Raw genomic sequence first — 72,089 nt, 5'->3', positions numbered from 1 at the left:
TTGCCAGTGTCAGTCCGATGGATCTCTGTCTCTCGTTCGTCTCCCGTGCCAATATCCACTGTCAGTTCTCATTTGGATTACCCTCTTTATGGGCCATTCTACCGAATTGGTGCAAAGTGTGGTCCCACAACAATAAAAACTATTTACAAAACAATTAAGTATTCAGACATAGATATTTACTAAGAATATGTTACGGTCTATTTAAACCCAAGACATTAATTGAGATAGGGATAAGCTAAATATATACAAAATCATCATTTATAGGGTACTTTCTATTGAGAAGTAGCTGTCCCTAACCCTGGCATCTAAATTTCATTGTCTGTAAATAACACTTTTTAGATTTTTTTCAATGATGTAATTTCAAAGATCTTTACGATTAAGTTTAAACAGAACTTGGAAGATTTAGATTTATTGTGGGTTTAAAAAAAAAAAAAAAAAAAACTATACTCAAAAAATCATGTCCATAGTTTTCATGTCACTACCGAAACACAGGAGTTTTAGTCCATTGGCTGAGCCTGTTTTTTAGCCACACCCCTGCATTTATAACCAGGCAGTGATACTGCATCCCTGTCCCTCATGGCTGAATGGTAAGTAGCTAGATCCCATACTTTTGATATAAATGTGTTCCAAAGTCTGAAAATCAGTGTGTAACCTTAAGAATTGTCACTACCGAACACCTTTTTTTCTTCAATTAAGTACATTTTTTGGGGTTTTATGCAAATTATTATGTTTGTTTGTGTGTACACCTCTTCAAAGATTTGTTTGCTAGCCATGTGCTTGCTAGAATTATTTATTTATGCTCAAATTTAGCTAGAATTGTCACTACCGAAACAGTCACTACCGAAACAATCACTACCAAAACATATGGTAGTGACATGATCGTTTCGGTAGTGACAAAATGGAATGGTAAGTAGTTCAATCCCATCATTTTGAAATAAATGTGTTATGTGGACTAAATGGTAAAGATGTAGATAATGCTGATTTCTATCTGAAATTGTTCAGGAGAGAAAGAATCATAAGACACCAAAATGCCAAAAGGAAAAAGTGGAGCAGAGAGGCTGAGAGAATACCGACAAAGAGTGAGGGATGACCCAGTGAAACACCAAGAATATTTAAGGAAGGAAAGAGAAAGAAATAAGAAACGAAAGGAAGAAGGAAAGTTGAAATGTATCAGTGATTTATCCAACAGGGAGCAAAAGAAGGTCAGAAAAATATGGAGGAAAAGACAGCAAAAGCACAAAACATTTGTGTTTTTAATATTCCCAACCTAAAGCATGGTATGAGTTAAGATTAAGCAATAAGGTTGAGGAAATATGATACAACCTTGCAAACAAAATACTGTGGTCACTATCGAAACAGTGCTGTCACTACCGAAACACTGGATGTTTTGTAAAAAATAAAGTATATTGAGTTATCAACTAAAATGTTATGATACTGATTGGTTTAATGTATGTTCAATTTCATCAACTCTGGAATCAATATGATCAGTATTTTGCATTTTACAAAGAAATATTGCACTTAGATTTTGATGAATTGTATAAATTGAACTTTGAAATTTGGTAAAAAATTCATTTTTATTGATTTCATTGTGAAAACCTTCAAGAAATATTTGTAAAAATACTCTTCAGAGAAGGGAAGGAAACACAATCTGAACAGGTTAATAATAATACGTTTTTCCTATAGTTTATTACTATGTTTCGGTAGTGACAATTTTTGGGAGAGGAAAAACATTCCAACACATTCTGAAAATACAATATAAAAATTGATGGTTCATTTACTAGATATGTATACTTTAGATATGGTACAATATATATACGGACAAAGTTTTGGGAATAAAACATACAAATTTTCTAAATATTTCCAACCTGACTTTGCACCAATTCGGTAGAATGGCCCTTATACAGGGAAGGGACCTATCCCCATGAACTACTCCACTTCCAGTCCATCACGCTAATTACCATGCAATTGGCAATTAGGTGAGCAGTAAGCATTTGCAGCCCAGTGTTCACGTCATAACAAACGCAACCATGACAGTCACACACAATACATAAACATCCTCAACCATCAATCCATGGCAAGTATTATAAACCCCATACCCCAAGGTCCCAAACAAGCAGTCCATTGCATTTGACATTACAATCAGTCCATTGCACAGTACACTTGACACACACTACACCACATTCCGCTGCCATGGTCCACTCTCATTGAAGTAGGAGCAGTAGATCTCCCTGATTGGATGGCTCTATGGCTGGCGTTATGGAGCCCAATGAGGTGGACTCCGCTCCATGCATGCCTGGCATCCTCCTTCCCAGATTTTTTTTTTATCCTGTAGAAGTTGTGCAAAACACATGTCGCCTTCACACACACCTCTGCTACTTTAGGGCTGGTCCCGATGACGCGCCGGTACATTCTCCACTGAGAAGCGAGGATGCCAAAAGCGCACTCAATCACCAACCTGGCCCGGCTGAGTCGGTAGTTGAACACCCTCCTCTCCAGTGGGACATGGTGTCCAGGGAATGGACGCAGCAGGTTTGTCATCAGTGGAAAACCTGCATCCCCCACAAATGTATAGGGGAGTGGCCACCACAGCTCTGATCCTGGGATGGCAGTGGCAGGTGGTATTCCCAGAGTGCCATCTCTGAGGCCTTCTGCAAATGCAGCGTATTGGAGGGTCCCACTGTCACTGGTCCTTCCGTAGCCCCCAACATCCACTACCCTGAAGAGGTAGTGGGCATCGACTACAGCCAGAAGAACCGATGTGTAGGATGACTTGTAGTTAAAGAAGAGGGACCCAGAATTCCGTGGACTCTGAATGACCACATGCTTGCTATGAACTGCGCCGAGATAGTTGGGAAAGTTCCACCGCTCCTGGAATTGCGCAGCAATGGCCCTCCAGTCCTCCACTTTGGAAACTGTTATGGTCTCGTCAGTGTGGCGGTCCAGATGGCACTTGTAACCTCCCTGACAATGCCAAACATGGTTGAATGCCCAATCTGGTAGCTGAACGCTATGGTCCTGAAAGAGTCCCCAGAGGCCAGGTACCTGAGAAAAATGGAGTGCACCCAACAACGACGGACACCACGTCATTGCCTTCTATACCTCCTATGTAATGCATACACAATCATTACCCTCGAAACCAAATCATAATCCATTGCGATATAAAAGATTTCAAAAACAGGCTATCTTTTTGTACTGTATGCCCCGAGCGGAAAAATATGATTGGTTGTTTTTCCTATGACTGTTGCGTTGCAAAAGGCAACCCCCCATGCGCTAGACACGGCCTTTGTCATCTGTCAAGCAACGCATGCCGTCTGAATTCAGAGTTAGCTAGGAACGAACCACTAACGTAGAATAAGTAAGTTTAGTGTGAGCAGCTAATCAAAAGACTGCTAGCCAATTCTGCAACGGGAAGAAGCCAGCAAAGCACGAAATCGGCCACGGGTTATATTCCTCTTGTTACCAAAGGTCAATACTTCATCATATGAGGGCTGTCTTGTTCAGTTTTTTGATTGGGAAGCTATGGATGTAACTACACAGTGCTAACAGTGATGGCTTACGACAGATTTGTCTTCATTTTCACTTCATTGTCTTCAACACATCTGTAAGGCCTTATGGGACAACAATGTAGCCGACTACGCCAGCCCAGAGGGGCAGTGTTCACAAATTACTCTAATACAGGCACGCTAGGTTAGTTTAAGCCTGTGGCTGGGCAACACACACACATCATAGACAAATCATCCAATATTACAGTTTAATGTTACAGTAAAAAGAGAACAGGGAAAGAAGCAGTGGGCAGTCCACTAACCTCTAATAAATAGCCAAAATACAGGATGGAGCAATAAATAACAGCCAGCGATAAATAATCAATAAATAGGCATTTAGTATCAAAAATAGAGAATAAATCCTAAAAGCTCACGCAACAAGGATGGCTCTAGCAGCCTCAGGCTTCGCTAGGCCAACACATATACAATCACAGTACAATACCTCCAGATGTCACAAGTCCTTATACAGGGAAGGAAGCACAGGAATCTTTGCTTGCCTGATGGAGAGACTCCCCAGGTAAGAATAGGAACCTGTAGCGAAGCCGGCTTGGGAAGAGCAGCAGACACGGAAGAGCGGATGTACCCAACAGGAGACAGAAGCCACTTGTATGCTACCAGGTTGCTGGTTGATTCCGGTGCTCCCTGTACAACGCGTCTCGGATTATACTCGTTCTGGATTTAAGCAGTGTCCCAGGCTCACGGATTTGTGGGGCTAAAGTGAGGGAGAGAACAGCAATCAGTGGACAACGAACCACAAAGACAGACGAGAACAAGGTAATTGGGCTAATCTATTTGCACATCACACCACTCATGTGTAAGCAATGACGTACCCAGGGTGCGGTTTGTCAAAAAAAACAGGGGGGGCCCGGGGGTTACCAGCATCGCGATCAACGTCGGAGTTCTCTTCGTCACCGGACTTCTCCTGGGGTGGTGCATTCACTTCAACTTCTTCCACTGTGCAGACTGAGCATTTGGCCCTCGTTTTACAGTATTTAGCTGGCTATGCTAATTTCTGTGTATGTAATATTGTTATGTTTACAATGTATTATAGTGCATGGGGACGTTCGCAAATTCCGAGACTGCCGACAGTTCGGGTCAGGTGAACGTTGTGTAGAGGTTGGATTAGAATTTTTTTTGCTGGTCCTGTTAAGAACGACTCTATGCTGCTCTGGACTTGTTTCATTTTGCCCTCGTTTTACAGTATTTAGCTGGCTATGCTAATTTCCGTGTATTTAATATTGTTATGTTTACAATGTATTTATGTGCATGGGGACGTTCGCAAATTCCGAGACTGCCGACAGTTCGGGTCAGGTGAACGTTAGTGCCAGCGATGTAGGCTATACGTTTAAGAAAACTCTGTCACAACATGCCTGTTTTTTTTTAATAATTGAGGGATGTCCCCCCTGTGGATGAAATTCATCCAGCTGAGGTAGGGATGTAAAAACCAGAGGTCCCCCCCAACAAATGGCACCCTGGACGTACCACTACAATCCCGTGTTTACGTTCAGGCAGAGGTGTAAAGGAACTAATTACATTTACTCACGTTAATGTAATTGAGTAGTTTTTTTTGTGTACTTTGTAATTTTTAAGTAGTTTTTTGAAATCAGTAATTTTACTTTTACTTAAGTAGATTTTAACTGAAGTATTGTACTTCGCTACATTGGAAATTACATCCGTTACTGAGTAAAAAAAAAACATAGTTCAAGGCAGGAAACCAAAAGGCATGAATCGCGCACGACAATTCTCATTGCAGTGGTGGATGCTGCATAGAGTGGATGATGGAGTCAATGCAAGCCGCCGGTGCCGAGTCACGAAAGATAGAGGGAGGAAGATGATAATGAGGACTACCAACAAGCTACGGACGACCAACTAGCTGAAGCACCGAACTTTCCACCAGTTGAAATTAAAGAAAATGAAGAAAACTCGTGGCCACATCTCAGCAAGCAGTTTGCCTTCCAACGTAAAAGAGGCAACAGCTATATAATGCTGTGTAGGCTGTGCCTGCCCCGCAAGACAGAACTTTCTGCTTATAAAAATTGATCTTCAAATCTGCGCAAGCATGTGTTGGTAAGTACAGTATTTGTTCTTTTCCATTAGTAGTTCATACAGCGTTTTTGTTGTTTAGTTAGCTTTGCTCCATTAAGCAAAATATGCGTTTCATGGCACTATAGCCTAATTTTGGCTAGCACTTGCAACTGCCCTGAGTATGCTAACGTCGACGATAGGCTAGCTATACACTCATGTACAGCCCTTGTGTTAACAGCCGTCATCCAATAGACTAATAATAATTCCATCCCCGTCTTCCATTCGTTTCAGGTCATAGCATTATTTTGTTCAGTCTCTCATATTGTGTTAAAAACTGCAGATCAGTCATCAGCAATGAAATACACCACATAAACTGATATTAGGCTAATCATTTGGCTGCCTCCCATGCCCTGAAACAGGAACGATGTGAATGCGCACACCATCTTTGTCAGACAGTTGGACAAGTCAGTGTCAATGTGTATGTCGTTATCTAGAATTTATCACGATTAGTCAAATATTAATAACGATAAGTGGTGGCTTTGCAACGTGCGCGTGTTTCATGTTCATGCGCAGGGCTCTCGGTTAGCAAGAGTTGAGGATTATGAATTGTGATGGATGTAGGAATCGAAAATAATGCTAAAATTCTGTATATATACTGTAGGTCTGTCATCTAGAGTAGCTATTTATAGCTATTTCTGTGTTATGATGCACTCTTGATGGCAGCTCGAATACTTAATTGTCAGAAATGTTGTTTGTGATTCTACAGGTCTATGTCAGACAACACCTTGACCGGATGTTGGAGGCTGGAGCAAGTTGGACAACATTCATCAGATGAAGATGATTTATTTTCCTCAATGAAGTCCAGAAGGTCAGCAGGTACAGGGGAGTTAGAAGGGTACCTAGCCTGCGTCTCAGTCAATATGGATCTGCTAAACTCCTTTCAGAATATCAAAAAACTGTCCCTGAAACTCAATACTGGCCTACCTGCCTCGGCCGCCTGCGAGCGACTCATTGCTGTTCATTGCAAAGCGAGCCCGGATGAACTCTACTCACCTTGAAAATCAGCTGCTGCTCAAACTCAACAAGAAGTTTGTAGACTAATGCTTAATTTATGCTACTCCGAGCCCTCTCCGAGCAAACCTCGTACGGGAATCTCGTACGGGAAGTTTGAAAAATGAATAGGTGCACGACAGCCTCTCCGAGGTGCTCGGAGAGGGTTCGGAGGGAGCGGTTAAAGTCGGAGAGGCGTTCCCTGTGTTCGGAGGGGCGTTCCCTATATCCGACTCCGTGAAATCGGAGTAGCATAAATTTCGCTTAATGCTCAAAAGGTGGACACAAGTAAAGTAACCAAAGTTTAAATATACAGTGGGGCAGCGGCATTTTTACTTTTTATTTGAGCTGTCATGTGGTTCATGTCTTGACATGTCCTCCCAAAAGTTCTTAAGTGTTGTGTTGACATGTTTAATGTTTGACATGTTTAATGTTTTAAGATTCTCCTTTAATTAAAAATAACTAATTTTTGTATTGGATCTATGACCCCTTGTCCTTTTTTTGCACTATATAGGAGCGACCCCCATGAAGTTGTTGAAAGTAACTAAGTAACTTTTACTTAAAGTACATTTTAAATTAACTACTTTTTACTTTTACTTGAGTAGATTTTTAGATGGGTAATTGTACTTGTACTTAAGTAAAATGTCATCAAAGTAATTGTACTTTTACTTGAGTACAACATTTCCGTACTTTTTACACCTCTGCGTTCAGGTTACAATGCCACTACAATCTTGTGTATCTGTGATGACTTCACACAATACTTTAAGGCCCCCATTACACCACATCATGTGTGGCCAGAGGGAGCAGACTCTGCACTACAGCTTCGGTTCGAACACACGGACTGGAGTGTGTTTGCCACTCAGGCCACACTGGACTCCCACACGGACATTGATTCCTATGCCTCTTCCGTTCTGGACTTCATCAACACTAACATAGACAGTGTCACCACTCTTAAACGAATCACTACCTTTCCCAACCAGAAGCCATGGATGAACAAAGAGGTCCGCCTACTGCTGAAGGCACGAGACACCGCTTTCAGATCAGGTGATGCTCAAGCCTACAGTTCATCCAGGGCTGACCTGAAGAGGGGCATCAAGCAGGCCAAGCACTGCCACAAGCTAAGGATTGAGGAGCACTTCAAGAACAACTCCGACCCCCGATGCATGTGGCAAGGCATCCAGGCCATAACAGACTACAAACCCACCAACACCACCCCCCAAAACAGTGATGCCTCCTTCCCTGACGAGCTTAACAGCTTTCATGCACGCTTCGACAGGGACAACCAGGAGGCTGCCATCAAGGCTGTGCTTACTTCAGACAACCAGCCCCTAACACTCTCCTCCACCGACGTGTGTGCCGCACTGAGCAGGACTAATGCAAGAAAGGCTGCTGGCCCTGATGGCATCCCCGGACGCTGAGGTCTTGACTGACATATTCAACCTGTCACTGGCCCAAGCTGCTGTCCCCACGTGCTTTAAAACCACCCCCATTGTGCCGGTGCCAAAACACTCCACTGCAGTGAGCCTAAACGACTTCCGCCCTGTTGCACTGACCCCCACCATTATGAAGAGCTTCGAGAGGTTGGTCCTGGCTCACCTCAAAACCTGCTTACCACCCACACTGGACCTCTTCCAATTCGCCTAATGCAAGAATAGGAGTACGGAGGATGCCATCTCCACGGCATTACACTCCGCCCTTTCTCACCTGGACAATAACAACAGCTATGTGAGGATGCTGTTCATAGACTTCAGTTCAGCCTTCAACACAGTCATCCCCTCCAAACTGATCACGAAACTCAGTGATCTGGGTATCAACACTTCCCTTTGTAATTGGATACTGGACTTCCTATCCAACAGACCCCCGTCTGTTAGGGTAGAGAACCACACCTCCTCAACCCTCATCCTGAACACCGGCCTGCCACAGGGCTGTGTGCTAAGTCCTCTCCTCTACTCCCTCTTCACCTACGACTGCACACCTGTACATGGTTCTAATACCATTGTCAAGTTTGCAGAAGACACAACGGTGATTGGCCTCATCAGTGACAACGATGAGTCGGCCTACAGAGAAGAGGTCCAGCACCTGGCGGTGTGGTGCGCCGACAACAACCTGGCTCTCAACACCAAGAAGATCAAAGAGCTAATTGTGGACTTCAAGAAGAAAGCTGGCACACACATCCCCATCTATATCAACGGGATGGAGGTTGAGCGTGTCGCCAGCTTCAAGTTCCTGGGTGTCCACATCTCCGAGGACCTCTCTTGGACCCTCAACACCTCATCCCTGGTATAGAAAGCACACCAGCGTCTCTTCTTCCTGAGGAGACTGAAGAAGGCCCATCTGTCTCCTCAGATTCTAGAGAATTTCTACCGCTGTACCATACCTTACAAACTGCATCTCAGTATGGTATGGCAGCTGCTCTGTCGCGGACCGTAAATCACTGCAGAGGGTGGTGAAAACTGCCCAACGCATCACCGGTTCCTCACTCCCCACCATTGAGGCTGTCCAGAGCAAGAGATGTCTGCGGAGGGCACGCAGCATCGAAAAGGACAGCTCTCACCCCAGCCACAGACTGTTTTCCCTCTTCCCCTCTGGGAGGCGCTACAGGGTGCTCCGTTCCCGGACCAGCAGGTTCAGGAACAGCTTCATCCCTGCGGCTGTCACTCTACTGAACTCTGCACCACGGGGATAGCCCCCCACCCCCACCTCCCCCAGTGACTGTACTTCCCCCCTCCACCCTTGACTGCCACACACCCTCCTCCAGCCACTGAACATTTGCACTGTACTTCCCTCCTCCACCCTGGCTTGACTGCCACACCCTCCTCCAGCCACTGAACATTTGCACCAGAATGTTTTTTTTCTTTCACTTATTACTGTATTAATCGTAATTATACCATACAATACCTCTTAAATATAATATTACTAATACTTACTCCTGCACTTTACATATACTTATCATACCTACACTTCTAACTTCAATTGCTGCTATTATTGTCCCAATTACTGTTCATATTGCATATCTATTTCTTACTGTACATATCTATTTATTCACTTATTACACTTTACATATGCACATACTCTTTTTGCTATTTTGCACTTCTGGTTGGATGCTAAACTGCATTTCGTTGCCTACAGTACTCTGTGCAATGACAATAAAGTTGAATCTAATCATCATGACACCACAGAAAGTAAGACAGCTGTTGTTAGCAGCAAACGTCATCCCAGCAGCTTTGGTATTTGGTCAAATATTCCTGATTTTTTAGATCCCCTTCTGCAAATACAAACGGCATAGGTTATTTTGTGATAATTTGGCTATATCTAGCCTGACATGTGGTGATACTATTCAGAGAAAAGTAAGTTACCTGTATGGTTTAAGTGATGTGGTGATTCTATTCAGAGTAAAATCAGTAACCTGTGTGGTTTATGTGATGTGGTGATTCTATTCAGAGTAAAATCAGTAACCTGTGTGGTTTATGTGATGTGGTGATTCTATTCTAACCTGTATGGTTTAGGTGGCAGTATGGTTTTGTATCATTCCATGTACTTTTAGTTTGTTGTCAAAATCCTAAAATGAACCTTATTAATTAAATATGTATCATTGGTCAAAGTCCTGATGAGAGAGTTACTCAGGGGGACCTGCTTTGGTTGCTAGGTACACTGTTAACGTGGCTGGCAGAAAAACGTATAAAAGTAGAGGTAGAGCCGAGATACGCAGACATGAGCCCAGAGCATTTCATTGCAAAAGGGTGGTTGTCATACACAATATACTGGTGTAGTTACACTGTGTTACCTGAAAATCATATGACATGACTGTATATAAAATACACAGAAGAAAGGTAAGCAAAGTACAGAGCATTTTCATGATTATAACTATTATAATGACATCATATGTTATTAATTTCTAAGCATTGTAATCATATTATATGATGCATGTAAATGCATGCATGTGCTTTACAACTGTTGGACATTTTGCATGATTTTCTGTCCTAGACAAGAGCTTCAGAGATGAATCGGTCTTCCATCACTGGCACTTTGATCCTCACAGTGTACAAGGACATGAATTCAGACAAAAATGGGTTTTTTATTGTAATTTTTCTTATTTACATTGCATCTATATTAACCAATATAACCCTCATGCTTTTAATTTACTTGGACACATCCTTGCATAAGCCAATGTATATATTTCTCTTTAGCTTAATCGTAAATGGTTTAATTGGAAGTACAGCTGTTTGGCCAAAGGTAATGGTCATCCTTTTAACAGGTATGAATACAACCTCATATGCTGGGTGTCTCATTCAGATTTTTCTCACCTCAACCTACGGGATTTGTAATTTCACAGTGCTGACAGTGATGGCTTATGACAGATTTGTGTCCATATTTAATCCTTTGAAGTATCACACCATCATGACCCCACAGAAAGTAAGACAGCTGTCGTTGGCTGCTGACCTTGTGCCTGTAGTTTGTGTACTTGGTCAGGTTTTCTTTACTTCTCAGTTGCCCCTGTGCAAAAACACTCTTCATAGGATATTTTGTGATAATTTATCTCTTTCTAGCCTGTCCTGTGGTGAAAGTATTCAGAGTCGAGTGACCAACCTGTATGGAATATGTCTCATTATTGCTCTTGTAATCCTCCCCCTGTTTCTTGTTTTGTTGTCATATGTTAAAATTATAGTGTTCATTTTAAAGGCCTCTGGAAATACTGGGAAAAAAGCTTTTGAAACCTGCTCTCCACACATGATTGTTTTTATCAATTTCTCAATTGCCACACTGTTCTCTGTCATTTATAATCGCCTCAACCCTTATTTACCTGGCGAGGCTAATGTTCTGCTATCGATTAACTACATCCTTGTTCCCCCACTGTTGCATCCAGTTATTTATGGAATAAAAAATAAGGAAATTAGAGACAGCATCTCAAAAATTTGGGAAAGAAAAATCCGGACCATTTGAGTGTCTGATATTGTTTCTTCATCAGTATTTTGCGTTATGTGTTTAAGCAGAATATGAAGATCAGGTGTCTCAGCAAATTAGGAATGTTTTGAGAAAAAAATCCTTATGTACTTACATTTAGTATAGGATTGTCTTTTAATGTGAAACTATTAGGACTGCACTGTATTTAACAATGTCATGATGCTGGGATTCTGATGCGAGGCCCTGTTTGGTGTAATTTCTCATATGTATAGAGGATTGCATTGAGTCATGGTAAGAAGTAAATGCATTTGTGTAATTGTGTTTCGATGTTGTCAGTAAAATGTAATACATTTTCATCAGTATGTGTTTACTTGCAGAGAATACCACATTTCTGTACATCCTTTGGCCTAATACTCTGCTATGGTGTAAACAAATGCCAAAATTAGTCTAACTAGACTTTACAATGACATTTTTGATAGCTGTTTATTCACAAGTTTTTGTCAAAGGAATATATGAAGCTTTAACTACTCTTTGCGTACAAAGCAGACTTGTGTCCATATTTGATCTTTCCCAGTACCACACCATACTGATAACAAAAAAGTTGATGTAATATACATAACATATATAGCAAGCTAATTTAAAAGGCTTTAGGTCATACTGCTTACAATGTTAGCCAGTGCTACCATATAAGCCCCAAGGACACTACAGATCTGAGTTGGTATGAGGCATGTTGTCATAAATTACTTTCTGAAGGGACAGACTGAGTCTTGGAACAACTTCCCTGGATATGTCCATGATTCATCCTTGACTGACTCAAAATGTAACTTCCTCTAAGACCCACCAAGAATTTCAGCATGGCCAAGTCCTTTCATCCCCCTTCTTTTATCCCCATCTTCTGGAGGTGTATGGATTAGTTAAAAATACGCTATATGGACAAAAGTATTTGGCCATACCTGTTAATTAAATGTGACCATATGGTAAGTCCCCCAATACTTTGTATGTTACCCAATTAAATGGATTCAAACCGAGGCTGTTATAAGCAATAAATAATTTATTTCGATACAGATCTTCTGTTGTTCTTTACTTGGCAGCAGTGTTAATTTTAGTTTTAGTTACATTTAGTCATTTTTATCCTCCTTAGTTTTAGTCTAGTTTTCTTTGACGAAAACTCAGAACATTTTTATTCTTGTTTTAGTCGACGAAGTCTCATTACAGTTTAGTCTAGTTTTAGTCACATATAAAAGTCCATCTTATAGCCACATTAAACTCCTTTCCTTCCCTTCTCAGGCCCAGGGACCCCTTGTGTTGTGTCTACAACTGCATAATAGTCAAGCTTGCAGTACTTACATTGTGGATGCAATTAGTCTTTAAGATACAGATCTCCTACAGCTGAATTCCAATTAATTAAATGTAAATAATAATTTTAAGGCAACACTTAATTAACAGTATTATCATTAAAATATAAGAGAATATCAAGTCTAGATTTTGAAGATTCAAATGATGTCATAGCACAATACAACTACCAGAGGTGTAAAAAGTACGGAAATGTTGTACTCAAGTAAAAGTACAATTACTTTGATGAAATTTTACTTAAGTACAAGTACAATTACCCATCTAAAAATCTACTCAAGTAAAAGTAAAAAGTAGTTAATTTAAAATGTACTTTAAGTAAAAGTTACTTAGTTACTTTCAACAACTTCATGGGGGTCGCTCCTATATAGTGCAAAAAAGGACAAGGGGTCATAGATCCAATACAAAAATTAGTTATTTTTAATTAAAGGAGAATCTTAAAACATTAAACATGTCAACACAACACTTAAGAACTTTTGGGAGGACATGTCAAGACATGAACCACATGACAGCTCAAATAAAAAGTAAAAATGCCGCTGCCCCACTGTATATTTAAACTTTGGTTACTTTACTTGTGTCCACCTTTTGAGCATTAAGCGAAATTTATGCTACTCCGATTTCACGGAGTCGGATATAGGGAACGCCCCTCCGAACACAGGGAACGCCTCTCCGACTTTAACCGCTCTCTCCGAACCCTCTCCGAGCACCTCGGAGAGGCTGTCGTGCACCTACTCATTTTTCAAACTTCCCGTACGAGATTCCCATACGAGGTTTGCTCGGAGAGGGCTCGGAGTAGCATAAATTAAGCATTAGTCTACAAACTTCTTGTTGAGTTTGAGCAGCAGCTGATTTTCAAGGTGAGTAGAGTTCATCCGGGCTCGCTTTGCAGTGAACAGCAATGAGTCGCTCGCAGGCGGCCGAGGCAGGTAGGCCAGTATTGAGTTTCAGGGACAGTTTTTTGATATTCTGAAAGGTGTTTAGCAGATCCATATTGACTGAGACGCAGGCTAGGTACCCTTCTAACTCCCCTGTACCTGCTGACCTTCTGGACTTCATTGAGGAAAATAAATCATCTTCATCTGATGAATGTTGTCCAACTTGCTCCAGCCTCCAACATCCGGTCAAGGTGTTGTCTGACATAGACCTGTAGAATCACAAACAACATTTCTGACAATTAAGTATTCGAGCTGCCATCAAGAGTGCATCATAACACAGAAATAGCTATAAATAGCTACTCTAGATGACAGACCTACAGTATATATACAGAATTTTAGCATTATTTTCGATTTCTACATGCATCACAATTCATAATCCTCAACTCTTGCTAACCGAGAGCCCTGCGCATGAACATGAAAGACGCGCATGTTGCAAAGCCACCACTTATCGTTATTAATATTTGACTAATCGTGATAAATTCTAGATAACGACATACACATTGACACTGACTTGTCCAACTGTCTGACAAAGATGGTGTGCGCATTCACATCGTTCCTGTTTCAGGGCATGGGAGGCAGCCAAATGATTAGCCTAATATCAGTTTATGTGGTGTATTTCATTGCTGATGACTGATCTGCAGTTTTTAACACAATATGAGAGACTGAACAAAATAATGCTATGACCTGAAACGAATGGAAGACGGGGATGGAATTATTATTAGTCTATTGGATGACGGCTGTTAACACAAGGGCTGTACACGAGTGTATAGCTAGCCTATCGTCGACGTTAGCATACTCAGGGCAGTTGCAAGTGCTAGCTAAAATTAGGCTATAGTGCCATGAAACGCATATTTTGCTTAATGGAGCAAAGCTAACTAAACAACAAAAATGCTGTATGAACTACTAATGGAAAAGAACAAATACTGTACTTACCAACACATGCTTGCGCAGATTTGAAGATCAATTTTTATAAGCAGAAAGTTCTGTCTTGCGGGGCAGGCACAGCCTACACAGCATTATATAGCTGTCGCCTCTTTTACGTTGGAAGGCAAACTGCTTGCTGAGATGTGGCCACGAGTTTTCTTCATTTTCTTTAATTTCAACTGGTGGAAAGTTCGGTGCTTCAGCTAGTTGGTCGTCCGTAGCTTGTTGGTAGTCCTCATTATCATCTTACTACTCAATTACAGTAACGTGAGTAAATGTAATTCGTTACTTTACACCTCTGACAACTACTATGCCTACCTGGCCTTAGAGTTAAATCAACCACATATCCTCCATATGAATTGCTGTGCAATGTGATAACCAACAGATTTAGCTAGACGGATAGTTTTGAGAGTTGAAAGTGGTGCCAATGATAATAACACTTGCATAAATACACAAGGATATGTAAAGCAATCACATATTCATTTCTTTTTGCTTGATTAATGTCATGCGTGGCCTGCCCTATAGTCCATTCTGTAATGCGCTAGCTATCGCTAGTATAACTTAGCTAGCTATCGATAGCTAGTATAACTTAGCTATGCTACCTCATAGTTAGCTAACGTTAGCTAGCTAAACGTTTTGGAACTCATTTGCCAAGCCAAACGGGAGGTTTCAATCGAAAATGACTAGCTAGTTATCCAAGCTGACACAACCTATACACTCGACTGCCCCTTTGAAGTTAACTTAACGTTGGCTAATATATTCTAATAACTAGTTAACATTAGCTAATTATCATTGACAGTTAATAGCTAATTTACCTTGGCATAAATGGCAGGGTTGTCTTGTTGCACTTTCAGGTGCCTCCTGTTGTATTCTTTTCTTCCCACATATTTTGAAGCCACAAGGTTTCTCTCCCGTTATTGCGGTGCATTGTGTTTTATTTTCTGTCAAGTTATAATTAAAGACTGTCCAGATATCTATTCTTTTTCTTCCAGTACCGAGTGCTTGAACTTGAGCCATCATAACGTTTGTTAGGGCGTCACTTGTATCAAGTTGCATGTCTGGGCATCTCAGGGAGTGGAGGAAGGATAGATACAGGACCGGGCAACATTCAACCAATGATGTGCATACAAGTTAAGAAAAAAAAAAGAAAAAAAATTGTGACTTAGTCAACCACCAACATGTTCGTCTCGTCTCGTCAACGAAAGTTAAAATAGATTTAGTCATAGTTTTTATTTTTAAAGATCCGTTTTCGAAGTTTGTCTTAGTCATGGGGAAAAGGCCATTAACGCATATTTTCCGTCATAGTTTTCGTCAACGAAATTAGCACTGCTTGGCAGGAGTAACAAAAACACGATGACAATACATATATCAGACTTAAAAGAAAAGAAAGCAAAAACACATAACATAGGCCCAGGGGGGCCAACCCAGAGTAACTATAGTAACACTGCTAGAGTACCTCTGACCACTATTCAGCCATAAGTGATGAATAGCACACTCATGCACACACTAGTGTAATACTGCAAAGTGCAAAACGGTGAGGTCAAGATAAATCACACCGCCCTCAACTACACCACCATATATAGATAGATAGATAGCATATTGTTATTGTTAGGCCCATACAGACAATTATTATAACCATTTATTATTATTATTATTGTTATTATTATTATTATCAGTAATAGTAGGCCTATTAGTAGGCTATTCATTATTATCACCATCATTATGTTATTATTATTATAATTAATGATTATCAACCAATTATTATTATTATTGTATTATTATTATCATAATAATAATAAGTGTTATTATTGATATAATTAGGATACTGTTATTATTATGGGCCTCTTGTGATCTTTACAAAAAAAAATCCTACAGGTCTGTCAATGTGAGACATGAGCCTGCTTTGCACTGCAAAGGTCCTCAAATCTTTGACAAACATATCCTCAGGTCATCCTCGATCTGTGCGCGGTTGCGGTATTTAGTTTTGAGCGCAGTCAGTCTTGAAAAGCCTGCCTTGCACAAATATGTCGACGCGAAAAGGAGGAGCATTTTTATGTCGCAAAGCTGATAATTGCTACCCAGAATGACAAAAGAGGGGAGATGCTTAAGTCTACTGTCACTCTTCAGCTGTTCTTTCATGTCTATTGACAACTCATCTGCTGAGCAGAGAAATGGATCCCGAAATCAGGCGAATGAACGGTAGTCCTCTTTGAAATAGGACCCAAACTGATTTCTGATATTCGGCGTGATACAGTGTAATTTGACATAGGTATTGCGCTGTTTAGTTTCTATCATTATTCTACACGTCTTGCGTGGCCGGCAAAATCAGTGTTTCGGCAATTGTATGGGGCTTGCTAAGCTTAGCAATTCTATGAGCAACTACATAAGATGCCTCTAGACACTGCTTGGAGACAGTGCTATGCTTGGACATGGTGGTTCGTTGTTGCTGGAGGCCATCACGTTTATGTTTAAAGAAGTCCACAGGCTTCTCTTTCTGACTTTTACGAATCAGAAACTTGTCCATGTTGTGTTTGTTTGCTGATACAGTGTGTGTGAAGTTAATAAAGTTCCAATTTCAACGTCGTGTTCTTGTATGTGTGGTTGTGAACGACTTGCACACGAATAATGGATAAGGCTGTGCTAGGCAATAAATCCTAACAAAACGAACTGTACACAATGTAGACAGGGACAGCACAAAATAGTATTCAAGTGCTGGTGTTTTATTTGTTACAACACGGTGAATGATCAAAAAATGTAAAGGTAGGTGTTAAGGAGAAAAGGACTAGCTGTAGTTGGAAGAAGGTAGCTATGCTAGCTCTCGGGGCTACAAGCTTTTTTTAAAGATTGTGGAGCAAATTACTCCTTAGAATAGGCTACGAATAGACCTTCTGCAAGTGCGGTAAGGTATTACTAAGGAAGGAGTGAGTCTTTAAAAATACTGTTTATAAAGCAATGAATATCTGGATGATAGAGGAAACAAGAGAAATTGAACAAACTCTGCAGAGTGTCGTCTCAGGGTGAGCGCTTACCATGCCTGCGGGGTTTTTTTTATACTCGGAAGCATAGGTGCATTCGCGTTCAAATGATAAGTCTCCGTTTTGATTGGTGGATCAGGAGCAAAACAGTATTTGATTTGTTTGGGTCAGTCCAGCCCCTTGCATTTCGCCACTGAGGGAGCTTTCACTAACCAGTGACAGGTCGGTGGTCGTTTTTTTTTCTCCGTCTGTGGCATCGCGCCCCCCCTGGAGAGTGTGAGAACCACTGTTCTACCTTATACAGGTCGTGTCAAACTCCACACTCAACCACTAGGGGGGTGTTCACACAGCAACTTAAGGGGCAGAATAGTACCATAAATGTACCAACACAGTGTTACCTTGCCACTCACCCTGGGTTAGGCACCCAGGCCACAGAAATGGGTGACAATAATACACGTAACAACGAGACACGTGGCTTCAGCTAGGTCAGTCAATACACAAAGAACTAAATCAAAGAAATAAACAGGAGGAAAACAGTGGCCAGACTATCAACTGTGGTCAATTGCTGCTGTGATCTACAAAAGAGAGATTGTTTTAAACATTGACAGATATTGCACATTTTCCCTGAAACAGTATAAATATCTCATCCCTTTAATAATTACAAAATAGACATTTGAATATAAAAACATTTCAGACACATTAAAAGAGTTACAATACGAAGCACTACAGCAGTGCTCTGCCTACCTTGGCCTTGACGGTGATACAAAAGGAAGGACCCAGGTGGACATGGGAGGAGGGACCCACGTCAGCTTGGCGTCCCTTGTTTACCCCAGTAGCCAGGGGAGACCTCTTGCAATGCTATAGTAAAACGAGCCAGGGGCTACGAGGAGTTAAACAAACACTGCAGTAAGCCTTATGCAAGTTCACAACAGAACCGTTTCGGTTTGTTTCCCCCCCAAAGCATTCTAAATCACGCTACGTAGTAAACAAGGCTAACCGGTAGAAAGTGATGAATGTAACAGCTTACATACCAATGCCTAATGCAAAGTTCCGGCATGAAACTCCTGACAAGGTGCAGCTAGCGTCCCACCAGTGACGGCAATGTGCGTTTCAAACAATCGGCGAGAGCATATCCTAGTTTATCTAGGCGGAGGTTACAAGCTTATTATCGCTCAATTAACTCACAGGTGGGTGTAAGCCAGTGAACATCTACGTGGGCTGACCCTATCACATATTGAATTCAGGTGTTTCAATCAGACCCACTGCCTAAGGTGTATAAAATCAAGCACCTAACCATGCAGTCTCCATTTGCAAACATTTGTGATACAAAATGGGTCGTTCTGAAGAGCTCAGTGACTTCACGCTGGGAAGAGTCAAGTCGTTTCAAGATTGTGGAACTGTGATAGGATTCCACTTTTGCAATAAGACAGTTCGTGAAATTTCATCCCTCCTGGATATTTCACGGTCAACTGTAAGTGATATTATTTTTAGGAACAACAGCAACTCAGCCACGAAGCAAAAGACCACGTAAAATCACAGAGCGGGGTCAACGACTGCTAAGGCACATGGTGTGTAAAAGTCGCCAACGCTCTGCTGAATCCATAGCCAAAGGGTTCCGAGCTTCCACTGGCATTAATGTAAGCACAAAAACTGTATGGCGGGAGCTTCATGGAATGGGTTTCCATGGCCGAGCAGCTGCATGCAGGCCTCACATCACCAAGTTCAATGCCAAGCGTCCGATGGAGTGGTGTAAAGCGCACCGACACTGGACTGTGTTTATAATCAGGAACTTGCATATGGTTTATTCTGGAACCTACGTAAACAGTCTGCCTCTCCTCCAATCAAACTGTAACTAACCTGATGTCACCTTAACAACGCCCCCTAAACTGGACCACAAAGACCACCAGTTACATGCAGATACTCTCTCTCTTGTCCGTCCTCACTCCAAGGGTGAAGATATCTCTCTCCCACCGGCGTCCACCGGTAAACATTGTGTCTTTGTTCTCCCGCACCAAAGACAACAGACCACTCGTATCTTAGCCGCTCAGAAGAGCCGACCCTCACTCTCACATTTGGAAGCAACAAATTATTTTGTCTAACGTCAACGGTTGCCTCGATTTCTCGTTACAGGCTGCTCACACATTCCGTTGGATCCTTTAACGTTGTCGAATCCCAATTCACTTTGAATTGAGTGACGTAATCCATTGCCGAATCCGTCATCTGTTGCCGAATCCCTCACCCGTTGCCGAATCCATTATCTGTTCCGTTGTGTTGCGTTTCTTGCGCTGAAAGTTGAGGAAAGTTGAACTTTGCAATCAAACGCATGCAATCAAATTGCATTTATGCAAATAAACTCCATAGAGGATCATATTTCTAGATAAAAGTACTTTGTACTTTGCTTAGATTTTTTTAAAAGTTACAGAGAAAAAGACAATGTACAATGTAAAAACCCCATTATTGTAACTGAAGAATACTTCTGAGGGGATTATCGCGGTTGGTAACAATCCTGTATTTTACGACCACAGTTTGTACTCATACTGGGACACAAACCGAAGGAATCATGTCTTGAGAGAGGTGGCAGAGGCAGTTGGGGAATCTGATATGAATTCCTCAGGCGGTGGAGTTAGCTGGCATGCTATTGCATAAAAATAGTGTGGCCATAAATCGTGTTTTGTCATGTAAAGTCTTGTCATATTAATTCGGTAACTTGCTACAGTAGTTGGTAGAAAAATGTAAGGTGACATTATTGAGGAATAATTTATGAAATGCTCGTCATTTAAGAATTGTTTTTATTTCATTTACAATCTTTAAATTTTAATAGAGGAACTATGCAAAACAAAATGGAGGTCTTTGAGGGACAGAGGAAAAGAACAGAAGGAGACGAACAGAAGAGAGGCAAAAAGTGGGGCACAATTGTCAGGGTATTAACCATGGCGTTTCACGGCAGTGACAGGGTTTTCAACCCCATTCATTACTGACCGCGTAACAGCCAGCTACATTCCCCGGCACACTCCACCCACATCCCCCTACACCCCTCCTCTCCCTCGAACCCCCAGCCCTGTGCCAGAGAAGGAAGAGGTCAGTCTGGACAGCAGCCACCAAGCCTCTCCAAGTGTAGGCAGACGTGGGGAGGGCGAGACAGAGCAGGAGGAAAGGGGAGACCCTGACAGGGGGAGAAAGAGAAGAGGAAGAGGAAGGGAAATGACAGAATTTGAGAGAGGGCTGCTGTCAGTCGTTAGGCCGTGTTCAGCACATCCACCTCCACCTCAATCAGCAACGGAGGATGAGGATGAAATGTTTTTCTGCAGCCTCTTGCCCAACATGCAGACGCTTTGAGTGGCAAAGAGGGCAAGCGTGAGGTTCACAGTGCACCAGCTGATGTTTGAGGCTGAACAGGAGGCTCAACAGGAACATCTGTAATTTAACTTTTCTACACATACCGACCTACACTAATTATCTTTTTAAACTCACCACTGCACACACTTCACTCGCTACACTACATAATTGTAAGTAAAAGTTGTGTTTATATTTTAAGTTATGAAAAGTCTTTCCCAGATATTTCATCCTGAGGAAGTTCTGCAAAACACATGTGGCCTTCACACACACCTCTGCTACCTCAGGGCTGGTCCCGATGACACGCCGGTACATTCTCCACTGAGAAGCGAGGATGCCAAAAAGCGCACTCAATCACCAACCTGGCCCGGCTGAGTCGGTAGTTGAACACCCTCCTCTCAAGTGGGACATGGTGTCCAGGGAATGGATGCAGCAGGTTTGTCATCAGTGGAAAACCTGCATCCCCCACAAATGTATAGGGGAGTGGCCACCACAGCTCTGATCCTGGGATGGCAGTGCCAGGTGGTATTCCCAGAGTGCCATCTCTGAGGCCTTCTCAAAAAGTTTTGGAGGGTCCCACTGTCACTGGTCCTTCTGTAGCCCCCAACATCCACTACCCTGAAGAGGTAGTGGGCATCGACTACAGCCAGAAGAACCGATGTGTAGGATGACTTGTAGTTAAAGAAGAGGGACCCGGAATTCCGTGGACTTTGAATGACCACATGCTTGCCATCAACTGCGGTGAGACAGTTGCTCCCGGAACTGCGCAGCAATGGCCCTCCAGTCCTCCACTTTGGAAACTGGCATGGTCTCCTCCACGGGGCGGTCCAGATGGCACTTGCAACCTCCCTAACAATGCCACACACGGTTGAATGCCCAATCTGGTAGCTGAACGCTATGGTCCTGAAAGAGTCCCCAGAGGCCAGGTACCTGAGAAAAATGGAGTGCACCCAACAACGACGGACACCACGTCACTGCCTTCTATACCTCCTATGCAATGCATACACAATCGCTACCCTCAACCAAATCAGAATCCATGTGCGATATAAATTTCTTTTGCTATGACTGTTGCGTTGCAAAAGGCACCCCCCATGCTCTAGACACGGCCTCTGTCATCCGTCAAGCAACGCATGCCGTCTGAATTCAGCGTTAGCCAGGTACGAACCACTAACGTAGAATAAGTAAGTTTAGCATGAGCAGCTAATCAAAAGACTGCTAGCCAACTCTGCAACGGGAACAAGCCAGCTAAGCACGAAATCGGCCACGGGTTGTATTCTTGTTAACAAAGGTCAATACTTCATCATATGAGGGGCTGTCTTGTTCAGTTTTTTTATTGGGAAGCTATGGATGTAACTACACAGTGCTAACAGTGATGGCTTACGACAGATTTGTCTTCATTTTTTCAGTACCACACCATCATGACACCACAGAGAGTAAGACAGCTGTTGTTAGCAGCAAACGTCATCCAAGCAGCTTTGGTATTTGTACAAATATTCCTGACTTCTCAAATCCCCTTCTGCAAATACAAACTGCATAGGTTATTTTGTGATAATTTGGCTATATCTAGCCTTACTATTCAAAGTATGGTTAATGTGATGTGTTGTTACTATTCAGAGTAAAATCAGTAACCTGTGTGGTTTATGTGATGTGATGATACTATTCTAACCTGTATGGTTTAGGTGGCAGTATGGTTTTGTATCATTCCATGTACTTTGTGTTTGTTGTCAAAATCCAAAAATGAACCTTATTAATTAAATTATTGGTCAAAGTCCTGATAAGAGAGTTGCTCAGGGGGGCCTGCTTTGGTTGCTAGGTACACTGTTAACGTGGTTGCTAGGTACACTGTTAATGTGGCTGGCAGAAAAACGTATAAAAGTAGAGGTAGGACAGAGACACGCAGACATGAGCCAAGGGGTTGCAAAGGGGTGGTATACACAATATACTGGTGTAGTTACACTGTGTTACCCGAAAATCATATGACATGACGGTATATAAAATACACAGAAGAAAGGTAAGCAAAGTACAGAGCATTTTTATGATAATAACTATTATAATCACATCATATGTTAGTAGTTTCTAAGTATTGTAATTATATTATATGATGTCATGTTAATGCATGCATGTGCTTTACAACTGTTGAAAATTTTGCATGATTTTCTGTCCTACACAAGAGCTGCAGAGATGAATGGGTCTTCCATCACTGGCACTTTGATCCTCACAGTGTACAAGGACATGAATTCAGACAAAAATTTGTTTTTTATTGTAGTTTTTCTTATTTACATTGCATCTATATTAACCAATATAACCCTCATGCTTTTAATTTACTTGGACACATCCTTGCATAAGCCAATGTATATATTTCTCTTTAGCTTAATTGTAAATGGTCTGATTGGAAGTACAGCTGTTTGGCCAAAGGTGATGGTCATCTTTTAACAGGTATGAATACAACCTCATATGCTGGGTGTCTCATTCAGATTTTTCTCACCGCAACCTACGGGATTTGTAATTTCACAGTGCTAACAGTAATGGCTTATGACAGATTTGTGTCCATCTTTAAGCCTCTGCAGTATCACACCATCATGACCCCACAGAAAGTAAGACAGCTGTTGTTGGCTGCAAACCTTGTGCCTGTAGTTTGTGTACTTGGTCAGGTTTTCTTTACTTCTCAGTTGCACCTGTGCAAAAACACTCTTCATAGGATATTTTGTGATAATTTATCTCTTTCTAGCCTGTCCTGTGGTGAAAGTATTCAGAGTCGAGTGACCAACCTGTATGGAATATGTATTATTATTGCTCTTATAACCCTCCCCCTGTTTCTTGTTTTGTTGTCATATGTTAAAATTATAGTGTTCATTTTAAAGGCCTCTGGAAATACTGGAAAGAAAGCATTTGAAACCTGCTCTCCACACATGATTGTTTTTATCAATTTCTCAATGGGCACACTGTTCTCTGTCATTTATAATCGCCTCAACCCTTATTTACCTGGCGAGGCTAATGTACTTATATCGATTAACTACATCCTTGTTCCCCCCCTATTGCATCCAATTATATATGGAATAAAAAATAAGGAAATTAGAAACAGCCTCTCAAAAATGTGGAAAAGGAAAATCTGGACCATTTGAGTTTCAATCTCTCATGTTGTTTCTTCATCAAGATTTTCATTATGTGTGTGTTTAAGCTGACAATGAAGCAAATCAGGTGTGTCAGAAAATTAGGAATGTTTTGAGAAAAAAAACCTTATGTACTTGTATAGCTAGTCTAGGATTGTCTTTTAATGTGAAACTACTTAGGACTGCACTGTATTTAACAATGTCATGATGCTGGGATTATAATGCGAGGCCCTGTTTGGTGTAATTTCTCATATGTATAGAGGATTGCATTGAGTCATGGTAAGAAGTAAATGCATTTGTGTAATTGTGTTTCGATGTTGTCAGTAAAATTGAAAACATTTTCATCAGTATGTGTTTACTTGCAGAGAATACCACATTTCTGTACATCCTTTGGCCTTCACTGTAATACTCTGCTATGGTGTAAACAAATGCCAAAATGAGTCTAACTAGGCTTTACAATGACATTTTTGATAGCTGTTTATTCACAAGTTTTTGTCAAAGGAATATATGAAGCTTTAACTACTCTTTGCGTACAAAGCAGTGTCCATAGTTGATCTTTCCCAGTACCACACCATACTGTAATATATGTAATATACATAACATATATAGCAAGCTAATTTAAAAGGCTTTAGGTCATGCTGCTCAAATGTTAGCCAGTGCTACCATATAGGCCCCAAGGACACTACAGATCTGAGTTGGCATGAGGCATGTTGTCATAAGTTACTTTCTGAAGGGACAGACTGAGTCTTGGAACAACCTCCCTGGATATGTCCATGATTCGGACTCATTCCAAATCCTTGACTGACTCAAAATGTAACTTCCTCTAAGACCCACCAAGAATTTCAGCATGGCCAAGTCCTTTTATCCCCCTTCTTTTATCCCCATCTTCTGGAGGTGTACGTGTGGTAGAGTGACTGCACAGTGTTTAGGTCTCTCTGAGGCTTGCTCTACAGCCCTGTGAAGCCCCACTTAAAGCCAAGGTATGGCTCAAATAGTTTTAAATCACAGGCCAGTCAACTGAATGACACACAGAGATGCAGGATTTCCCCAAATGCATATAGTTTATTTCAAATAAAAATATATAGAAAAAGAACAATATTCACAGATGCACTGATACTGGTATGATGGTACAAGTCTTCGAGGGGCTAAGCATCTATGGCCTGCTGAGTTTAACCACCAAAGGAAAACTACACATAAGCACAACAAATTAGAAGATCCCCAACCCAAAATCAGACTATAAATAAATCAGGGATTTCACATGGATCAAAATCAAATTACACACACACCTAACTCAAACCTTGGGTGTAAATCCAATCATCAAAACTATAGTATCGAAGGCAGGGGAACTCAGCATGACCCTAGCACTCTCGTCACTCAGGGGCTATGACAAGAATAAATTAACCTAAATTAAAACTGATCTAACAGAGTGATTGGTCAGACAGGTCAGTGCATCACAATTATAAAAGCAAGACACATTTAATAATATTCAATATAATCACTTAATATATTAATATAATCACTCTCACATTTAAAGCAACAAATTATTTGGTCTTACGTCAACGAATGCCTAAGATTTCTCTTTACAGGCCGCTCACTCATTCTGTTGGATCCTTCAACGTTGACGGATCCCAATTTACTTTGAATGGGGCAAAGTCATCCGTTGCCAAATCCGTCATCTGTTGCTGAATCCGTTAGCCGTTGCCGAATCCATCATCTGTTCCGTCGCGTTGCTTGGGCCGAAAGTTGAGGAAAGTTGAACTTTTCGAGAGGCAACGCATGCATCAGCCAATCAAATCGCATTTATGCAAATATACTTCATAGATGGTCATATTTCTAGATAAAATTACTTTGTTTGACTCTTTTTGCTTAGATTTTTTTAAAGTTACAGAGAAAAAGACTACAATGTAAAAAACCCATTATTGTAACTGAAGAATACGTCTGAGGGGATTATCACGGTTGGTAACAATCCTGTATTTTACGACCAAAGTTTGTACTCATACTGGGACACAAACCGAAGGAATCATGCCTTGAGAGCAGTTGGGGAATCTGATATGAATTCCTCAGGCGGTGGAGTTAGCTGGCATGCTATTGCATAAAAATAGTGTGGCCATAAATCGTGTTTTGTCATATTAATTCGGTAACTTACTACAGTAGTTGGTAGAAACCAGTTATGTAAGGTGACATTGAGGAATAATCTATTAAATGCTTGTCATTCCAGAATTGTTTTTATTTCATTTACATTTTTACATTTCAATAGAGGAACTATGCAAGAAAAGCTGGAAGTCTTTGAGGGACAGATTTAAGAAGGAGAAGAACAGAGAGAAAGAGGCAAAAAGAAGTGGGGCAGGATTGTCAGGGTATCAACCATGGCGTTTCACGGCAGTGAAGGGGTTTTCAACCCCATTCATTACTGACCGCGTAACAGCCAGCTACGTTCCCCGGCACACTCCACCCACATCCCCCTACACCCCTCCTCTCCCTCGAACCCCCAGCCCTGTGCCAGAGAAGGAAGAGGTCAGTCTGGACAGCAGCCAGCAAGCCTCTCCAAGTGTAGGCAGACGTGGTGAGGACGAGACAGAGCAGGAGGAAAGGTGAGACCCTGACAGGGGGAGAAAGAGAAGAGGAAGGAAAAGGGAAATGACAGAATTTGGGCTGCTATCAGTCATTAGGCGTTCAGCACATCCACTTCCACCTCCACCTCAATCACCAACGGAGGATGAGGATGAAATGTTTTTCTGCCGCCTCTTGCCCAACATGCAGACGCTTTCAGTGGCAAAGAGGGCAAGGGTGAGGTTCAGAGTGCACCACCTGGTGTTTGAGGCTGAACAGGAGGCTGAGCAGGTGGCTCAACAGGAACATCTGTAATTTAAAACTTTCTACACATACTGACCTACACTAATTATCTTTTTACACTCACCACTCGCTACACTACATAATTGTAAGTACAATTTGTGTTTGTATTTTAAGTAATGAAAAGTTAATGAAGTTAAGTTAAGTTAAAACTAAAGTAAATCAAGTTTTTATTACTAAATAAAGTTATTAACAGTATCTTATGGCTAACCTGTCTTCACTTGTTCATGTAGAACAGTAGTATGATGGTGTTATATTGTGGTATTTCCACAAACATAATCACATGAATGCTTACCTATGAATGACATTGAAGTCAGTACTAGTTGTCACTTTAGCTGTAGCTTTGGTGCAAACTACACCACATTCCGCCGCCCGCCATGGTACTCCACTCTCCTCATTGAAGTAGGAGCAGTAGGTCTCCCTGATTGGATGGCTCTATGGCTGGCGTTATGGAGCCCAATGAGGCGGACTCCGCTCCACGCATGCCTGGCATCCTCCTTCCCAGATATTTCATCCTGAGGAAGTTGTGCAAAACACATGTCGCCTCCACACACACCTCTGCTACCTCAGGGCTGGTCCCGATGACACGCCGGTACATTCTCCACTGAGAAGCGAGGATGCCAAAAGCGCACTCAATCACCAACCTAGCCCGGCTGAGTCGGTAGTTGAACACCCTCCTCTCAAGTGGGACATGGTGTCCAGGGAATGGACGCAGCAGGTTTGTCATCAGTGGAAAACCTGCATCCCCCACAAATGTATAGGGGAGTGGCCACCACGGCTCTGATCCTGGGATGGCAGTGGCAGGTGGTATTCCCAGAGTGCCATCTCTGAGGCCTTCTGCAAATGCAGCGTATTGGAGGGTCCCACTGTCACTGGTCCTTCTGTAGCCCCCAACATCCACTACCCTGAAGAGGTAGTGGGCATCGACTACAGCCAGAAGAACCGATGTGTAGGATGACTTGTAGTTAAAGAAGAGGGACCCGGAATTCCGTGGACTCTGAATGACCACATGCTTGCTATAAACTGCGCCGAGACAGTTGGGAAAGTTCCACCGCTCCTGGAATTGCGCAGCAATGGCCCTCCAGTCCTCCACTTTGGAAACTGGCATGGTCTCCTCCACTATGACTGTTGCGTTGCAAAAGGCACCCCCCGATACGCTAGACACGGCCTCTGTCATCCGTCAAGCAACGCATGCCGCCTGAATTCAGCGTTAGCCAGGTACGAACCACTAATGTAGAATAAGTACGTTTAGCATGAGCAGCTAATCAAAAGTCTGCTCGCCAACTCTGCAACGGGAACAAGCCAGCAAAGCATGAAATCGGCCACAGGTTATATTCCTCTTGTTAACAAAGGTCAATACTTCATCATATGAGGGCTGTCTTGTTCAGTTTTTTGATTGGGAAGCTATGGATGTAACTACACAGTGCTAACAATGATGGCTTACAACAGATTTGTCTTCATTTTTTCAATACCACACTGTTAGATTTAGGTGGTGTGCATAACTTCACATAACTTCACATTGTACACGTTCTGTGTAAACAACCCCCAAAGGTTAGTTTGCATAGCACCAGGTCACAGCCATCGAGGTGGCCACTGGCCTTTTGTCTATGTTGATGAGCCATCAGACATGGTTCCTGGCTTTTGTGTGTCTTGGAGCTAGAAACATTAGCTGGCTTTTGTCTACAGCCACGACAGGATGGTCGAGGCCACAAGGCATTAGCATCTATATGGCCATACCTGACTATGGCCCTTGGTCAAACTAGGCTTACCCCCTGACCTCCAGACACACCCATTCACTCCCCTTCACACATATGTTAATTCTACAATATATATGTATGTACATCTCTGTAATGTTTGAAAAAGATGAAGCAAGGAGACCAAGCTGTGAGCAGACGTGCCTAGCGCATGCTCGTGCTGCGCCGAGCTGTCTTCTACAAGTCTGTTATTCCTGAACAAACTAACTTGAACCAAGCGTGGGCATCCGACAAATTCGACGGAGGACAGCGAGATCTTTTATGACACCACAGAAAGTAAGACAGCTGTTGTTAGCAGAAAACGTTATCCCAGCAGCTTTGGTATGTGGCCAAATATTCCTGACTTTTTAGATCCCCTTCTGCAAATACAAACTGCATAGGTTATTTTGTGATAATTTGGCTATATTTAGCCTTACATGTGGTGATACTATTCAGTAAAGTAAGTTACCTGTATGGTTTAAGTGATGTGGGGATACTATTCAGAGTAAAATCAGTAACCTGTGTGGTTTATGTGAAGTTGTGATTCTATTCTAACCTGTATGGTTTAGGTGGCAGTATGGTTTTGTATCATTCCATGTACTTTTTGTTTGTTGTCAAAATCCTAAAATGAACCTTATTAATTAAATATGTATCATTGGTCAAAGTCTTGATAAGAGAGTTGCTCAGGGGGACCTGCTTTGGTTGCTAGGTACACTGTTAACGTGGCTGGCAGAAAAACTTATAAAAGTAGAGGTAGGACATAGAAACGAGGACATGAGCCAAGAGCGTTTCTTTAAGAAGGGGTGGTTGTCATACACAATATACTGGTGTAGTTACACTGTTATTTGAAAGTCATATGACATGACGGTATATAAAAGACATAGAAGAAAGGTAAGCAAAGTACAATATTTTTATGATTATAATTATTATGATCATGTTAATAATAACCAAAAATATTATTAAAATCATATTATATGATGAATGTAAAAACAGTGCTTTACAACTAGTGCTTTACAAATGTTGCATGTTTTTCTGTCCTAGACAAGAGCTTCAGAGATGAATGGGTCTTCCATCACTGTCACTTTCATCCTCACAGTGTACAAGGACATGAATTCAGACAAAAATGTGTTTTTCATTGTAGTTTTTCTTATTTACATTGCATCTATATTTACCAATATAACCCTCATGCTTTTAATTTACTTGGACACATCCTTGCATAAGCCAATGTATATGTTTCTCTTTAGCTTAATTGTAAATGGTCTGATTGGAAGTACAGCTGTTTGGCCAAAGGTGATGGTCATCCTTTTAACAGGTATGAATACAACCTCATATGCTGGGTGTCTTATTCAGATTTTTCTCACCGCAACCTACGGGGCTTGTAATTTCACAGTGCTGACAGTGATGGCTTATGACAGATTTGTGTCCATATTTAATCCTTTGAAGTATCACACCATCATGACCCCACAGAAAGTAAGACAGCTGTTGTTGGCTGCAAACCTTGTACCTGTAGTTTGTGTACTTGGTCAGGTATTCCTTACTTCTCAGTTGCCGCTGTGCAAAAACACTCTTCATAGGATATTCTGTGATAATTTATCTCTTTCTAGCCTGTCCTGTGGTGAAAGCATTCAAAGTCGAATGACCAACCTGTATGGAATATGTCTCATCATTGCTCTTTTAATCCTCCCCCTGCTTCTTGTTTTGTTGTCATATGTTAAAATTATAGTGTTCATTTTAAAGGCCTCTGGAAATATTGGAAAGAAAGCATTTGAAACCTGCTCTCCACACATAATTATTTTTGTCAATTTTTCAACAGCCTCACTGTTCTGTGTCATTTATAATCGGATCAGTCCTTATTTACCTGGCGAGGCTAACATACTTCAATCAATTAACTACCTCCTTGTTCCCCCACTGTTGCATCCAATTATATATGGAATAAAAAATCAGGACATTAGAAAGAGCCTCTCAAAAATTTGGAAAAGAAAAATCTGGACCATTTGAGTGTCAATCTCTCATATTGTTGCTTCATCAGTATTTTCATTATGTGTGTGTTTAAGGTGAATATGAAGCAAATCAGGTGTGTCAAAGAATTAGGAATGTTTAATTTAGTCTATGATTGTATTTTAATGTTAAACTATTTAGGACTAGACTGTATTTAACAATGTCATAATGCTGGGATTATGATGCGATACTGTGATTGCTATCAGGCCCTGTTTGGTGTAATTTCTCATATGTATAGAGGATTGCATTGAGTCATGGTAAGAAATAAATGAATATGTATTAATTGTGGTTCGCTCTTGTCATTACAACTTCATTTCAATTACATTACAATGTCACTAAATGCAATAATGAATAAAAAAAATCATTTGCAACTCATTATTTTTGTAAAGGCAACAATGGCTTCACTGTAATACTCTGCTATAGTGTAAACAAAAGACAACATTAGTCTAACTAGGCTTTACCATGACATTTTTTAGACCTCAGGTTATGTTCCTCCTGTTGACAGAGGTCAATACTTCATCATATGAGGGCTGTCTTGTTCAGTTTTTTTTCTATTGGGAAGCTATGGAGGTTGACAGATTTGTCTCCCTGTTAAAGCTTTTGTTGTACCATGCCATCATGACCCCACAGAAACTAAAAGAGCTGTTGTTAGTATCAAACTTCATCCCACCAGCTTTGGTATTTGGTCAGATATTACTGACTTTTCATATCCCCTTCCGCAAATTTACAGTGCATAGGTTATGTTGTGAAAATTTTTCTCTTTCTAGCCTGTCATATAATTACAACAACGACCTGCTTTCTTCCAGTAGGCTGATGCGGTAGGTGATGTTTACTTTGTTTTAGTTTACAGTCTGAGGGCTTTATTTCGTTTTTTTCCTTCTGTGCCCTCTGTGCATTAAGTTCTTTTTTGTGTCCCATGTGGCCCTTTTCCACGAGCTATTCACACCAAGGCACAGGCCACTGTCACTTCAGATGTTTTCATTCTCCTAAATAATCACTCAATTACACAGAGGTGCAACAGCCTGAGTGCAAACAAGATGAGAACATATAAAGGGGTGGCCTGAATCGAATCTATTAATGAGATTAATTTGCGCGGCCACACTCATGATGTGAACGTTAAAGAACAACATGAATTCTTATAAAAGAAAAAATTGTGAGGTAGGTACACCACAAATTAACTGTGCTGTATGTAATCATTTATGAAAAGTATCAAATGCATAAAAGTCTTGTTGTATTATTATAACTGAATGCATACCTGCACAATATATTTTTTCAGCCTCCTCACACATTTGCATTACAGGATGAACAGCTGAACTTTCTCTTTGAATTTTCATATTTGATATTTTGGTCAAATACATGGACTACGGATGTCTGTAATTTCAATGACAGATTATTTGTATTGTGTTAACTGTAAAAACATTCCCAGTGATGGAACATGTGTCCTCTCTTTCAGGGATCAGTGATGAAAATGAATGACTCTTCCATCAGGGACACTTTGGTTTTTACTGTCTATAAGGAGAAGGGCTCAAACAAAAATGCATTCTTTACTGTTGTTTTCATAATATATCTTGCATCTGTAGTAGTCAATGTTTCCCTAATGTTGTTACTTTACCTGGACACTTCCCTCCATAAGCCAATGTACATATTTTTATTTTGCTTACTTTTAAATGGGATTATTGGAAGTACCGCTGTTTGGCCACGGGTTATGTTCCTCCTGTTAACAGAGGTCAATACCACATCATATGAGGGCTGTCTTGTTCAGTTATTTCTAATGGGAAGCTATGGAAGTTGTAACTACACAGTGCTAACAGTGATGGCTTATGACAGATTTGTGTCCATATTTAATCCCCTGCAGTATCACACCATCATGACCCCACAGAAAGTAAGACAGCTGTTGTTGGCTGCTGACCTTGTGCCTGTAGTTTGTGTACTTGGTCAGGTATTCTTTATTTCTCAGTTGCACTTCTGCAAAAACACTCTTCATAGAATATTTTGTGATAGTTTATCTCTTTCTAGCCTGTCCTGTGGTGACAGCATTCAGAGTCGAGTGACCAACCTGTATGGAATATGTTTTATTATTGCGCTTGTAATCCTCCCCCTGTTTCTTGTTTTGTTGTCATATGTTAAAATTATAGTGTTCATTTTAAAGACCTCTGGAAATACTGGAAAGAAAGCTTTTGAAACCTGCTCTCCACACATGATTGTTTTTATCAATTTCTCAATGGCCACACTTTTCTCTGTCATTTATAATCGCATCAACCCTTATTTACCTGGCGAGGCTAATGTAATTCTATCGATTAACTACATCCTTGTTCCCCCCCTATTGCATCCAATTATATATGGAATAAAAAATCAGGAAATTAGAAACAGCCTTTTAAAAATGTGGAAAAGAAAAATCTGGACCATTTGAGTGTCAATCTCTCATGTTGTTTCTTCATCAAGATTTTCATTATGTGTGTGTTTAAGCTGATAATGAAGCAAATCAGGTATGTCAGAAAATTAGGAAAGTTTTGAGAAAAAAATCCTTATGTACTTGCATAGCTTTAATTTAGTATAGAATTGTCTTTTAATGTGAAACTATTTAGGACTAGACTGTATTTAACAATGTCATGATGCTGGGATTATGATGTGATACTGTGATTACTATCAGGCCCTGTTTGGTGTCATTTCTCATATGTATAGAGGATTGCATTGAGTCATGGTAAGAAATAAATGAATATGTGTAATTATGTTTTGCTGTTGTCAGTAAAATATACAAAAATGCAAGAATTAATGAAAAAAAGCTTTTGCAACACAGATTTGTTTTTGGCAAGAGTCATTTGTCCATGTTTACTTGTAGAGAATGGTGCAAATAATCCTATGCTGTGAACAAATAGGCTTTACCATGACGTTTTTTATAGTCACTTATTCACAAGTTTTTGTCAAAGGAATCTATGAAGCTTTAACTTCTCTTTGCGAACAAAGCAGGACAGACTTGTGTCCATATTTGATCTTTCCCAGTACCACACCATACTGATCCCACAAAAAATATACATAACATATATAGCAAGTTAATTTAAAAGGCTTTAGGTCATGCTGTTCAAATGTTACTGTATAGGCCCCAAGCACACTACAGACCTTAGCTGGCATGAGACATGTTGTCATAAGTTACTTTCTGAAGGGACAGGATGAGTCCATGATTCAGACGCAAATGAAGAGTCCACTGGGGATTGTTTCCAATCATTGCAGCCTAATAGTGTACTTCGGGTTAACTTGGAAACCATTGGACCAGTCTTTAACCAATCGGCATTGACCACAATAGGATTGCTATACTTCCTAGTTCGCCACCATGGTGCAAACTGATATACCGTAAATCCTCAAATAGTGGCCAGGGCTTTTATTTACTTAGGCTGCACAGCGCACCGGCCTGTATTTGGGGCAGGCTTGTATTACAGGCAGGCCTTTATTTCTTACGGCTCTTCAGAATGTTCAAAAAAGTTCCGTTGATTTGAATGGGGCACCCCAACGTTAGCAGGTCTGTCATTTCTTGATATTCACCACTGCGAAAAGTTAATGACCGCTGTCATTGCCAATTCTAATTCACATCTTTCATATCATCACAAGAAGTCCGGTCATTTAACGTAGGGGAAAGTCATTGTAACTTGAAGTCAGCAAGTAATGGGTTGCTACGCAACACCTGGAACGTTAAAGTTCTATTAGCCTGAAGAACATATTTTTCTTAGCGGAAATCAGAAACGGTAACAAAATCATTAAATAGAGGTATTTTGGAGGAATGTCTTCTATCGTTTAGGCAAGTAACTGTATAATAACACATTCGCCTTGTAGGCTGAACCATTTTTTTTTTTTATTGCAAACAGCCATGAAATTAGCCAACATGAGGAGAACATGTATTTATGAAATGCATTCAATTCAATTATAGATGTCTGCTTTGTGCTGATGGACTGATTCTGGTAGGCTACTGTAAAATATTGTAACGTGCCGGCATAGTCTCCCCATAATGCCGTGCGGCGGGCGCATACTTTCCTCTATGTGATGCACTAGCGCTCAACTATATTCCTTAACAATGTTCCTTATGTAGCACTCCCTTCGCTACTTTAAGTGATTAGCTAAGGGAGAATAGCTTAAAGTTCGTGTATCTCTTTTTAATATTATGGGTCCCTGTTCCCTTGTGAATATAAATAAAACCCAACACAATGGCTTTATCTAGCGAATTATTATTCTCAATGGCAAATAGTTATTCACAGCTTAACAAACCATTAATGGTATCACATAGTTAGAAAACTGATTCACCATACATATTTACATATTTACAAACTCATAGTTGCCGACAAAAGGTCGCTTTCAAACTCAATATCCACATTAGGACAAACAAAAGCAAAACCAGTTAACAAACAAAACATGTAACAGTCACACAATGCTAACACTAACCTGGTAAGCGATTAGCCTACCTGCTAGCTAGCATGCAATCGGTACCGACAAACACAATGTCCTCAACGTTACCGTAGCCGGGAAACCCTCCTCCTAACCCCCAAACGTAGCAGGCCTGGATCTCGTGGCTAGGGTACGTTGTGGCCCAAAAACGTACTGACCGCTTCACTCTCCTGAGCAGCAAAAGAAAACATGAATCTTCCCTGACCAGTATGCAGTTCACTCCGGTCAGTATGTTTGCTGAAACTCTCTGTTCAGTATGGTCGCTGAAACTCTCCATTTACCGTCAGTGTCCCGTCATAGATTGTTTAGCCAACAACTGTACAGTCCACACAACGAACGCGAAGTCCTCTCGAGAAAGCATGTTGCCTTCCTTGTCCTCCTCGTCATACCTGGGGTTTCCTCCTAGTCATACCTGGGGTTTCCTCCTCGTCATACCTGGGGTTTCCCTCTCGTCATACCTGGGGTTTCCTCTTCTCAGGATTCCAGACTCTCACTCTTTATGCAGATCCTCCACCAATCAGAACTCACGGAGATAACTAATTGATTAGTGCAGTAGTCGTAATTACATACAGAAAGAAAAACATATCCACAGCAGCAATGGAAATAATAAAACACACAACAGGTATCAGGAAAATAAATATCTTATAAAAAGTAACATATGTATTTTTTAACCCTGTTACACTTACATGTCGTTGTTCTGTGTTGGGACTGAGTTTATACAGGTGTGTGACGGTAGCACAGTCTCTTCGTGATAACTTGTACCAGGGCATAAAGCCCGTGCCATTTCGACATTGTGTTGTGCTTAGTGTTTATTAAAAAGCCATAACAAATATTCCACACTTCCGTGATTTGCTACAATATGCTATCGGTACCTTTTTTTTACTCCCGGCTTGTATTCGGGGCCCGCCCTTTATTTGTCCGTATCGACAACGCCCCCGGCTACTATCTGAAGCCCGGCCTCTAATTGAATCCCGGTCTTTATTTGAGGATTTACGGTATTAGGCTTTTCCCAAACCCTGTTGGTTGTAAGGCAACAATGTATTGGCCCTTGAGAAATACACATTCATCTTGCTACTACTGTTTGTGGCCTTTTTTTTTGTTGTAAAAGATACAAAAAATAGTAAAGACGTGCCAATGAATGTGAAAGTACCAAAAAAGCAGCTGCAATTGGATTTTTGAAGCTTAGCTAAGAAAAATAAATGTAATTGATATGGACTGCAATCTTAGATAGAACGTGACTAAAATATAAAATGTGTGAGTGAGTGTTTGAATTGAGTTCAGCTCTTACTATCCTGTAGTTTTTTTTTATTAATACCATGGTTCAACAAATAATGTAAAGGTTAAATAATAATCCACTTAAACTGAGAAATTAACAAAAAATATTCCACTATTCCACAAGGATAGGTTGATAAATTAACAAAAATAAATACATAAATAAAGCATTTGAAACGTATCCCACTCTTCAACAAAGAGGCATATTGAACTAATGTTTACAGTTCAACTCACAGTACAGTATACAGTTACATTGCGAATAGCACCAACAGCATCTACAGCATCAGTAACCGCCTAAGCAGTGCACTGATTTCAGCCACTTTATCTATAACTGTGTCGTTGCTTATAGACATGAGGATTTCCTTCTCTGTGCACATTAACATGAAAGCTTCCAAGTTGTCCTGACTCAATGAGCTTCGTAGCCTATTCTTCACAATTTTAAGGTTGAGAAGCTTCTCTCACATGCAACCTGTGTGATGGACAAAGTCAACAGAAACGTATATGCTAACCCAATAACATGATAAGCATTTGTGAGGAGGTTGTACTGTGAGAGTATTAAATGAACACAAATGGCAGTTTTTGCAGGAGGAACAGGTCCTGCTTTCAAGCTCCATCTCTGGTAATATTTTGCTTGCGAATAGGTTGACAACGCTACAACGATATTAACCAACGCTACAACGTTAGCCGAATAGTTACGTTGCTAATCATTAGGCCTATGTCTCTCTTTACCAGTTGCCACTTGTGTCTGTCCTCTTGAAAATAAATCGGTAAGCTTGGCACATTTGGCAGCATCCTCCTCCAATGCCTTTCTTTTTTTCAACCTGGCTTTTTCAGCCCCTCCTGGCCTCTTCCTCCCATCCATCCTCCCTGACGCGTATCGTTGCGGTAGGGCCGGCCCAGCTTTCAGTAGTCTATCTGAGAAAACTTTTTGGAAAAGACGGGCTATGGACCCAACCAACTCTATTTGGGAGGGGAGAACTCCCTCGCATGGTAGGCTACAACCCATGCAGAGGCTGCGGTGTCAGAATGCGGAACGTGCGTAGCCTACTTTAAGAGAAGATGGACTAACGTGACAAATGTCAAAAAATGTAATTCTCGACCGGCCCAGAAGTGAAGCAGCCCACCGGGAACTCTCCCGATTACCCACCCCGGGCCTGCCTTTTAGTATGATATCATTGTTTCAAGGATGGGTTGATTCGCAGCCATCTGTGAATTTCATCAGAACAAAAAAATATTTTAAACATTGTTTGATGGGTTCATGTATGATTTGTCTTTAGAGTTATTCCTTCCCTTAAAGGGCAGGCAAGGGGCTTGTCACAGGTTCAGTTTTTGTGGTTTACACTGTCTGGAGTCAGCCTTCCGTCCGCTGATTATCGAGGGATCCCCACGAGACGGCACCTCTCCACTCTCGGTTTTCACAATGACCGTGTACCTCGGTCCTCTGCCTACGAACTCTTCTCGGCAGCTCACGGCACTCCACCGAGATCCTGCAACAAAACAACAGCAAAGTCAGGGCGGGGGAACCAACGCACTCTCTCCTCTCTACCCCACTTATGAGGCTCATGCTCGCTATGTCTCCCAATCATTTTAGCTAACCAATCTTGCGTGAATCATTGTGTAATCAGTCAATTCAATTCAATTCAGCTGGTTTATTTACCCAAAGTGCTGGTCAATCTCCCAATCGCTCCACTTAATTCGTGATTGCCTATGAGCCCATTTTTACATGAGTGCCGGCTAGTGCGGCACCCCATTGCTTCCCTCACCTATGCTTCCCTCACATACAGTTCCTACTGCAAACTGCTCTTTACTCTAACGTACCCCCATGACACCCCTCCCTGTTAGATCACAGTCACGTCCTCGTGACTACATGTCCTGTTTAATGTTGCTTTATCTATACCTAATTGGAGGATTTCCCAAATTTGTTCGCGTTGACCTACGCAGTGTCCCTGCAGTTGTGATGGCATCTTCTCCTAAATCTATTTCTTGTCTACCCAGTCCTCCCATTTCTACAGAATGATGACCCACCCCAGTGTTGTACAGGTTCAGTGGCCCAAAAGGACTCGTGGACATGGACTCCCAACGGTCTGCTAATTTACCCCCATTACCCCGTCTAAAGGTTCTTATCAGAACACGTTCTCCTGGAACCAAGGGACCTAATTGCGTACCTTTTTGATATTTTCCATGCTGTGCAGCTGCTTGTGCAGCATGTGTTGAAACTTTTTGAAAAGCACCTACCAAATGCTTATGCCCTGCTTATCCTTAACCACCACCACCCCACGCTGAGGTAATTCAAGCTCACCCACTTTTACGTTCAGTAGGGCATAACCGAGATAAGGTATCTCTAATCCATTAACAGCTCGCAAGACTAACCACGAAGCATTTTTCACAGTTCCATTTTTACTGTTGGGGAGACTCCTGTAAAGGCTCTCTGGAATAAGAGTTACCGGAGAACCGGTGTCCATTAAACACTTGACAGTTACTCCATGCATATCAACTTCCACCCGTGGGCACGTGCCCACCACCTGGTTAAACTGAGCACTTTGTGAGCCTGCACTAGAAACTCCGGACACCTGACCCCTAGGGGCCGGAGCATCTAGTTTAAATCCACCTCTGAACGGGGGCAAAACCGGGCAATGTGCCCACTCAGCTGACAATGCATGCAAATGCTCATCTCCTCATTTCCTCCATATGATTTAGCCTCCCCTGCAGGTGAGAGGACTGGAGGCTGATTTCACTGCTGGCTGTCAATTATAAATCTCCCGCCCAGATTACACTTTCCTTTGTGATATTTACTTACTATTCCGCAGTTTCAACTAGGGCGTGGTAGTTAACTTGCAACTGAAGTCTGACCTCTGTGTATCTGAAAATGTACATCTGTCCCTCTTGCTGTTAGCTGAAATGTGAATATTAGAGAGATTACCAGAGGCTGCTTTAGTGTTAAAACAAACGTGTTGTTGTCTTTGAGCTAATTGAGCTATTGAGCTAACATAAGGTCATTGCACATGTAGTAAGTATACAGTGCTGATTCATGTTACCCTTGTCTGTCATGCGGAACGTGTGCAAATGAATAAACTGAAATTATATCAGTTGGTTGTCTGTGATTTCTTGCGATGCTGGACCATTTAAACTAGCTAACTGACTTACCATGGTTATTCGTCGATTTTGCTGAATTTCTGCAGCCCTTTGGTTAATACTCAGTTGCGTCCTGTACACAGGAATGCATTTTTTCCTGCCTGATAGTTAGTAATGCGCAGAGTCACTCTGCCAGATAAAGCATGAATAGGTCTCTCCCCCTCTTTCACATACAAAAAACAACATCAGATAGATAACACATTTTCATTCACACTCAGTCACATTCAGTCTGCCATAATGATAAAGTAAGGGGTGTTGTGTATTCCTACCAGACTGCTTTTAACTGGATGCTGTGGAGCAGGAACCTCTGCAAAAAGGTGTGTGATGTCTCATGCAAGTTAACCTGGCTAATCTATAGCGCAAACCTCTGCGACAGGTATAAAACATGGGAGGACTAATGCCAGTTAATGTGGCTATGCACTATCCTAGCAATCTCTAGCTTAGGAAACCATCATAACAGTTTGTAGTAGCTTGCGTGTGTAATATGAACTCATTTTAATATGAAGTGAAATTAACTTTTGTTAATATGATGCTGCACAGGCACCCAGAGGGTGTCTACCTTTTCCTATTATCATTTTATAAGTTCAATTGAGGAGACTATAACATAAGCTAGATAACTAGCTATCATTTCATGCAAATGTTTAATTTCTCAATATCAGCTCATCAATAAAAGGCAGTCCTGGGATTCAAATTATCACAATCACTTGCAGGTGATGTTAAATGGCTTCACATAGATATCAAAGTAATGTTAGCAAATGAGGGGTGAGCCCTTCTCGTGTTGGCCTTCTCAAACACGCTAATTTAATGGTTGCAAATCCTACTGCAAGCATTACCGTTCATGGTACTAGGTCGCCAGGATCAATTAACAATCAGACTCAAACATTAAGCGTCCATTCCCACACCACACCACACCACAACACTTAACAAATGCTAAAGAAAGTTGGTCTTCATTGTGAGTGGGAATGGGGTTTTTGTGTGTGTGTATGGATGCAGGTAAGGGGTGTAGGTTTTGTATTTTTGCTTGAAATGCCCATCCCTATGTCATACAACTTTTAAATGGCTAGTGCCACTAACACCACAACTGCATGACATGATGTAATATTTAATAAACTATGGTTAATACCGTATTATTATTAATACCGCAGGTCAATACCCGGGTTTGTTTTATAAAATTACATAAATTGCTGTAGTTCGGTTTATTTACGGTGCGGGTAATAGTCAGAAAAATATGGTAGAACACAATGCAGTGCAATGAGGGGTTTCCATCTACCATGTCATAATAGCCCCCTTCTGCACCCCCTGACGTCCACAGCATTTGGACAATCTCCAAACTCTGAATGTATCTTAAAAGCATGACTGTTATCGGATCAAGGGGGGATGATATGCCAGGCTAATGAGGAAGTTAAATCTTTGTGTATTCATATGCATGTATGTGCAAGCATGTGTGTGCGTGTGCGTGTGTTCTCAAAGGATCTTTAGACAAAGGCACACCCTCTTTGCTACAGATTGGACCAGACCAAACATAAAAGAGCAGATGTGAACAAGGAGGTTTCAGGCAGAGATCATCAGTGGCACAGTGATCCAGTAGTGTTGTAAGTGGGAATGGGGAATTGGTCGTACTTCATGACATTACTTCTAAAAGAAGTCAGCTGTGATATTAGTAAAATTCAATTCCAAATTCCTAATACAATAATGTAGATCAAGTGGAAATACATGCATGTATTGAGTAAATGAGTAAATTATACTTTATCATATTTTGTCTGTTGATTAGTCCGACGGTAATGCAATACTGTTATAGTGTATATGAAGACACATTTTTTCTCTTCCAATTCCAACAGCAAATATGAATGAATCTTTCCATGTCACATTGATTTTTGCAGCCTACAAGGACATGGGCTCAGCCAAATATGTACTTTTTACTGTTGTTTTCCTCATATACCTTGCCTCCCTATTAGTCAGTATTTCTATTTTGCTTTTAATTTACCTGGACATTTCCCTCCATAAGCCAATGTTCATATTTTTATTCAGCTTAATTGCAAATGGGTTGATTGGAAGTACAGCTGTTTGGCCAAAGGTTATGGTCTTGCTCTTAACAGATGTGAATACAGGATCGTACAAGGGGTGTCTTATTCAGATTTTTCTCATCGGATCCTATGGAGTCTGTAACAACGCAATGCTAACAGTAATGGCTTATGACAGATTTGTCTCCATATTTAAGCCTTTGCAGTATCACACCATCATGACCCCACAGAAAGTGAAACAGCTGTCCTTTGTTGCTTACTTTGTACCTGCAACTTTTCTACTTGGTCAAGTATGTCTGACAACCCAGATTTCCCTGTGCCAATACACGATTCACAAGATTTTTTGTGATAAATTATCTATCTTCAGTTTATCATGCGGTGACAGCATTATCAGTCATGTGAGCAATGTGTATGGTATATTTCTCCTCATTGGTTTTGGTGTTCTCCCTGTATTTCTCGTTTTTCTGTCATATTGGAAAATTGTGTTGGTAACAATGAATGCTTCAACAAATGCGAGAAAAAAAGCCTTTGAAACATGCACTCCACATTTAATTATTTTTATTAATTTCTCTGTGGCCACATTCTTTTCTATTATATATAATCGCATCAGTGATTATGTACCAGGAGGGCTTAATGTATTTGTGTCTATAAATTATGTACTTATACCCCCACTGATGCATCCCGTTATATATGGTTGGAAAAATAAGGAAATTCAACGAAGCCTCTCCAAAATTTGGAGAAAGGCCATTTTTGCAGTCTCTGAAAGTCTTCCAAGAGTTGACAAATCTTCCAAGGTCATAACATACTGTAGGTAATGTTTTGTTGTGGTCATGTTTTACACAAGTCGTGAAAGTACATTGGGACTGTGTGGGAAAAGTAGTGTGGTGGTGTCAAAGCCTCTCCTCTCCTAGGCATCTGTAAACAATTTGCGTTGGAATAGTCTGGACTAGGTGTCCACTCCTGAGATGCCATGAATTGCATAAAATATAAAGGTTAAGATGATATTATATGTTTGTAGTTGTCTGTGATAAGCCATTGTTGTTAAAATGATCAATATCATTATTATTATTAGTAGTAGTTATATTTATTATTATTATTATTATTATTATTATTAAGTCTCATAATAATAATAAAACATTATCATTTGGTATTCACCTCACAGAAAAATAAATCTTCTGACTGTTCTCATTTAGAAAATTAAGTTAAATGTGTCACTGTGTGATAATTTGATCCATAAACATACCAATAAAATCACCTTAAAAAGGAGATGCTTTGAATAATATTATACTACAGCTGAATACTGAGGGGAAAATAATATAACTAAGATTCATAAAACATGTATAGTTAATAATAAGATAATATAGATCATACAGATAATAGCACATATTTGCATGTGCTTCGCTATGCGCCAAGGCTTTTGCTGGAATGGACAGCACCAGGTAGGTCATTCCACCAACGAGGTTCCACAAACGAAGAGCCTTGACTGCGATCTCTTGCTGCTGAGAGGAGGCAAAGACAGCAGACGCTCATCAAAGGAGGAAAGTTATTTAGGTTTTTAGTTATTTAGGCTGTACATAACTCCTATATACAGTAAATATTATTTATTTTTAAGAAAGTATTTTGAACTAGTTGAAGCAAGGGAGCAAGGTTGGCAAGCACACATAATACCAGTGGAAATATGTGCTTGAGGTCTTGTTGCAAAATCAACCCAACATTGTCATTTTCCAGAAGTTTCTCGGTGAGTTTCATGCTGAGACTTTTGACCTCTGTCTTTCAAAGATCTTGCCTACGCCCTTCCTGTTGAGCCTGCTGTTGTGGGCCTAATTAAAAAGAACACTGATGAAGGAGTGCCCACTCAACAACCCATATGAAGTGCTCATAAAGCACAGAAGTGCTCATAAATTTCACATTCCGGGGCGCGTTTCCCACAGCGTCCTTTACTAAGGTATACCTTCTCTAAGAAATACTTTTGTAAGGTTGGTATGGACCACTCTTAGCCATCCCTTAATACAGTTTTCAGATGAAGCTTAATATAGGTGTTGCTTTACATTGTGTGCATTGTTAAATAAAAAAACACAATCTGTATAAAAATAGACATTAAATCCCTTGAGAATACAAATCTACGAGAAACTTCTAACCTTATTTGGAAACCCTTTATTTTGACTTGCATAGTATTTCTTGTTGACGTTTATTTCTAAAAACAGCTCATCTGCGCTCCAATCTTACTCATACTAATCACATGGAACATGAATTCAGTCTCTTAAGGTATACGTAAAAAGTTTTTTCTTAAGCGCAATTTATGGTCAGCTTTTATGCAGGCACGCAAGCCATGCAAGAGCCCCTTGCGTAGTTATGTACCCCTTCTTGCGTGATTGCGTGCGTCTCCCAATATTTGGAACTATCTGACAAAGCTACGCAAGCTGCAAGGCTGAGATCGGTATAAACCCATCGCTGTTTACCTTGTGGGCAGTAGCATGCTAACCTTAGAAAGCTGGCTCAGACACCTCGCGAATCCCCTCAGACGTATGTTTCAGTTACACATTTTTTTTTTTACATTGCACAGTGTATTTCTCGGTAACTTTTAAAAAATCTAGGCAAAAATAAGTCAAACAAACAAGTTTTCTTCGTTGTTTACCTTGTGGGTAGTAGCATGCCAATATTAGATAGCTGGCTCAGACACCTCGCAAATCCCCTCAGACGTATTTTACTACCAAAAACTAAACATAAATGAATACGAGTCGTCGATGCAACTGCGTGACCATGCAGTAACACAGTTGCAGAAGTATAAAAAGCCCTTTAAGGGGAACTCTTATGATATGGCTTGGAAAACACTTATGTCTTTCGTAAGGTATACTGTCACACAAGCCCTGACCCCTGCCACGCCCTGCTCCTGCTATGCCCCCTCCTGACTCAACACACCTGCCTCAGTCACCTTCCCAATCTCCTGATTACTTGATTACCCGTACCTGTCACTCCCTCCACCACTATATAAACTGCTCACTCCTTGTCTAGCCTCGCATCATGAAGGACTACAATCCCCACGACTCCAGCCACAGACCGAATGCAAAGAGACATACAATTTACATATTAATTTATGGTTATCCGCATGGCAGCATGATTCATTATAAATTACATTATAGGCATTTAATTACATTATATATTAATTATAGAAAATGTACTAGCATATATAGGCTAGTATGTCCTCTGTAAATATGTTAATGAAATTAAACATTTTACCTCAACAGAAACTAGTATAGTATTTTAACATTGTCTTTTAAGGACCTCAAACAGGGTTGTGCTGCTCTAAACTCAGGACCTATTATCTTATTTTACACCCTTTCAAAAAAGTTGAGCCATAGTTTAATCATAGAGCACTATTTGATATAAATTATAAATAATTTCTTACAGCTACGATTTATGTAATTACATATTTAAGACACATTTTGCCGGTTGGTTTATCTGAGCTTTCACACCTATTCAAACTTTCACACATATAAACTAAAGAGCAATATGCTGATATTAGTATGTGACCTGAAATACTAAGGCACCTGATGTGGCTCATAATCAACATACATGAAACTGTTAGATGACTGGACACAAACTCTCAGGCTAATGACAAGTTTATGTATTTAGAAAATGTTTTGATCTATTACTTGAGCAACAGGAACTTTTAAAGGAGATGTGGTGATGACAGTTACAATGCTATTGATGCTCCCATGGGCAACCACTTAATGAGTGGAATATGAGTAGGTCAACCATCATGTATGTCATTGTAGTCAACTCAAACAAAAGCCCCAGGGATGGTAGATTCAGTAGTGTATGGAAAATATACTACTGTAATGCCAGTTAACTTGGCTATGAACTATCTATAGCTTAGGGAACCATCTTCACAGTTTTGTAGTTGCCTGCATGTGTAATATGAACTTATTTTATTATGAAATCAATATGAACTTGTGTTAACATGAAGCTGCACAGGCACCCAGAGGGTTTCTACCCATAGACATACATAGACGCCCCATTGGCCTTTGGATCGCTTGTCAACGTCGCCGCCACACTGTAAACCCAAACAGTTCTACTAACTTATTAACATTATGTATTCAGTACTTAAAACCTGGTATTTAGTTGACCCAACTTTAAATGTATTAGTTTTCTGACAAGTGAAGAGGTTTTAATTGTATTGGAATGTATTTGTTTGAGTAAACATATCCTGATAACTCATATTTTTTTAGTTTCATTCAAATGTGACGTCTGACGTCATCAACGTCTTTGCAGGACTAGTTCAGAACAGAATCAGAGATCTTGTGATGAGAGACGGAGACAGCAGACTTAATAATTGTATAGTATCAGTTAGACTTCTATAAGCATGTTCCTCCTGTAGAAGAGGAGTCGACCAACTTCGTAGGGTGACCATATTTGAGTTTGTGAAAAAGAGGACACTTCGTCGCGGGGAGGGGCGTGGTAGTGTGTAGCATACAGATGACCCCGCCCCCTCCCCCGCGACGGAATTTTGACATCTTTTCCACATGCAGATGTCATGTGCTGTTGTAAACAATGGAACTAGTGGAAGCGGCACAGTGCTCAGTGTTGCCAGATTGGAAATGGTGAAGTATCGTATTAAATGCTCAAAATGATCGTCTTTGGAGGATAATTATCGTGCATCTGGCAACACTGAGAGGCCGGTCGACCAATGACAGTTCTCGCTACAGTCGGAGCTTGTGCTAGAAGGTGGAACGTAAGGGAGATACCCTTTCCTAAACTTGTAAGGGCGTAAAAACTAGTTTGTGAAGGACCCAGAGAAACACAAATATCCTACGAGGCAAAATCCCGGACGATTTTGCAATCACTGCCGGACGCATGTCCGGGTAAAAGAGGACGTCTGGTCACCCCACCAAAGGAGATATTTTAGTAATCCTGTCGCTGCTAAGCGTCCTTATCTGGTAAGTAAACAGTGTTTTTTAGGTGTTTGTTGCGACAAAATTGCGGGAGCAAGTGAAATTGCGATAAGAAGTGGCGAATTTCCCTCTTTGTAATTATTACTGAGTAATCACGTTTTGGCTGTCAAGTAGCAAGTTCAGTTGCACGACTGTTGGCCCTGGCGGCTAGGAAGCTAAAGAGCTAGTTAGTGTGTTATTTCCCCCCAAATATGTTCATGTGCAAAGTAAACAACAATCAATTGTTTATGTTGAAAACAACTCATGTTCTACAGAAACACCATATAATTTATATCAGCATGCTAATGTTATATGTAACTTTTTAGCAGCTAGCTAGCTTCTATGTGTTTTAATGGATCTGATGGATAAAAGTGTTAGCAGCAAGCTAACAATAATGGTCGAGAACTTCAGTTAAGACCTACAATATTCTTTTTGCCCTGACAGCATTCGTGTTGCATATAAACAACAAACCGATTTGATGTAGACATATAAAAAGAGGAGTCAACCAAAGGAGATATTTTTGTGTACAGGCAGAAGGCATCACGGACTGGCAAGACAGCAGAGGTGCTACAGGTGATCCTCGAGGCTTATGACCTTCAGGTATGTCTAGGATTAACTGCACAACAGTGATCACATTTTGTTTTTTACTGAAACTTTAATTGGCAAATTTTTAATTGGCAGTTTTTTGTATATGTTTCCATTGAAACTCTCCTGGTAATTGTATTGATGGTGTTTTGCAGGAGGAAGAGGAGCCAGATTTTGATGATGCTCCTGTTGCTCTCCTTACATCGGGTCCCGACCCCTTCAGCTGCGAGAACATCTTTGAATTGGGTGCAGAGGATTTCTGAGGCATTTATGTTGTTGTTTGGCCTGACATATGCTTTCAATTTAGAAGAATATCCCAAAAAACTCACGCACACCTTCTTATACAGAACCTTTTTATGTGTCTGGATGACAACAATACCTCTGAAACCGTCCTTACTCACCTTAAAAAATTATTTGTTGAAATAAACGATTTGTTGTTGACTTGTTAACTTTGTAACGCTGTTCTTTAAAGCTTTGATGTAATCTTTTATTTTGTCAGTTTTACAAGAAATATAAATGATGTGATGCCTCTTAAGTTTTTCTCATCTCACTCTTTTTAATAGAAATCTTACATAGATTTGAATGTTTCTTGTAGAGTAACTTTCAGTTTAAAGTCAGTTTGTAAACAGAACCAGAAAATCAGTGTATGTGGTCAATGATTGAAAATAAGTAGTGCTCACTTAAAAAAGTTAGCTATTTAAGTATTACCTACTCAGAAAAATCAAGCAGAGTTAACTTAAAAAAAGTAAGCTTATTTAGTATTATTTACTCAGAATAATTAAGTTGAACTCTTTCACCAATATTAAGTGCACTGAACTTGATTTTTAAGGCTTAAAACTTAATTTCATTTTGTGTTGTTGAGTGAAAATTATTTAGTACATAGAGGTTAAAAGATTTAAGTATAAAAATATTTGAATATAAGTTCAGAGAACTTAAAAATTATGAAAACGATAACAAAATAAATCAGTATAGCCGATGTATCATTTTTAAGTTAAGTTTACTTAAAAATAATAATATATATACTCAAATTTTATTATGTAATCGGTTACATCAAAAGTTTTAAGTACTCTGAACTTGTTCAGGTTTACAGTGCATATTGGGGATGAGAAGACTGGCCTGTAAACAAACGCAAGTAAACGGTGGAGCTGCGTTTTTTCTGGATAAAAAACACTATAGCGTTTACATTCCTCAACCGATTTCACTGAGTAATTTTTATATTCAAGGGTTTATGATCTACGTGTACCAAAAAAAGTTTTATAAGTTAAATCGAGGAGACTATAACATCAGCTAGGTAACTAGCTATCATTTTATGCAAATGGAACTGTTCCATTTAAATCGTTTAAGGTTATTAAAAGTTTCCTTAGCAACTAGATAACCATAGCAGCTAGGAAACACAACATTAGCTGCAAAGTTTACTTTCTCAAAATCAGCTCACCAATAAAAGGCTGTCTTGGGTTCAAAGTGATCACAACCACTTGTGGGTGAGGTTGACTGGCTTCACATAGACATTAAACAATCCTAAGAGAAATAATGGGACATCAACGTAGCAATGAAATGTTTAGTGAATGAGGGGTGAGAAGTCTGTAAGATAAACTCAGTTCAGTTCAATTTTATTTGTATAGCGCCATAACAATACAATTGTCTCTAGGCTTTTACAGAGACCAGAGCCTGTTTAGAGGAAGAGCAGTCAGTCAGCAACAGTCAGCGAGGTCAAGCAAGCAGGGACAGAATGCACTGTGCTAAAGGCAGTTGAAACTAAGTTTCAAGAGAAACATTGTTGAGAGCAAGAAGTTCTGATAACGGACAGGTGTTATTACTGAACCCGGATTGGACGAGACAATCATGCCACCAGCTCATGATCGAGCTTGTGGCCATACCTCGTGGGTACCTCGAGGACCCAGAGTGATAACATGGATACATCACTGGGCTGGGCCTTAAAAGACCGAACAATTTCTGAAGCTGGCAGAAAGCGCCTTCTCCAGCTCTCAATGTATTTGACTGTATTTGACTGCTGTATTGCTACTACTATTTGTCAGTAAAAACTTGTCTCGCTTACAACGATCGTTTCGTCCGGTGGCCTAAATCAACACGCTAAAGAAAATACTTAACAAGTCCCCCCTCCCCCTTACCCTGCTCGAACGCGTTAAAGCAGCACTAAGGAGTTTTTGACTTGGAGCTGCCCCTAGCGGCGAAACCTGTTGAAATTTGCTTTCCTCGTTTATGACAAACTAGCGAGTCAACAACGTTGCTAACACAGTCAAACATCAAGCAAGTGCAAGACAAGACAAAGCAGGACAGCAAATAAACTACTTACTGATCCAGCAGAAAGATGGCTAGTTCTGAATCACAATCGCTACCCGATCCTAGTCGCGCATGCTCAGACACAAAGGACCGGGCGGCTCCAAAAATCAGTAATTTCCCTACAGACCCCCGATGGCAATGGCGGAGAGGCCATTCTCCGTATTAAAAGTAATTGTAGTGGCACAATTTTTTTCAAGTTGTTATTTTAAGGTAGAATTGTTACATAGTGTTACTTTAATTTAATGGTTGCAAAACCCACTCCAAGCATTATTGTTCATGGTACTAGGTTGCCAGGGATCAATTAACAATTAAGCTTAAACGTTTAGCGTCCATTCCCACACCACACACCACAACACTAAAGAAATGGTCAAGAAATGGTTTTCATTGTGAGTGGGAATGGGGTATTTGTGTGTGTATGTGCATGCAGGTAAGGGGCTGGGGTATTTTATTTTTGCTTGAAATGCCCATCCCTACGTCATACAACTTTTAAATGACTAGGATCCTAACATTACAACTACATGACATGACGTAACATTCAATTAACTGCGGTTAATACACGGTTAATACACGGGTGTAATCAATACACTGGTTTGTTTTATAAAGTTACATAAAATGCTGTGGTGCGGTTTATATACGGTGCAGTTATTAGCCGGGAAAATACGGTAGAACACAATGCATTGCAATGAGTGGTTTCCATCTACCATGTCATAATAGCCCCCTTCTGCACCCCCTGACTTCCACAGCATTTGGACAATCTCCAAACTCTGAATGTATCTTAAAAGCATGACTGTTATTGGATCAAGGGGGGATGGTATAAATCTTTGTGTATTCATATGCATGTATTTGAAAGTGTGTGTGTGTGTGCACCAGTATGTGCATGCATTTGTGTGTCAATATCAAGTGCTTCAGGAGCCATGATGCTGTGAACTGTACAGGTTGTTCAGGCAAGATGGTTGCAATGTTGCATTTTTCTCTTTTTTTTTTACTTCTATCAGTGATGTGTATAAGATAATCATCAAAGGATCTTTACACAAAGGCACATCCTCTTTGCTACTGATTGGACCAGACCAAACATAAAAGAGCAGATGTGAACAAGGAGGTTTCAAGCAGAGATCATCAGTGGCACAGTGATCCAGTAGTGTTGCTAGTGGGAATGGGGAATTGGTTCATGAGCTGCAGCTTTGTAAGGCTATGATTACTCCGGAAAGAAGTCAGCTGTGACGTTGGTAAAACTCAATTTAAATTCCAAATACAATAATGTAGATAAAGTGGAAATATATGCATGTGTTTAGTAAATTAATAAATTGTATTTTATTAAAAAACGTGAACTTAGTCTGTTGATTAGTATGTAAAGTTATGCAATACTGCCATACTGTATATCATATATCATATACTGACACTTTTTTTCTCTTCCAACAGCAAATATGAATGAATCTTTCCATGTCACATTGATTTTTGCAGCCTACAAGGACATGGGCTCAGCCAAATATGTACTTTTTACTGTTGTTTTCCTCATATACCTTGCCTCCCTATTAGTCAGTTTTTCCATTTTGCTTTTAATTTACCTGGACATTTCCCTCCATAAGCCAATGTTCATATTTTTATTTGTATTAATTGTAAATGGGTTGATTGGAAGCACCGCTGTTTGGCCACAGGTAATGCTTCTTCTGTTAACAGAGGTCAATACCACATCATATGAGGGCTGTCTTTTTCAGTTTTTTCTAATGGGAAGCTATGGGGGTTGTAACTACACAGTGCTGACAGTGATGGCTTATGACAGATTTGTCTCCATATTTCAGCCTTTGCAGTACCACACCATCATGACCCCACAGAAAGTGAAACAGCTCTCCTTTGCTGCTTACTTTGTGCCTGCAGCTTTTCTTCTTGGTCAAGTATGTCTGACAACCCAGATTTCCCTGTGCCAATACACGATTCACAAGATTTTTTGTGATAACTTCTCTATCTTTAGTTTATCATGTGCTGACAACATCAGTCATGTGAGCAATGTGTATGGTATATTTCTCCTCATTGGTTTTGGTGTTCTTCCTGTATTTCTCATTTTTCTGTCATATTTGAAAATTGTGTTGGTAACACTGAATGCTTCAAGAAATGCAAGAAAAAAAGCCATTGAAACATGCACCCCACACTTAATTATTTTTATTAATTTCTCTTTGGTCACATTCTTTACTATTATATATAATCGCATCAGTGATTATGTACCAGGAGGGCTTAATGTATTTGTGTCTATAAATTATGTACTTATACCCCCACTGATGCATCCCGTTATATATGGTTGGAAAAATAAGGAAATTCAACGAAGCCTCTCCAAAATTTGGAGAAAGGCTATTTTTGCAGTCTCTGAAAGTGTTCCAAGGATTGACAAATCGTCCAAGGTCATAACATAGGCAATGTTTTGTTGTGGTTTGTCATGTTTTACACACATTGTGAAGATGCCATGGAGTGCATAAAATATAAATGTTGAGAGAATATTTCCATTGATGTTTGTAGTTTTGATTTTTCTGTGATAAGCCATATTGTTGTTAAAATTATTATTATCATTATTATTATTAGTAGTAGTTGTAGTTGTAGTATTTATTATTATTAATACAAATAATAATAAATGATCTTACTTTTAGGTCATTTGGTATTCACCTAACAAAAAATAAATGTTCTCATTCATATCATGGAAAAGAAATGTGTCACTGTGTTATTAATTTGATCCATAAACATACAAATAATAAGACCTTAGAAAGGAGATGCAGAGGAAAAAATATGTAATTAAGATTCATTAAAATGAAAAGGTTTTATTGAAAAAAAAAAAATGAAAAAGTGAATAACATAATATAGGGGTAACATAATATAGGGGTGGTTGACGTGACGCTTCATTTTTGTGTTTACGGTGACAAATATAAATAATAATTGGTCATGTTTCATAAAAATCTCTGTTTTTATTAGAAACTTGGTTTTCAAAAACGAATGCATATGTAATTCATGAGTGTTATAATTCAAGTATTTTAATATTTAGTTTGAAACATGACAGTTATCCACTCGTGTGACTTTCTGGGGTAACATTGTCAATCTTCAAACTTCTGTAATTAAATGAAAAAAATAAGACCAAATACATTAAATTACTTCAGAATCAGAATCAGAATCAGAATCAGAATCAGAAAGGTTTTTACTGCCAAGTAGGTTTTCACCTACGAGGAATTCTTTGTGGTACAATGGTGCAAACAATAAACATACACAATAAACAATAAACAATACACATATTAGGTTACAGCAGGAGTGTGCAAAAAAGGGATTAGAGTCCGTGTTGGGGGGCGGGGGTCCCGGGCCTTGTTGATGAGGCCAACCGCAGACGGGAAGAAGCTGCTCAGGTGGCGTGAGGTTTTGGTCCTGATGGACCGCAGCCTTCTGCCGGAGGGGAATGGCACAAGGAGTTTGTGTCCAGGGTGGGAGGGATCAGCCATAATCTTCCCTGCACGCCTCAGGGTCCTGGATGCATACAAATCCTGGAGAGATGGCAAATTGCAGCCAATCACCTTCTCCGCAGAACGAATGACACGCTGCAGTCTGCTTTTGTCTTTGGCAGTGGCAGCAGCGTACCAGATGGTGATGGAGGAGGTGAGGATGGACTCAATGATGGAGGTGTAAAAGTTCACCATCATTGCCTTTGGCAGGTTGAATTTCTTCAGCTGCCGCAGGAAGTACATCCTCTGATGTGCCTTTTTGGTGAGGGAGATGATGTTTAGCTCCCACTTGAGGTCCTGGGAGATGATGGTGCCCAGGAAGCGGATGGACTCCACACTGTCAACTGGGGCGTCACTCAGGGTGATGGGGTTGGGAGGGGCTGGGTTCTTCCTGAAATCGACAACCATCTCCACTGTTTTCAGTGCGTTGAGCTCCAGATTGTTCTGTCCACACCAGGTCACCAGATGGTCAATCTCCCACCTGTAGGCAGACTCATCACCACCAGAGATGAGCCCAATGAGGGTGGTGTCGTCCGCGAACTTGAGGAGCTTGACGGACTTGATAGGAATTATTTCTATATCCCAAATGTATCGGAGACTCAGTCAGATTGTGATGAAAAACCAAATCCAGGTTTATTCTTTCAGTGGCGCGCACCAGAGGAGGAAAGAGAGTTAGATTTCACTGTGTGTTCCACCTAAATCTCCTTCACTGAGTGTCTTTTGGGAAAGCACAGAATTTAAGCTGTGTGCATGCCAGGGGGGGTGGATCCCTAAATGCTAATTATTATATGTCTCTAGTCAGGGGGGAAGCTGTGAGGGCTTCTCACACCTCATGTAGGCCAGGAACAGAATACACATGAGAAGTTTTTACAACTCATGAAATCCAAAGAACACTAAAATGACCACTAGGTCAGATATATTGAATTATTGACTATGGAATATATTTATTAAACTAACTATCAAATGTCGGTCCCTTCATTCCCCCTTTTCAAGACTTAAGGTCTTGGACATAAATCTTTGTTTTTAAGATCAGAGTAAACGCTTGCTTAAGTTTTGGGTGAACACAGTCAGTTTTTCTTCTCTCTCTCTCTTTCTCCCAAAAGGTGCGCATTCTCTCGCGAGGTAAGGCGAAACCTTTTTCTCATCAGGGTGCCTCACACCTGTTTGCCAATTTTTGGTGGGCCCCCCTGATGTTTTTAAGGGGAAATTCCTTACCGACGTCATATCAAAATGACCGCCCTCTCCAGCCGCGAGAGCCGACAAATGTAAGCAGAGAAATAATTACATGTACAGTACAGGGTAGCCATTCGGAAACATGAAGTTACAAACAGTGGGAACACAGAACAAAATTAGCTATACATGAAGATGAACTCAAACAAAATGAAATAACTCGGATTACACAATCGTCTTATCAAGTTTTTCAGAAACGTATTCTAAACTCTCCTGCTGTGTACGTGCAGGCTTTGGAGATTGATGCATGAGATGACAGATCATAGGCGAGCAATAACAGCAACAATACATGAGGGCAAAGACGGCCATTATTATGATGGCAATTGCTCCTAAAGACAGAAAAATTTAACGAGTCCAGCCTCCCAGAGAATTCATAAAGTTTTCCACACCCTGTTGAAATGAATTGGAAAGTAGTCCCTGATTTGCATGGATGTTTTTGTTGGCTTGTTTCACAATTTGGTCCAAATCGTCGACGGAACTGGTCGCATCAGATATATAAATACAGCATTCTTTGCCAATTATTTTACAAGTACCACCCTGTGAAGCGAACAGGAGATCTAAAGCCATACGATTTTGTAGTGCTAATTCGCGAGTGGCTGTTAATTCCGTTTGTATAGCCTGAATCGTTTTGAGGGTTTGATTAGATGTTTGTTCAAAAGCTTGCCTAATGGCTGCTGCGTCTTTTTGTAAATTTCTTATACCCAGGGGAGCGAGAATAACCCCAATCCACTGTTCTACCTCTCCGACCTCTCGCTTACGATGGTGGTGTGTGGACGTTTGAGATTGGAGAATATCGTGAATAGTGATTTTGTCTACTACACGTGAAGGAGGGATCAAATGAGCTAGATAACATATCCCTGAGGCATTAACTGGAATGACAGTGTACGCAGACTTGCCGCATGCAAAAGCAGACCACTTAGGTGCCACAAGGGGTGTGCTTGTTACTCTGACAGTTACCGTATGATTGCAATGTGAAGTTCCGAGCTTTGTTCCGGTTCCTAGAAAAGACAGGCAGACTAGCGAATTCACTGTGACTGCAGGCATGGGTACCACAACACGGGGGTCGTTCCCTCCCGGACACACAGTTTGGCTAGGATTAACGCATTGTCCCCCACACTTTTGGCTAATGAGCTGAACGTCACGTTCCCCTGTGGGTTTAATAGCTTCCTGTGTTTGCCAATCGCATTGCCAAGGTCCGGTTGGTGTGTTATAGATGAACACGCCAAAGTAATCGTTCCCTTTGTAGTCTAGGTGGTATCTATGTGTCCATTCAGTTAATCGAATCTTGTCTCGAGTCCACTGACATGGCAAGGTTTTGTTATGTCTGCAAAGCAATTCTAAAGCTTTACTAGCACTAACAGCTCGTACCATACTAGGTCTATCAGTTACTAAATCCAGACGAAGACTTTTGTTTGAACATATAGGGCTCCAAGAGAAATTTCCCACCGCTGCGATTGCACCCATATCTACTGTCTCAGTAAATTTTTTTCGAGCACAATTTTTAAAAGATAACCAATCGTCCATCCCATAAGGGGTAGCAAGCATTGGCCATCCACGTCCGTCTACAGGCATCAGATGACAAACATAGCAGTCTGATTTGTTCATTTTTAACGCTACATTTTTAGACATTACCAGAGCCAGGTTCTCACTATCCTGAGGGTTGATGGAAGGCAATATGGGTCGCTGGGAGGCTAGTTTAGTCACGACAGACAACATTATAACATGGATTAACAACATTTTGACGAATTTTCCTTTTCTGGATACCAAGTATAACATGAACATGTAACAGGAATGTGGAAATGTAGCTGGTACAGTCTTTTTAGCGTTGTTGTGATGCGGCCGTTCTCTGTAGGATCCTTCCCACAATGTTGAGTGTGTGTGCGTGTGTGTGTGTGTTTTCCTATGCTACAAAGGGACAGGGTCGACTTCCTGAACCTTGGAAATCTTGCGTTTTGGGGTTTATTATGCCCGTCGCAAGATTTGCTTCTGCTATAGTATTCCGTTTGATTGAAGTGTTAATATCCAGGCTCGTTGGGAGGGTGTGGCAATTATTCCAGAAATTGCAGAGGTCCCGTAAAGTTGAAAGGTGTCGATGGAGTTGATGGTGATTGAATTAGCGCTGTCTTGGTTTCAAACGGTCGTGCTCCACCCCCTTTCGACAACGTGGCGAGTTGTATCAGTTTTGTCTTTCGAAGTGTGAGGTCCGGAGGAAGAACCTCCAGGTGACCGTCAGCTGTTTTGATTCTGAAAGAGATCTTAACAAAACAATTAATCTTATGCAAAAGGTTTAATTTGTGATAAATGAGCCCAACGATGTCGACCATTTCCTAATGACAGGAAGCACGAAGTTTCTGTTAACATAATTAACACATAACATCCTGTGAAATAAATGGAAAGTAATTAACAGTTTACCCTGAAACCAAGTCAGTGAAAAGTCATGTAAAATCATTCATACAGCCGGCCGGCACAAAGACACACACACACACACATTCATGTGCTTGCTCCGGTGACAGATGTTCATGCCTAGAGAAAAGGAAACAAGCTGTTTAAGTTACAGAATTATGTCATAAAGCCCCTTTTTGTATCCAGATTCCAGTGGCCCTTGATTTTTGTTCTTCATAATTAATTCAGCGTTCCTGGATCATTTGATGAAGTCAGACATTCATCCAGTCTAAGACCTGTTTGAGAAAGAACATTCTGCAGTTATCATTTTATTTAGGATATGTATTTAGTAGTAGGATAAACCTTTTGTAATATTGCACCTGATTACCTTTGACAGAGAATGCAGTTATTGGGGAAGAATGTCTGAATATGATGCATCCAATGAGTCAAACTGGTCCTATTGATCAGTGATGTTAGATTTAGCCAAACTTCTGAGAAGATTTAAAATCTCAGAGGTTGTGTCAGAGTCCATGCCCCGCTGCTGAGAGGACACAGGTTTATCTGTGTTTCTCTGTCTATTTCTACAATGTCTAGACCAATGGCCTGATTTCCCACATCTGTGACAATTTGAATGTGTGGGTGCATCCTGTCTTCTTTGCTGATAACTATTGTGAGAGGGTACGTCCTGTACTGCAGCTATGTGTTGTGTTTGTTCTTTACGTTTAGTCAGTGATTCTTTAGTTTGTTCACTCTGTCCTGTAACTTTACGGACAGAGCCCTTACAAAGTTGTGGCAGTGTGTCAGAGAGTGTGATAATCTCTGCCTGATGGGCCATTGGGGCTTCAGCCGCCATGGTGAAGTGGGGGCTGTTCCATACGGGACCTGAGATGTGAGTTGAATTGTATGTGTAATGACTGTCTGTATAGATATGGACAGGAGCGACAAATGGTGAGGGAACGACTGGAGGTACATCAATATTCATTACAGCAACAATTTGGAGAGATATTTCCTCAACCTGTGAAATGGCTTTACCCACACTGACCATTAGTTCAGTTTTTAGCTTGGCATAATCTGCTTTACCTCTAGGATTTTTTTACATCAGTAGGTAGGATTTTTCCCAGTAAACTTTAAAAAATGTCCTGAAGTTTGTCAGCATTCTGTTTCATACTTTCACGCAGTCTAGGAAGGGTCGCTGGCTGGCCGTCTGATTCCACCAAGAAACCCTGTGAACGCTGTGTCCATCTGCTCATGAGATATCTGCTCAGCGAATATCGCTGTCTTTTCTTTTCAGACTTAATGTCTAAAACCCATTCACTGGCTTTCCTGACTCCCCAAATTAGCTGAAAACCATCTTTTATCATCTCAATTTTAACGTTCTCATGTTTTATATCATTTCCCACACTGGCCATTGCAATCTGAACACTCAAAGGGACCATACGTCTTGAATCTTTGTTTTCCATCTCAAAAAGACTGAATCTGCACAATTTAATGTAAAATAATTTACAAATTAACTTAGAACAATTTTGAAATTCAAATATTAAAATGCTGTAGATCCCTTTCCACAACACTTAGGCCTATATCCTCTTGGGAACAATATCTGAGCGTGGCAGAAACTAGATTTTCACAAATGATCCAACCCACAGCTCAGACTGTGCTGAATCAGATGTCTGCTACTCTCTAAACAGAGCAGGCTCAAGAGTGTAGTTTCTCCCAAGGGAGAATTACTCAACACTCTGATGTGAATATGGAGCTGAAGGCTCACACACTCGAATTAAGCTTTAGCTTGCCCACGGTGAACTTGCTAGTGCAAAGACTCAATTCCGTCTGAGAATTCCAATCTCAAGACTGTTACTACGATCTACGGCACATATTGTTCCCAAGATTAAGTAAGTTTACTTACCAAAGTGTTGTATCAAACGGGGTACAGAGGATCTTTACAGCAGAACTGAAATCTCAGCAAAATTCCAAGAATTAATATCTCGGTGGGACCTCCAATTGATAGGAATTATTTCTATATCCCAAATGTATCGGAGACTCAGTCAGATTGTGATGAAAAACCAAATCCAGGTTTATTCTTTCAGTGGCGCGCACCAGAGGAGGAAAGAGAGTTAGATTTCACTGTGTGTTCCACCTAAATCTCCTTCACTGAGTGTCTTTTGGGAAAGCACAGAATTTAAGCTGTGTGCATGCCAGGGGGGGTGGATCCCTAAATGCTAATTATTATATGTCTCTAGTCAGGGGGGAAGCTGTGAGGGCTTCTCACACCTCATGTAGGCCAGGAACAGAATACACATGAGAAGTTTTTACAACTCATGAAATCCAAAGAACACTAAAATGACCACTAGGTCAGATATATTGAATTATTGACTATGGAATATATTTATTAAACTAACTATCAAATGTCGGTCCCTTCAGACTGGTGACTGGAGGTGCAGCTGTTGGTGTACAGGGAGAAGAGAAGAGGGGAAAGAACGCAGCCTTGAGGGGAACCGGTGCTGATGGTCCGGGGGTCAGAGACATGTTTTCCCGGCCGCACGTGCTGCCTCCGGTCAGACAGGAAGTCTGTGATCCACCTGCAGATGGAGTCAGGCACACTCAGCCGGAGAAGCTTGTCCTGTAGCAGAGCCGGGATGATAGTATTGAAGGCAGAGCTGAAGTCCACAAACAGGATCCTGGCATAGGTTCCTGAGGTGTCCAGGTGCTGGAGGATGGAGTGAAGGGCCATGTTTACTGCATCGTCTACAGACCTGTTAGCTCTGTAGGCAAACTGGAGGGGATCCAGTAGAGGGTCAGTGATGGCTTTGAGATGCCGCAACACAAGCCGCTCAAATGACTTCATCACAACAGAGGTCAGAGCAACGGGTCTGTAGTCATTAAGTCCACTGATCTTTGTTTTTTTGGGGACGGGGATGATGGTCGAGGTTTTGAAACAGGCTGGTACGTGGCATGACTTCAGTGAGGAGTTAAAAATGTACTTTCATACATATAATAACAATTCTTCTGAAATGTTTCTTACGGGCTTCGGAAAAAGACCTCCGCCAAATTCATGAACGCTTGAAAATGGGTTTTTACGCAGCAGAAGAGTTTTCTGAAATTGAAAGCGCGTTCTCGTGGACCTGGATTTGCATACATACACGTGTCAGCCTGTTGGGACTAGGTGAATTGTTTAGTGTGTATCTAGCTTGCTGTGAATATTGTGTGTTGTGCCTTTTTGAGTGCTGTGCTTGTGAAATGTATCACCCTTTTATATTCACTGTGTGTACTGTGTGATCTTACATTAATGTGCACTGTGTGAAATTGCATAGAACACTGTTTACCACACAGACTTCCCATTGGGGCTCACTGATCACTTCATTGCTTTCACCTGGACTAATTAACGGGACACTGATTTACCAACCTATCTGCGGGAGTGAGGGCAAAGAGGGGGAGTACAAAAAGAGGAAACAACTGCCGCACGAGAGGCCCGGCAGGGACAGCGACACCGTGACGGTCGGACGGACGAACGAACGAACGAACGGACGAACGAACGGACGAACGGACGGACGGACGGACGGACGGACGGACGGACAAACAAACAAACGAACAAACGAACGAACGAATGAACGGAATTGGGCTGCAGCTGGGCTGCAACTGGGCTGCAACGGATGGAAGCAGACCAGGAATGTAAGCTTTGCTTCCTATTTGTACATGCCATTATTACTGTGTACGTGGCCTGCGGTATGTTGATCCTTTGCCTGACTATCCGAGGTCTGCTGGTTGCCATTTCCGGGTTGGGACCGAAAGGATTCCACTGACAGATCGGAACCAAGAGAAGCCAACGCCAGCCAAGCCAGCGAATATTCCAACGCTCACGATGTCCAGCGTGAAGGGAAGTATTTGTTTCCATCTAAACCCCATTGCGCTGTTTATTGCATTGGCTGAGTTTTAACTATTTATTTTATTGTGGTGCATGGACTGCCTGCTCCGAGAGGCCGTGACTGACGTCATTGGGAATCCCCGGAGAAGCCCATCATCTGAGGGGGGCGTCGCCCATGACGGCACAACAAGCGATCCACACTGGACAGATGTCAGCCTTTATTTGACTGCAATTGGACCCCAGCTGGCTGTCAGCTCGCTACTGGATTTTCCTTGTGGACATTTAATTTATTGAAAGACTGCTTTTAAAGATATAAATTATCTTCAACCTTTTATACAAATACAATTATTTTTATAATTAAATACTGTTGGTACTTCTGTGTCCTGGGCATTCGTAAATTTAAGGAGGCGGCCATACGGCTGACACATGCCCCCCCAGCTCCTTATAAGGGCACGCAACCGTAGTGACGTGTGCTGTCGGAATCTACCGAGTCCACAAGAAAGCAACTCGTAAGCGAGTCATGTCAAAGCGGAAAGCGAGCACAAGTAAACGCAGATCTAATTTAACCGGTGCAGAGGTGGAGGTACTGTTGCAGGATGTAGATGTGTCCATTCTATTCCACTATGGCTATTTTAACGCGATTGAGTTTAGTGATTATTTATTTATTCACTTACATTTACATTCTGTCATTTAGCAGACGCTTTTGTCCAAAGCGACGTACAAGGGAGAGAACAGTCAAGCTACGAGCAATAGAGACCTAGTGTAACAATAAATACTACTTTACATAAGAAATAGAAAAACGAAATAGAAAAACGAAATAGAAAATAAAGAAGTGCCGGAATGTAACACACGGAGGCGACTCTCAGTGGCGACAACCCGGCCTGCGACATCTGCGCTAGCATGGCGCTAGCGAGGGCCACCGAGCGTCTAGCGTACTGGGAACGCTCAAGAAGGCCCATGCCAGAGCTGGACTTCGGCCTAGATAGCGAGAGTCTGCTCGACTTCTCGGACGAGCACGTCTCGGATGAGGAAGAGATGCAGCTGGAAATGGATGTAAAACCGCGGGCAGCCTCTCCCCCGGCTACATCCAGGACCATGGGCCAGCAGCTCCACGAGTTGGCCCTGAGGGCGGCTAGCCGCCTCGGTCTCCCTCTCCCTCCCCCTCCCAGCGTGCAGGCTTCGCTGCTGGACAGGGAGTTTAACGCTGGCCCACCCGTAGCAGCCCCCAGCCCATTCCCCCTTCTTTGCGGAGGTGCATGGGGAGCTCACGACCACGTAGGCCACTCCCTACTTGGGACGTGCCCCGGTGCCGGGATTTGCTGCATACCTCCACCTTGACCAAGCCAAGGAGAGCGGCTACCTCTCCTTTCCACCGGTGGAGAACACGGTGGCGGGCTACCTCTTGCCCGCCTCTCCCACGATGCGCCTCGGCCAGAGACCCCTCCTGCCCACGCGGGTGGCCAGGCACCAGATGGCTCTGGCCGAGAAGGCTTATTTGGCTGCTGTTCCATGAACACCGCAGCGTTCCTACAGCGCTACCGAGCCAAACTCCTGACGGAGTTGGCCGCGTCGCTGGGAAGTGGGCACGAGACAGTGGTGGAGCTCCGTAGGGCAACGGACCTGTCTCTCCGCCTCACCCGCTGCACCTCACAGGCCCTGGGGAGGGTCATGAGGGCCTCTGTGGCGACTGGCAAAGTTGACCGACAGAGAGAAGGCGGCGCTGCTGAACGCCCCAGTCAGCGTACTTCAGCTTCTTCGGGGAAGCTGTGGGCACGATAGCCTCAAAGTTTGAGGAACAACAAACGAGACCTTCCAGGCCTCGCTCCAGTGGCTCGGAGCAGCAATCCTCCTCGGGACAGACAACCCCCGATTCCAGGAAAGAAGCGGAGTGGGTTCCGCTCTCAAGCACCTGCGGCCAAGATGCCCACGCGTCGAGGCTGGCAAAGGCACCCCGCTCCGTTGCGGCAACAAGGGCTACGTCTGTTCAATTATCTGGACGATTGGCTACTTTGTGCTCGCTCAGGAGCAGCAGCGGTACAAGACTGCCATCTAGTGGTGGCACACCTGCACCGCCTTGGCTTTGTGATAAACAAGGTAAAAGGCATTCTGCGCCCAGGCCAAACCGCGCATTTCCTAGGCATGACACTAGACTCCACCTCAATGAGGGTCAGTCTGTCTCAAGACCGAATAAAAGCCATCAGATCATGCGTTCTTCAGTTCAAGCTGGGGCAGACAGTTTCGTCCCTGTGCTGCCAAAGGCTGCTTGGCATGATGGCATCAGCCGCAATCGCTCTCCCTCTGGGGATGTTGCGTATGCGGCCTTTTCAAATATGGTATCTCTCCTTGAAACTCAGTTCTACCAAGAACAGACACCACAGAATAGCGGTGAACTCCAGATGCAGGAGAGCTGGAGGACTCCGCAGTTCTTCGCGGCGCCGGGCCTACGTCATGTCTACGTCTACGTCATGTCCCATCCGTTATATCTAGTCCCTGCTTAGGGAACCGAGGTTACGTAAGTAACCGAGACGTTAGTGTTGTTGAATAACAAGTAGCTGACCTGAGTTTCAATTCCTGGACAATGCAAGATGCTCTTTGGATAAAGGTGTTTTGTTGTAGTTGCATTTTTGGATCACTTTGTCTCATTAATAGCCCATGACTTACATATACAGCAGTAATAGTGGGATAATGTCTTCATCGACAACAATCTATATTTTGCCCTCATACATGCACATTTCAAAGCAAATGTGGTACTGAACCACTTTTGTATAGTTGATAACAAGGCTGCAAACAAACAAAACAAAGCAGAAAACTGAATAAAGTTTCAGCAACAATCAGAATAATTTTATTGTATAAAATAAATGTATTTATAATAAATATATTTCAAGTGTATAATTTTATTTGTTTGTCAAAATACAGCATCTTTCCATCTATAGTGATTTAGTGACTGGAGAAATTAATAGTTTACTGAGATGCTGATCATTGATGGTGCACCGTTTCATTGTGAGTGGGAATGGGGTATTTGTGTGTGTATGTGCATGCAGGTAAGGGGCTGAGCTATTTTATTTTGGCTTGAAATGCCCATCCCTACGTCATACAACTTTTAAATGGCTAGTACCACTAACACTACAACTACATGGAATGACGTAACGTTCAATTAACTGCGGTTAATACACGGTTAATACACGGGTGTAATCAATACACTGGTTTGTTTTATAAAGTTACATAAAATGCTGTTCTGCAGTTTACATATGGTGCAGTTATTAGTCAGAAAAATACTGTACAACACAATGCATGCTCAATGAGGTGTTTCCATCTACCATGTCATAATAGCCCCCTTCTGCACCCCCTGACTTCCACAGCATTTGAACAATATCCAAAGTCTGAATGTATCTTAAAGGCATTACTGTTATCGGATCAAGGGGGGATGGTATGCCAGGCTAATGAGGAAGTTAAATCTTTGTGTTTTCATATGCATGTATTTGAAAGTGTGTGTGTGTGTGTGTGCACCAGTATGTGCATGCATTTGTGTATCAATATCAAGTGCTTCAGGAGCCATGATGCTGTGAACTGTACAGATTGTTCAGGCAAGATGGTTGCAATGTTGCATTTTTCTCCTTTTTTCACTTCTATCAGTGATGTGTGTAAGATAATCCTCAAAGGATCTTTAGACAAAGGCGCATCATCTTTGCTACTGATTGGACCAGACCAAACATAAAAGAGCAGATGTGAACAAGGAGGTTTCAGGCAGAGATCATCAGTGGCACAGTGATCCAGTAGTGTTGTTAGCGGGAATGGGGAATTGGTTCATGAGCTGCAGCTTTATAAGGCTATGATTACTCCAGAAAAGAAGTCAGCTGTGACGTTGGTAAAACTCAATTTAAATTCCAAATACAATAATGTAGATCAAGTGGAAATATATGCATGTGTTGAGTAAATTGTATTTTATTAGAAAACGTGAACTTAGTCTTCATATTTTGTCTGTTGATTAGTATGTAAGGTAATGCAATACTGCCAAACTGTATATCATATATCATATACTGACACTTTTTTCTCCTCCAACAGCAAATATGAATGAATCTTTCCATGTCACATTGATTTTTGCAGCCTACAAGGACATGGGCTCAGCCAAATATGTACTTTTTACTGTTGTTTTCCTCATATACCTTGCCTCCCTATTAGTCAGTATTTCTATTTTGATTTTAATTTACCTGGACATTTCCCTCCATAAGCCAATGTTCATATTTTTATTTTTATTAATTGTAAATGGGTTGATTGGAAGCACAGCTGTTTGGCCACAGGTAATGCTTCTTCTGTTAACAGAGGTCAATACCACATCATATGAGGGCTGTCTTTTTCAGTTTTTTCTAGTAGGAAGCTATGGGGGTTGTAACTACACAGTGCTGACAGCTATGGCTTATGACAGATTTGTCTCCATATTTCAGCCTTTGCAGTACCACACCATCATGACCCCACAGAAAGTGAAACAGCTGTCCTTTGCTGCTTACTTTGTGCCTGCAGCTTTTCTTCTTGGTCAAGTATGTCTGACAACCCAGATTTCCCTGTGCCAATACACGATTCACAAGATTTTTTGTGATAACTTCTCTATCTTTAGTTTATCATGTGCTGACAACATCAGTCATGTGAGCAATGTGTATGGTATATTTCTCCTCATTAGTTTTGGTGTTCTTCCTGTATTTCTCGTTTTTCTGTCATATTTGAAAATTGTGTTGGTAACACTGAATGCTTCAAGAAATGAAAGAAAAAAAGCCATTGAAACATGCACCCCACACTTAATTATTTTTATTAATTTCTCTTTGGTCACATTCTTTGCTATTATATATAATCGTGTCAGTGATTATTTACCAGGAGGGGTTAATGTTTTTATGTCTATAAATTATGTACTTATTCCCCCACTGATGCATCCCGTTATATATGGTTTAAAAAGTAAGGAAATTCAACAAAGCCGCTCCAAAATTTGGAGAAAGGCCATTTTTGCAGTCTCTGAAAGTGTTCCAAGGATTGACAAATCGTCCAAGGTCATAACATAGGCAATGTTTTGTTGTGGTTTGTCATGTTTTGCACAAGTTGTGAAGATGCCATGGAGTGCATAAAATATAAAGGTTGAGAGAAAATTTCCATTGATGTTTGTAGTTTTGATTTTTCTGTGATAAGCCATATTTTTGTTAAAATTATTATTATCATTATTGTTAGTAGTAGTAGTTGTAGTTTGGTAGTAGTATTTATCATTATTATTATTGTCATTATTATTAGTAGTAGTAGTTGTAGTAGTAGTATTTATTATTATTAATACAAATAATAATACATTCTCACTTTTAGGTCATTTGGTATTCACCTTACAAAAAAATAAATCTTCTGACTGTTCTCATTAATATCATGGAAAAAAATGTGTCACTGTGTGATTCATTTGATCCATAAACATAAAAATAATATCACCTTAGAAAGGAGATGCTTTGAATAATATTATACTACAGATGTAATACTGATGCAGCGGGAAAAAGATGTAATTAGGATTCATAAAAATTAAAAGGTTTTATTAAAAATCTATATATTAAAAAGTGAATAAGATAATATAGGGGTGGTTGACGTGACGCTCCTTTTTTGTGTTTACGGTGAAAAATATAAATGATAATTGGTCATGTTTTATTAAAATCTCTGTTTTTATTAGCAACTTGATTTTCAAAAATGAATGCATTCATGTATTTTTATATTTTTTTTAAACATGACCATTGTCCACTGGTGTGACTGTCTGGGGTAACATTGTCGATCTTCAAACTTCTGTAATTAAATAAAAATATAAGACCAAATACATTCAATTACTTTCATACATATAATAACAATGTTTACTTTATGAAACTATAGGTTGTAAGTCTTCATGTCCCCACTCCAAATGTTCATGACACATTACATTTTGTCCGCAAAGCTGATGTCCACCCAGTGCAGGGGTCTCAAATTCAAATTACCGGGGGGCCGATGAGTGTATCAGTGGGGGGTCAGATTTTTTTTATCTGCCGGCTTGCCTATATCAATACTGTAGATCCCACTTTTGAGTGTGGCAAATTTACCATGTGTGATCAATGGTACAATGGTGAGTGTTGTTGAATAACAAGTAGCTGACCTGAGTTTCAATTCCTGGGCAATGCAAGATGCTCTTTGGATAAAGGTGTTTGTTGTAGTTGCATTTTTGGATCACTTTGTCTCATTAATAGCCCATGACTTACATATACAGCAGTAATGGTGGGATAATGTCTTCATCGACAACTACTGTACATCTATATTTTCCCTTCATACATGCACATTTCAAAGCAAATGCTGTACTGAACCATTTTTGTATAGTTGATAACAAGGCTGCAAACAAACAAAACAAAGCAGAAAACTGAATAAAGTTTCAGCAAAAATCTGAATTATTTTATTTTATAAAATAAATGTATTTATAATAAATATATCTTGAGTGTATAATTTTATTTGTTTGTCAAAATACAGCTTCCTTCCATCTATAGTGATCTAAAATTAATAGTTTACTGATATGCTGATCATTGATGGTGCACCGTCTGTTGTTATTCCTGCTGCGCCTTCGGGATGTCATTCTCCTGCACCGCCGAAAATATATTCACCGTGGCTCCTGCCGGAACTTCCATACGGACAACTCCAAACCAATAAAATCCTTCTGGTCCTCCACTCGTCGCCCTCCGAGAAACACCAGCTGCCGCCGGGTTGATCCCAGCTTGCTAGCCAGCCTACCCAGGTTGGCTAGCACTACTGTCCATAATGACAACTCCACCATCAACTTCGGGCTTCTGAACATCCGCTCACTCACGAGCAAAGGCCATATTGTCCAGGACTACTTCACCGATCGCAAGTATGACTTTTTCTGTTTGACAGAGACGTGGCAGCAGCCAAATGACTTTTCGCAGCTCAACGACGCTACCCCTCCTGGGTTTGTTTACATCTCGCAACCCCGTGGCTCAGGTCGCGGCGGAGGACTCGCGATAATTCACCGCGAGATTTGGAAAGTGATTCCCGTCTCTGTCCCTGCATCCAACTCATTTGAGTGCATTGCCTGTAAACTACCTGGCCCTACTCCCACCATTGTGGCCACCGTTTACCGTCCACCTAGGCCCCACTCTGAGTTTTTAAATGACATTGCTGCTCTACTCGCCCATCTCTCCACTCTCTCCCCTAATGTGATTATGCTGGGCGATTTCAACATCCACCTGGACAACACCACTCTCCCCCTCACCTGTGACTTCTCATCCTGCCTTGAGAGCTCTGGTTACCGCATTTTCACTGATTTCCCTACCCACATCAAAGGTCACACACTGGACTTAATATGTTGCTCTGGTCTCACTCCCTCCAACTGCACAGCTGATCCACTCCCCATCACTGACCACTTCCTCCTTTCATTCAATGTCACACTCCGCCTCTCCATGACCAAGCCACCACGTCTCATCTCATTCCGTAATATCAAGGCCATAAATCTTCACACCCTATCCTCCACCATCGCTTCTATACCGGACCCGGACTACTCCTCCTCCCCTGATGAACTGGTTCTCCACTACAATACCTCGCTCACTTCCATTCTCAACTCCCTCGCTCCTGTTAAAACTCGGTCTGTCTCATTCGCCCATTCTGCCCCTTGGTTCACCCCTGAACTCCGTTCCATCAAGTCCAAAGGACGTCAACTTGAGCGTCTCCACAAAAAGACTGGTCTCACTGTCCACCATGACATGTACAAAAATCATATCTTACAGTATAAGGACTCCATCGCTTCTGCCAAATCCACTTATTATTCCAGTCTTATTTGTTCCAACCTTGGCAACTCCAAGGCACTCTTTTCACTCCTCAACAAAATCCTTCAACCCCCAGATCTCCTACCCCCCCACCTGTACTCTTCGGACACATGTGACTCCCTTCTTCAGTTTTTTAATCAGAAAGTTAAAAAAATTCACCAGCACTTGAGCCCCACTCCCTCACTTGCCCCCTCCTCTGAACCTCTCCCCTACAGTCTGCCATTTTCCTCCTTCTATCTCCCTGATCCCTCTGCTATCTCTGATCTCATCTGTAAATCAAAACCATCCACATGCCAGTTAGATCCCCTACCTACTGCCCTGGTCATATCCTGCCTCCCCTCACTGCTCCCTCTAATTGCTGCTATCATCCACTCCTCTCTCACTACTGGTTCATTTCCCGCACCCCTCAAAACGGCTGCTGTCTCCCCAATCCTCAAAAAACCTGGTTCAGATCCCAACAACTTTAATAACCTCCGCCCCATCTCCAACCTATCTTTCATCTCCAAAATACTTGAGAAAATCGTTGCTTCTCAACTCCATTCCCATCTATCTCAAAACAGTTTATATGAACAGTTCCAATCTGGTTTCCGTCCCCGCCATAGCACTGAAACGGCCCTTCTGAAAATCACCAACGACCTCCTTATTGCAGCTGATTCCGGTTTACTATCCATCCTCATCCTCCTTGACCTGAGTGCGGCCTTCGACACAATCTCCCACACCATCCTCCTCAACAGATTATCCTCCATCGGCATCACTGGCATCCCCCTTGACTGGTTCCACTCCTATCTCTCAGACCGCACTCAGTTCATCCAACTCAAATCCTTCCGTTCCCAACCGTCCCCTGTCTCCTCTGGTGTCCCCCAGGGCTCTGTCCTGGGTCCCCTCCTTTTCATTACTTACCTCCTTCCCCTTGGCCTTATTTTCCGTAAATTCAATATTCTTTTTCATTGCTACGCGGATGACACCCAGCTCTACCTCTCCACCAAGCCCAACTCCATTCTTCCTCCCTCATCCTTGACAGATTGCCTTTCTGCACTTCATACCTGGTTCACCTCAAACTTCCTCAAACTTAACAGTGATAAAACCGAAATCCTTTTAGTCGGTACTAAATCCACTCTACTCAAAGTTGACAGTTTTTCCCTCTCAATTGACAGCTCCATAGTTTCCCCCTCCCCCCAGGTAAAGAGTCTGGGTGTCATCGTCGACGGCTCACTCTCCTTCAAATCTCATATCAACATCTCCACCCGCACCGCCTACTTCCATCTCCGTAACATAAATCGCCTCCGTCCCTCCCTCACCCCCCACACCACCTCTATTCTTGTACATAGCCTTGTCACCTCCCGTATCGACTACTGTAATTCTCTCCTCTTTGGTCTCCCCCAGAAATCCCTCCATAAGCTCCAACTGGTCCAGAACTCAGCTGCCCGTATCATCTCCCTCACCCCCTCTTTCCACCACATCACCCCCATCCTACAGCAACTCCACTGGCTTCCAATTCACTTCCGTATCAACTTTAAAATTCTTCTTCATACTTTTAAAGCCATCCACAACCTTGCCCCTCCTTACCTGTCTGACCTCCTTCACACTGCCACCTCCACCCGCTCCCTCAGATCCTCCTCTTCCATCCACCTAACTGTCCCCTCTGCCCGGCTTACCACCATGGGGAGCAGAGCTTTCAGCCGCTCTGCTCCCAAACTCTGGAACTCACTCCCACCTGACATCCGAAACATTGACTCCTTCCCTCAGTTCAAATCCTCTCTCAAAACCCACCTTTTCAGGATTGCATTCTCACTGTAGTTGCCATACTGTTTTTACTTGCACTTTTAATTTTAATTGTTTTGTTATTTGTTTGCTCCTGTTTTAAATTGTAAAGCGTCCTTGAGTGACATGAAAGGCGCTGTGAAATAAAATGTATTATTATTATTATTATTATTCCTCGGAGCGACTTCCATGACAAACCAGCATGCTCAATTGCATCACACAGTTGCTCAAATACATCCTTAGCTGTGGTACGGCCTAGCATTGTTTTTACACAAAGTAATTCCTCTGTCACTTCAAACTGGTTGTTAACACCGCGGTGTGACCGCCGGACTTTACATTATCCCACTTATTGTTCGGTTACTACTTAGACTTTCCTCCAAAATAACTATTTTGAATGATTTTGTTGCCATTTTGTGACTTCCGCTAAGAAAAAATTGTACTCTAAAAAGTACTCTAAAGTTTCAGGTGTTGCGTAGCAACCCATTACTTGCTGACTTCAATTAAGTTTCCATTACGTTAAATCAGGGTTTCCCAACCCATGGGGCGCGAAAATGTTTTTTAGGTTTTTTAGTTTTTTTCCACGAAGGACTGATTTTTAGTTGAGAACAATATTAATTAGGGCTGTCAACGTTAACGCGTTAATCTATGAGATTATTGTGGCCGAGATTAATGCGATAAATTATTTGAACGCAGTAAACGCAACTTTGTTTACTTCCGGTGTGCATCGACACCTGACACGAAACCTCCGCGTGCTTGCAGTCAGTTAAATAGAAGAGACCGAGACGGTAGTTGAAGATAGAGAGAGCTGAGGGATTGTTGGGCGGAAAGTTTCTGTTTAGAGTCAAAATGACGAAACAATCGACAAAACTAAAGTTGTTTGTAGCATTTGTCAAGATGAATTTAGCTATCACAGAAGCAGCTCGTCTTTAAGTTATCACCTTAATGCAAAGCACCCAACAGAAAGCAGTCCCAGGTTAGATGGTCGCCAACCCACACTCCACGACTTCTCTAGGAAAATAACTAGACCAGTCCGTGAAAAGGTTACCAACGCTTAATCAGTTTAGGTTGCCGGTGACTGTCGGCCCATCAACATAGTTGAGGACGGTGGGCTGACTGAGGCGATTTGAATTGCTTCATTGGGACAATTCTTACGATTTATCGTCGAGGGGCACCATTGTGCCTCACATACATTCCTTGTATGACGGCGAGAGAGCACGAAAAATTCAGCTCCTCGAGCAAGCTGCCAGCGTCGCCCTTACTTCATTTTATTGACAATGTATGGAAATTGAGATCTTTTGCATTGGAAGTAAAAAAAAACAGAGGCGCGACATACAGCGGAGAACTGTGCAGAGAAATTCATCGAGGTCTCAAACAGATGGGAGATAAGTGGCAAACTGACCACTTTAGGCACTGATAGTGCCTGTAACATGTTGGCAGCTGCTAGGCTACTTCCATTTTAACATCTACCCTGCGCGGCACACAGTCTGTACCTGGCTATACAATTAAACAACAGTGTCTAAAATACACGCTGTCTGAAAGTGATTACTCGTTAATTTATAAGATTTAGTCTTTGGAAGTAAAACAAACTTTTAATCGCGATTAATCTAGATTAATGAATTTCAAAATGTGAGATTATTTAGTTATTTTTTTAATCTATTGACAGCCCTAATATTAATGCAATGTATGATTGAAATTGGATGTTTTGAACACAATATCAAATATATAAATAGGCATAACAGATTATGAAAATTATATCCTATCTTGTTCGAACTTTACAGCGTCATCAAGTTGAGGCGCTTAGTTAAGGTTTAGTCTGTGGCGATATTAGCGGAAAAATTGAGAATTTGCTGTGCACAAATAGGCCTAGGCCTACTGCAATTAAGTTCCTTTGTTTTAAAACTCTTTTGGACTAAAAATGCTCTATGTGCTTTTATGTTGTTTTCTGGTGCACAATACAATTTTGATGCAATATCTAGAGTTAGATTTTCTTGTATTCATTTCTAGGCTTCCACCTGTAGCAGGTGCTGATGTTGCTTTTTGTGACGCATAACAATCGCTTATTAATTAGAATGAATGGATTATAGATTCAATTAGCCTAATGGAATATAGATTAGCTAAAATAAGCGGGGTGTCTGTTAGGCCCCGACCTGTTACAAATACGAAAAGTTGGGCCTCGTAGTCG

At 41.3% G+C, this 72,089-nt stretch overlaps 7 protein-coding genes across 7 annotated transcripts; all 7 read left to right on the top strand.

Moving 5' to 3' along the window:
* The first annotated feature begins 3,925 nt into the window (after positions 1-3,925).
* Positions 3,926-11,558, top strand: LOC122133189 (olfactory receptor 13C2-like). Its single transcript, XM_042708797.1, has 5 exons — positions 3,926-4,059; positions 7,132-7,157; positions 7,329-7,618; positions 7,703-7,966; positions 10,602-11,558. The coding sequence occupies exons 1-5, from the start codon at positions 3,926-3,928 to the stop codon at positions 11,556-11,558; spliced, it is 1,671 nt and encodes a 556-aa protein (XP_042564731.1).
* Positions 11,559-23,217: 11,659 nt separating this feature from the next.
* On the top strand, positions 23,218-24,158 carry LOC116221924 (olfactory receptor 10J1-like). The gene is given in 2 exon segments (XM_031574133.1): positions 23,218-23,455; positions 23,458-24,158. Coding segments are annotated over 2 exon segments (939 nt in total).
* A 5,627-nt stretch (positions 24,159-29,785) lies between these two features.
* LOC105910128 (olfactory receptor 2AT4-like) lies at positions 29,786-30,727 on the top strand. The gene has a single exon (XM_012838815.2). It carries the CDS (start codon positions 29,786-29,788, stop codon positions 30,725-30,727), a length of 942 nt encoding a protein of 313 aa, XP_012694269.2.
* A 1,458-nt stretch (positions 30,728-32,185) lies between these two features.
* On the top strand, positions 32,186-33,137 carry LOC105910127 (olfactory receptor 10A6-like). Its single transcript, XM_012838813.2, has one exon. It carries the CDS (start codon positions 32,190-32,192, stop codon positions 33,135-33,137), a length of 948 nt encoding a protein of 315 aa, XP_012694267.2. The 5' UTR covers positions 32,186-32,189.
* Positions 33,138-41,400: 8,263 nt separating this feature from the next.
* LOC105910126 (olfactory receptor 5AN1-like) lies at positions 41,401-42,398 on the top strand. Its single transcript, XM_012838812.3, has one exon. It carries the CDS (start codon positions 41,406-41,408, stop codon positions 42,396-42,398), a length of 993 nt encoding a protein of 330 aa, XP_012694266.2. The 5' UTR covers positions 41,401-41,405.
* Positions 42,399-50,496: 8,098 nt separating this feature from the next.
* On the top strand, positions 50,497-52,220 carry LOC105910125 (olfactory receptor 10A6-like). Its single transcript, XM_031574132.2, has 2 exons — positions 50,497-50,626; positions 50,820-52,220. The coding sequence occupies exon 2, from the start codon at positions 50,825-50,827 to the stop codon at positions 51,803-51,805; it is 981 nt and encodes a 326-aa protein (XP_031429992.1). The 5' UTR covers positions 50,497-50,626; positions 50,820-50,824; the 3' UTR covers positions 51,806-52,220.
* An 11,752-nt stretch (positions 52,221-63,972) lies between these two features.
* On the top strand, positions 63,973-65,505 carry LOC116221923 (olfactory receptor 52J3-like). Its single transcript, XM_031574131.2, has 2 exons — positions 63,973-64,203; positions 64,401-65,505. The coding sequence occupies exon 2, from the start codon at positions 64,406-64,408 to the stop codon at positions 65,384-65,386; it is 981 nt and encodes a 326-aa protein (XP_031429991.1). The 5' UTR covers positions 63,973-64,203; positions 64,401-64,405; the 3' UTR covers positions 65,387-65,505.
* Positions 65,506-72,089: the final 6,584 nt, after the last annotated feature.

The sequence above is a fragment of the Clupea harengus genome, chromosome 9, assembly GCF_900700415.2.
Source record: "Clupea harengus chromosome 9, Ch_v2.0.2, whole genome shotgun sequence".
NCBI lineage: Eukaryota > Metazoa > Chordata > Actinopteri > Clupeiformes > Clupeidae > Clupea > Clupea harengus.
Note: the sequence above shows the minus strand (reverse complement) of the source record. Positions and strands in the feature narration are given on the sequence as shown.

Excerpts from the sequence above, each read along its gene's own strand:
- LOC122133189 (XM_042708797.1), top strand. The coding sequence starts at position 3,926 with ATGGCTCTAGCAGCCTCAGGCTTCGCTAGGCCAACACATATACAATCA. Across the intron at positions 4,060-7,131 it reads CTGATGGAGAGACTCCCCAG|GAGCGACCCCCATGAAGTTG; the intron begins GTAAGAATAGGA and ends TGCACTATATAG. Across the intron at positions 7,158-7,328 it reads CCCCCATGAAGTTGTTGAAA|GTTACAATGCCACTACAATC; the intron begins GTAACTAAGTAA and ends CTCTGCGTTCAG.
- LOC105910128 (XM_012838815.2), top strand. The coding sequence starts at position 29,786 with ATGAATGGGTCTTCCATCACTGTCACTTTCATCCTCACAGTGTACAAG.
- LOC105910127 (XM_012838813.2), top strand. The coding sequence starts at position 32,190 with ATGAAAATGAATGACTCTTCCATCAGGGACACTTTGGTTTTTACTGTC.
- LOC105910126 (XM_012838812.3), top strand. The coding sequence starts at position 41,406 with ATGAATGAATCTTTCCATGTCACATTGATTTTTGCAGCCTACAAGGAC.
- LOC105910125 (XM_031574132.2), top strand. The coding sequence starts at position 50,825 with ATGAATGAATCTTTCCATGTCACATTGATTTTTGCAGCCTACAAGGAC.
- LOC116221923 (XM_031574131.2), top strand. The coding sequence starts at position 64,406 with ATGAATGAATCTTTCCATGTCACATTGATTTTTGCAGCCTACAAGGAC.